Source organism: Pteropus medius, unplaced genomic scaffold, assembly GCF_902729225.1.
Source record: "Pteropus medius unplaced genomic scaffold, Ma_sr-lr_union100, whole genome shotgun sequence".
In the NCBI taxonomy this organism is placed as follows: Eukaryota; Metazoa; Chordata; class Mammalia; order Chiroptera; family Pteropodidae; genus Pteropus; species Pteropus medius.
Genome location: NW_024342471.1, coordinates 6558702 through 6619649, shown reverse-complemented (window position 1 = coordinate 6619649; position 60948 = coordinate 6558702). Strand labels below are relative to the sequence as shown.

The following is a 60948-nucleotide window of genomic DNA, read 5'->3' as shown; positions in this document are numbered from 1 at the left end:
ATGAGATAAGCTGCCAGATGACAGATCTCCATTTGTAACATGCTAAGACATTGCACTGGTACCTCCTCTTTCCCATGGGTTCTGATCCAGAAATGTGCCCTGGGAACTGAGCAGCTGAGTTAAAATATAACTCGAGGCCCACCTGAGTCGCCACCTTACTGAGGCACCGTGCCAGCAAGGTACGCCAGTGTGGCAGACTTGGGGACTCGTATTGTCCCCTCAGGCTTGGCTCGTGGAGTCAGACACCCACATGGGAGCACTTCCAGCCTGGATTAGTCATTCAATGGGCCTTTAATACAGACAAAGGCAACAACTGTACACTAGTGTATTTCTAAAATTGGGCGAGTTCTTGGTCTCTCTCTCTCTCTCTCACAGACACACTCAAAGAACACAGCCACCATTGTGCTTACACACCCACACACACACACGCATGAGCTTCTCTTGGGGGAAAAAAGTAACATTCACCTAATGACCAACATAAAATGAAGCTTTGAATTTCAATAATACAAAGAACTAAAACTTACAAATCAAACTAGTATATGTAAACAGGAATTCCTAACTCTCCTCTGAGCCTATTCAATCACACAGCCACCCCCTGCCACCATCTTAGGTTCTGTCTGGGGGGCCCCACAGTTCTGGGATTAGGTGAGTTTTCTGCTGAAGGCAGGCAGGGTTCCTTTGATTCCGTATGTTATGTCTTTCCTTCCCACTGCACCAAGCCTTATGCCTCCGTCTCTGCATCTGCCTAGTCACCCTTATGCTCTCTATGCAAATACGGAACAAAATGGAGAATTGAAAAGTGCTACTATATGTTTCATTCCTCCTACTCTTGTCCCATCGGAGAAGGCAGAGCCAGCCTCCATTCTCCAACAAAACAGACCCACTGCAGAGCATGCTCTGGAGGCTGAGGATGGGCCTAGGCAGGGATGCTCAGAGTACGCGTGCACGGGAAAAGATGGTAACAAATGAAGATTAAAGTGACACGGTGTATAGACATGGCATCAGCTTACAGATTTATGTCTTTGACAGGATAATCATGGTTTTGAGGTTTTAAAGAAGCTGTTTCCCTAAACTCTCCAAGGAGACAAAGGGAATGTGATTTCTATTGCTTCCGACACTGAATTCGTCCGGAGCAGAAATCGGTAGCTTCCTTGGAAAACATTTCCTCATTCAGGAGATCCCAAAGGCAGATCCACTTCTTACTGAGAAGTCATCATGGGCTTGGATCCAAATGAGATTGCTCATTTCTACCTAGAAGAACAAGCACCTATTCAAGTTCTAGGGCTTTCACTTTTCAACCTCACTGTCATTTTATCCTGAGGCTCCAAAGACTTGGTCCCTGCTAAGGTGACTCCTGATTCTGTCCTATTGTTCAAAGAGAAGGAAGCCCAGTATAAAGAACAAGCTAGAAAAGGAGACGGGAGAGGCAGGGAGGGCAAGGGAAGGGAGAAGAGAAGGCAAGGGAGAAGGGGAAGCAAGGTCACTGGTCATTCTCTTGCTTTCCACTTCAACTGTTGCACTTTACCTTACCCATGCATTTCTGAGATGCTAATTAAAGGACGTTTCCCAGAGGAGCTGAGTGCCAGATTAGAACCAGCACGTTTCAGCCAGATTAAGTTGGTTAATCTGCAAAGAGGCCATTGCTTCTCCCCAGGGGAATGGTTCTGAGTTTGGGCTCCAGTCTTCTCTGCAGGTTTTTGCTCATCTCTTCTCTCAGAAGGCAAATGCTGTTCACACTCTGGGAGAAGAGGAACTGGCTTTACTTCGGAACCAGCCCCCGAGATTGTGGATAAAGCTGAGATGCAGGGGTTCCTGAGGAAGAGGAGGAGGATCCCGACTTCCTTCCACTTTTTGGCCTGCAAAAGTCAACCACACATTTACATTACACGTCCTGTCTCTGTCACTGACACAGATCAGGCTCCTTTCCTACCAACATTAACATTTCAAGGTGGCCTTTCTGCAATGGCCTAAAAGCCACTAGACCTTTCAACGGTAAATCCAACAGGCTTGCACAGCCTGACCCTCTGCACATGGCCGACACAACCTGCTGACCAAGGTGTGTAACCTTAGGGAATGGACTCTGATTCCCGGTACTTGTTCTTCCATTTAAATCAAATCTTGACCATCTTCTGCAAATTGGCAAAAAATATTAAGTTTCCAGGTAGAATTTCTTCCATTTTTGCTTTTGCACTCAGTTGTTTTCCTTAAACTTCTACTCCAGAATTTAATAAGATAGAATTTCTAATTTTGCACCAAATTAAGTACTTGGTTATTTAGATAAATGAGGTAAATTCATCACCAAGGCTTAGAGACTGAGTGGTGGATTTGTATAGACCTAGGTGTGAACCCTGTCTACCACTTACTTCCTTGAACTTGGCTACTTTCTCAAATGTCAGTTTTCTCATCTATATAATGGGGTTGATGATAATATTTGCCTTGTGATTTTTTGCAAGAAATCATTAACAGAATCTTTTTTAAAGCACTTAGAACTGTCTAGTATCTGGTGGGAACCAAAGTACAGTCCCCTATTTCACTAGAACACATGCTCCCTACAGTAGGAACTGGGCACATTAGGCATCCTGGTATTCAGTATATACCTGGTATCATACCTGAACCATATATATTTGTGTAGTAATTGAATAAACATAGGAATAATACAGCAATATTTTCTGTTGTGTCCTGTAAAGTATTCCATGATAAACGAGCATTCTTGTCACCCTCTACTTTCATTTGTCCTCGTTCAAATACACTCTGTTCAAACATAAGTCAACAAAAGCCACCCACCTGGCTTTGGATTTCTTATTTGCGGTGCTTTCAAAGGATGACGCATCCACCTGTATCTCATCTTCGTCCTGCAGAGCCGCATCCAATGCAGCCTGTACTTTGGGGGCAATGGCAGGGCCCTCGTAGTCTCTGGTGGTCCGGCTAGGCATGTCCAGCTCTAACAGCACAATGTTTTCTGCCTGCAGGAGCACAGCCACAACCAGCTACGTTGGTCTCCAATCAGACACAGAAAGTACAAGCAATATAGACTCCCTCCAAGAACAGAAGTGCAAATGGCTTGCTACTCAGAGCCTACGAAGATCCTGCCTAGAAGCAATGTAGTTTTATGACTTTTTTTCTGGTGGGATTGCAGATGATTTTTATTTTCTTCTCTAGGCTTTTCTCTATTTTCCTTAAAAAATATATATATAATAATAAACATGTATTACACCCTAAGTAGAATAATAATAAATTAAGTAAAACCCATTTATTGCAGATATGGAAATATAAAAAAGGTATAAAGAAGAAAATAGTAATCACCAATAATCTCACCACCTACTACAGCAGCTTTGATGAATGTTTTAGTTACTAAGGGGAAGAGACAGGTATGGTGTATATGCATGTAGAAGGGGGTGTGTGGCAGTGTATACGGCTGTAACTACATTTTAAAAATCAGTCTGGGCCCTGCCTCATAACCAGCAAGTGGATGGACTCCTTCACTTGCTATCCTGGGTGGGCCTTGTCCCAGCTCCTACATACCACGGCAAGTGTGTAGGGGAAGAGCACCCATGGTTACACATCTTCTCCAGCTTCTCCCATTCAGTGGAGTTCAAGCCCCAGGGCTCCAGAGGGGACAGGAGGGGCCACTGCAGGGAGAAGGTGGGAAGAGGGAGTGGCTCCATTTATCAATTTCATATACTGAGAAATTGCTTAAAACTTCTTTTAATGGAGTGGGTCCACTGCTTGAAAGCCACTGCTTTAAAATCTACCTTTGGATCAGGTTAGCTCCCCCTGGAAACCCACATATTTGATTTGTAGGCTTAAAAAACATATTTTTGGCTTAAGACATGAAATAACTGGCAAGATATGTACCCTCTGAAATTGCTAGAAAAATGCTTCTGAGGATTCTGTCTGACACAACACTCATCTTCCACTATATAAAACCCTAATACATCCTTTCTATTTTTGTTTTCTTTATTTTAAATAACTCAGTGCCAGAAAGAAAAGCACCCAAGGAGCTAATTAATCCTAATCTGTTTTGCTCTGGCTGACAAGGGAGACTCAAAAACATTTTAAATGTTTAAAGTGAAAATCTTTCATTATAAAAATAATACATGTTCCCCATTGATAGTTAAAAGACACAGATAAGGAAAAAAAATTTCAATTTAAATTAAGTGTACTTTCATTAACCAGATATAACCAGTTCACATTTTGATATATTTTGCCCCAGATTTTTTTTATTCATACATATACTTTCAATAACAATTGTTTTATAACTTAATATATCGTGTCTCCTGGTTCATCCACTTATCAGCTACCTATTATTAAGCCGCAGGATTACTGCATAGAGTAGGTGGGAGTGTTCTAGTAGAGAAAGCGATCTACGGCTAAATACAGTGCCTGGAACATAGCAAGTGCTTATAATAGAAGCTCGTACAGTATTATTATTATAAAATATGTTTGGGTCATTAAATAGTCCTCAATTATGTCACTCTAAATAACTACATGACTAACCCACATTATGTTAAATGTTCCATACTGTAAGTTCTTGCACACATCTCCATCTCTTGTCACTGACATCTCCAGTCTTCCCAAAGAGCCATTCTGAAGCCTACTGTTAATGTTTATTGGCCACTATGGAGTTTATAGGCCATTATGGACAGGATGTTATGCTTTCCATCTTCCTTAGTCCTGATTTCCTAAAGCTCATTCTATTTTACCTTTTTATTTAATATTATTTGTTATTGTTCTTTTGTTATTTATTTATTATTTGTTAAAATTGTTATATTAACATAAATGTGCTCAGGTACCTCTGGAAAGAGTCAGGATAGAAACTCTAGGACTTTGTAGATAGCGCCTCAGGGTTTACATAAATCTAAACTTCTCTAAAAGAGAGAAGAGAGGAACACAAGAACAATCTTCTCACCCTATATCGGGCCTCTGGACGAATCATCATGGACATTCTTGCGTGTTGGCTCAATGGTCTCTTATATCCCACAGCTGAGACAGGCCGCTTCATCATCTGCTGATTCCTGGAAAAGAACTGTAGTGGTTAAAGCCGTGGCTGGCGTGTGTGCCATAGTCCCAGCCTCGGTCCTGTGGAACCAGCACTCAGAAAACACTGAGCCTACTTAAGTAAAACCTGAAGCAAGTGACTCCCCAGACTGAGGGCTGACATGAAAATGATGCAGGAGCTGCTTATATTTTCTGCTTGAGTTGCTTTCTGATTCAAACGTGAGTGTCATGAATCTTTTAGGCCGGAAAAGATGTGAATCATCTTCCAGTTCTTAGAAGGGAGGCACGAAGCATAGCTGTCAACACTCCCCACCCCTGTGTCCTTGGCAGGTATCTCTCATTTTTCCAACAGGACCCAGACTTACACTGAGAGTCCTTTTCAACTCTGTGTTGGACTGACACACAAGATGACATCTGTGTACTGACTGACCCACATTTGGCCTAGTAAGCTTCACTTGACAGCTGGGGAAGTTGAAATGCAGGAACTTAGCAAAGATCATTAGTTTGGTGTGATAAAGTTTCCCAGTTTCTAATACCATACTCATCATCAAATTTTTACCTCATGGACCTATGGCCGTCAGAAGTCAGAGATGCAATTGGTTCCAACTTGAAATGAATCGAACTATGTCCTTACCATATTCCTCTGGCCAAGTCCAGCTTACCAACATTCTTTCCCTCCTCCCCACCTTCAAGTCTACTTAAAGTCAGTAGTGACTTACTCCAGTCTGGTTATAGGATGTAATTTCCAATGATCTTCCTCTTCATCAAAGAAGGATCTATTCATAATTTTACTTTTTTCTTCCAGAGGGATAAAATTTTCGATAATAAGATGCCTGGAAGAGCACACATACAGGGGTAAATACAGAGAAACAATACAGGTGAATTGTTGGCTATCTGGTCCCACATGTACTGAATAATTAGATAAGTCACTCAGTAAACATTTACTAAGCAGGTGCTATGGGCCTACCATCATACAAAGAGCTAGGATACAGACATGAATGATATCTGGTCCCTGCCAATGGTGCAGGCCTTTTAGGTATGACAGTGCTGACAGTGGTCTGCCCTAGGAATCTATATGAAGCGGTCACTTCTGCCTAAGCAGGAACAGCTTGAGGAGGTGAAAAGACTGAAGAGGAAGGTAATGCATGGGCTATACTGGAGCGAACCTGTGCTACGTGAAGTATTTTTCGGAGGGCCACTGGTATTACGTGAAGTATTTTTCGGAGGGCCACTGGTATTGCTAACCCTCATTAACTTCCAAAATGCTGAAAACAGATTAGAAATTAAATTGCCTTCCTCCAATCCCATGAATTGTTGTCTGAGCTAGAAAATTTCACATTCTAATCATCAGGACAAAGAAGAGGACCAAATGGCTTTCAGTCCCTTAGACCTCTGAGAATGAAGACCATTCCTGAGAAGAATTTGCGTGAGAAGCACCCAGGGAACATGGCAAACAATGAAACTGAAACCCAGTGGGTTCTGTCTCTCCATGGTGATGGCTTTCTGCCACATCTCTGCATTCACTCTGTTAAAACCTCAAGACAGAACAATGCCAAAGGGGTGTTAACGTGGGAGAGACGCAAAACAAACACCAGAGGTGAAGGATACTGACTGTGAGAAACAGGACTCACTGTTTATTCAAAAGATATAAAAGCTATAACAATAAAAATGCCTTCCTTAGAGAAAAAAATATTTTGGAAGTGATAAAAATTTCTCTTCATTTTTATTTGACATTTAAAAAAATATTTTTCATAAGATATGGTTTTTTTTTTCCTGATTTTAAAGATCCAATTTATACATTGGGAAATGTGGAAAATATGTTTACACACGATTTCACTATCTAGAGATAGCTATTATTATTTCGGCATATTTTTTTTCTGATCTTTTTCCCAGGTGTACGTACCTAGAAAGAGGACTGACACACACATTTAGTGTTAAGGATTCCTTTCTTAATTTAAAATTTGGCCATTAAAAGAATCTCTTTGAAAAATTCTTTAAAGAAAAATTCCAGCTAATACTGTGGAAGAAGTGATTAGAGAAAAATATCATTTTGTAACCCCTAATGAAATAAAGGATCCAGACAAAAGTCATTATTGGTTCAAACTATTTGCTCAGTGATTCTCAAGCCAAGCTGCACATTAATATTTTTTACAGAGTTCTAAAAAATATCTTGGCCAGACCTCATCACAGATCACTGCTTCTCAAAGTGTGTTCACTGAACCAGCAGGAGCAACAACTGGAACTTGTTAGAAATGCAAATTCTCAAGCCCCACCTCAGACATACTGAATCAGACTCTCTGGGTGTGGGGCTCAGCCATCTATGTTTAACAAGCCGTTCAGATGAAGTATAAGGGCCACTGCCTCAGACCAATTAAATCAGAATCTCTGGGGTGGGCCCAAGTATCACTATTTTTAAAAACTCCTGAGATGATTTCTGTGTGCAGCCAAGATTAAAAACCAGTGCTTCAGAGCTAGCTTTCAGTTAAAAGGAAATAGAGGAGATAGAGACACAAATTAAATGGCATCATGAAAAAGAAGACTGACAAATCTAAAACATGGGATATTTCTACGGGTTGTCTGACCCAGTTTTTTCAACAAATCAACTACAAAAAAAGTTCTTAAAAGGAGAAGAGATTGGTCCAGGTTAAAATAAACTTAAGAAACATAATAACCAAATGCAATCTTTGGTCCTCATATAGATCTTAATGTGAACAAACCAAGAAAATCTGAATGTGGACAGGGTGTGAAATAATACTAAGAAATTTAACTTTATTTTTGTTAGGTGGAAAGATATATTGTGTTTTATACAAAAATCAATTGTATATCTCTACATTCTGAAAGAAAATTAAGAAAACAATTTCCTATACAATGGCATCAATACCTAATTTTATATTTAGGTATAAAATTAACAAAAGAAGTGAAAAGACTTGCACACTGAAAACTATAAAACAGTCTTGACAGAAAATAAAGATCTAAGTAAATGGATGGATCAGAACATAATATTATTAAGATGACAATACTCTCTAAATTGATCTACAAATTCCACACAAACACAGGTCAGCAAAATCATAGCTGGCTTTTTTGCAGAAATTAACAAGCTAGTTTTAAATTTATACAAAACTGCAAGGGACTCTAAAACTATCTTGAAAAAGACCGACAAAGTTGGAGGACTCACACTTCCTCATTTCAAAACTTACTGCAAAGGTTACTACAGTAATCAAAACAGTATGGTATTGGCAAAAGGACAGACATATAAATCAATGGAACAGTAGTGAGGTTTCAGAAATAAACGCTTACATTTATGGTCAATTGATTTTCAACAAGGGTGCAAAAACAATGAGAGAGCTTTTTCAACAAATGGTGCTTGGACAACTGGATAGCTGCATGCAAAAGAATGCATGTGAAATCCTACCACAGACCATACACAAAAATTAATTCAAAATATATCATAGACCTAAATGTAAGACCTAAAAATGTAACACTATTAGACGACCTAAGAGAATTAAAAGCATAAGTCCATAATAAAACTTGTACACAAATCCCACATTATTTCATTTTAATTTATATGAATGTCCAGAATAGGCAAATTAAGATATAACAAATTCAAGCAACGAAAGAAAATACAGATAATCTGAGCTACATCAAAATTAAAATCTTTTGTGCTACAAACAAAAAACTATCAATAAAGTGAAAAGACAGCTCATAGAATGAGAAAAAATATTTGCAAATTATATACTAGATAAGGAACTGGTATCCAGGATATATAAAGAACTCTTAGAACTCAATAATAAAAGAGCCCCCCACAACCAAAAAAATAAATAAATAATGTGATAAATAACCTAGTTTTAAAAGGGGCAAAGTATTTGAATAGACATTTCTCCAAAGAAGATATACAAAAAAGCCAATCAGCACATGAAAAGATGCTCAACATCATTAGTTATTAGAGAAATGCAAATCAAAACCACAATGAGATACCACTTCATACTCACTGGGATGACTGTAATCAAAAAGACAAACAATAACAATGGTCAACAAAGATGTGGAGAAATTGGTGGTGGAAATGTAAAAGGATGCAGCTGTGTTGGAAAACAGTTTAGCAGTTTCTCAAAAAGTTAAACACAGAGTTACCATATGACCTAGCAATTCCATTCCTAGATATATATCCCAGAGAAATGAAAACATGTCCATACAAAAACCTGTACATGAATGTTCATAGCAGCATTATTCATAATAGTCAAACACTGTAACCCAAATGTCCATCAACTAATAAATGGATAAATAAAATGTGGTATATCTATATAATATGATATTATTCAGCCATAAAAAGAATGAAGTATTGACATGCTACGACATGGATGATCCTTGAAAGCACCTTGTTAAACAAAAGAAGCCAGTCACAAAAGACTATATATTACATGATTCTAGTTGTATGAAATGTCCAAAACAGGCAAATTTATAGTAGTTACTTTGGGCTGGGGAGGGGATAATGAGGAATGACTACTAATTGGTATAGAGTTTCTTATGGAGGCAGGGCAAAATGTTCTAAAATTAGATTGAGGTGATGGTTTTATAACCCTATTAACACACACACACACACACAGAGTGTACTTTAAATAGGTGAACTGTCAAGTATGTGAATTTTATCTCAATAAAGCTTTTTAAAAATAACATTGCATTCACATATATGAGTACACAGAAGTAGGATAACATGAGGTAAGACTGCCTTAAAATATTTTTATGAAAAACAGATGACAAAAGATGGTTTATCACTGAAGCTGGGTGATGGGTATTTGGGTGTTCATCATACCATTCAGAAAACTCTAGTTAATAAAATATTCTCTCTTATCAGTGATAGAGATGAGGCCAGACAGAGCCTTTAAAAGCTTCAAGAAGGCAGAGTGGAAGGAAACTTGGCAATCGTCTGGTAAAGTCATTCAGTTAATAGATGGGACCCAGAGACAGAAAGTGACTTTCTCAGAAATAAACAGAAGACCAACAGTGGCAGGGGATGAACGAGAGAGAAGTAGGCAGGTGCCCTGTCCCCAGAGAAGTGTTTCTTACTTAACAAACAAACAACCCCCCAAGTGGCTGGGGGTGCCATGGAAGGCCCAACACTTACTTGAGTTTCAGCTCCCTGGTGAGCTCATTCTGAGTCTGCTCCAGCTCCTGACGCTCCTTGATGTGCTCTTCTTGGAGGTCATGGATCTCTGCCTTCACCGCCTGAAGCTTGGAGAAGAGCTGGAACCCAGGAGAGAGGAAGATGAAGAAGGAGACCCTCCAAACAACAGACTTCTCTCTTTTCCCCCAAGTCTCAAGACACCTCTGCCTATCCTTGTTCCTTTTATACCTTTTTGAGTTTTTTGGTCTTGATGTCCACCTCTTGCTGCAATGAGCTATATGTCTCTTTAAGTTCCAAGGTCTCCTCATCTCGACTTTCCATCTGTTGCTGGATTTCTCTTTCTCGACGTTTCTGAGAAATAGCACAAAATTCATCAGCTTGCCTAGAGACAATGTCTATACAAAGATACAGAACTGGGGTGCATCATATCAGAGACTCCCACTAGAGAGGGTCTGCCATGCCTCATTTCCACTCCCTTTGACAAGTCTAATAGAAGAGATATTTGCTCTGTAGCATTAACGCACCTTACCCCATCCCATTCTCCACTAAAAAAAAAAATGAAAAAGTTACCTGCTCTGCAATTTCCTGCCGTTTCTGCTCCAGGATTTTCTGCTGTTCATTTGTATGGTCTACTATATTTTTTCCTCCAACAAGAAGCTTACTCTCCATGGCCTAAGTGGGAAAAAAGTAGGATCCATCTTGTGAAAGGTTTTCCTCAGAACGTACTTCTTCACAGGGAAGCCCGTAAAAGATAAAGCGCTCAGGACTGATACAAGCTGGGTGAACTCCGGGGAAAAATATACTGTGCTCAGCTGTGCCCTTCCCATCACTGGGACAGGGCTGCGGCAGCTCCACTGGAGACTTTAACTTGGAAACACTGAAGATACTGCTTCTCCAGACACACATAAACTTCAGCTTCCTTTAAAAAAATATGTTTTGGGTTTGTTTGTACAAAGTATTGACCCCACTTAGGACATATTAGGCACCTCCTATGTGCTAGGTAGCGGGGAGGCAACTGTAAATACAAACCCAAACCCTAGAGTCTACTGAGGGTCACAGACAAGGAAGCAGGCTCTTACCACATGGAGTGAGATGCCATCACAAGGAAAAGACAGAGCAGTAATGGGAGAGGCACACTGGAGAGAGAGAATTCGGGCTTTCAGGCATCAGGGAAAGCTTCCTTTCTCAAAGGACATATACACAGAGTGCTGAAGTAAAAATAGGTATCAGCTAAGAAAAAAAATTTGTGTGTGTGAGAGGGTACGGTAGGGAGTGGTAAGTTGGCAAAACAACCAAGGGTCAGTTCAACAACCTCAAAGTTCCACTGAAGGAGACTAAACTTGATCCTGAGAACCACAGCAACCACTGATGTGTTCTCTGAGCACGAGGAAACACAATCAGATTTGTGTTTCAGAAACATTGCTCCCATGCCACAGAAGAATGACTGGAAAAGGGCAGACTAGCTGGAGGGAGACCAGACAGGCAGCTGTTTTAAGGGTCCAGCCCTGGATTAGGGCAGCAGGGGTGGGTGAGAGCAAAGGGGATAGGTCCGAGAGATCCTGATGAGACAGGAGTCAGAGGCCTTGGACTGACTGGGCCCTAAGGGAGAGGGAGAGGCAGCTAGCAAGGGAGAGGCAGCTCCCAAGAGTCTAACTTAATTGAGAAACGAAGGCAGGAGCAGGCAGGCTCTGGGTGGCCAGAAGACTCTCCATGGAAATGACCAGTAGGCAGAGGCTACCCAGCTTGGATGTTAGGAGATAGCTCTGAGCTGGCTATACAGATCAGGAGCCTTTGGCAGAGCTGAAGGAATGATTTGCACCCAAAAAGTATGGTTCCAAAACCTCTACAAACTTGCTTTTAAGAAACACATAAACATTAACTGTAGTCCAGCTGCCGTCTTTCAGTAAGCCCTTGAGACTGTTTCCTCTTTTCTCGAAATGAAGGGGCTGGACTGATTACTAACTACCAACCCACTCCCGCCGCCTCCCCACCCCACCTCTCACACACACACCTTCCACATCTAAATTCTTTGGTCCTATGATTTTACAGAAGCCAGGGATTGGAAAAGATAGAAGTAATGTCATTCTCCCATAAACAAAGCGTGTAAGAAATTCAGTGACCGTGAGGTAACGCTGAGTTTTGCCACACCCAGCTTCTGAGAGTTGCTCAAATACCCCAGGTTAGGTATTCCTGGGCTTCAATAACAGATGTAATCCTAAAATCAGCATGCGAATCAAACCTGGGCACACCTAGTCACACTTCAGGTGTGGGAGTGAGGAGGGGTGATGCAGCGGTTCACATAATGGAATCCTATACTAAGCCCCTCTCTGAAACAGTTACCTCCTAACTGTGTTGCATATGGTTCCATTTTCACATCAGGTCTCGAAAGTCCTGGAAAGGAGCCCTGTCTCTGAAGGAAAACAGTACCGGCTCTGTGAAAGGGTCACTATAAAGCCACAGATAAAGTATGGCTTCATATAGTGCGGGAAGGGGAGGTGAGAAAGAGATCACTTGTCATTTTAAAAGTTATAAACATAGATACATTTTAGAGTAGAAATCAGAAGTCTGCATAAATTCAATGAGATAGAACCTAACCCCTCAAAGGAATTCTTGTGGTCAGGCAGTGGTCATCCTCAGATTCCCAGGGCCAGCTCTGCACTCTGCGCTCTCTTCTGCTGTTAAAGGCCCACTGCAGCCCAGGCCCAGGCGTCTGATGGAGTACCACACTGCCACCTGAGAGGAGACTCGACACAGGGGGCCTCCATGCTCTACTCAGCCACTGGCACACAGGGGTTGCAGGTTGACTACAAGGGAGCATTTGCAAGGGATGATAGAAGAGCTCTTGTGTAATCACGGCACTATATATATATATATATACACACACGTATATATACACATATATAATTTTTTTTTTTAATTTATGCCTACAGCACCTGGTCTTCCTAGGTGGTCTCCCATCCAAATACTAACCAGGCCCGACCCTGCTTAGCTTCCGGGATCAGACATCGGGCTTGTTCAGGGTGGCATGGCTGTATACCATGGACCGTGGCTCCACTGGGGCGCGAACCCAGGATCTTCTGCGTGTAAAGCAGACATGCTAACCGCTACACTATGGAACCACGTCCAGCACTGCATATTAAAACCACAATGAGATACCATTTTATATCTACCGGATATACAAAAATGAAAGTCTTGATAATCATAGTGTTGGTAAGGATGAGAAGCAATCAGAACTCGTACCCTACTGGTAGAAGTTTCAATCCACAGGGCCACTTTAGAAAGCAACCTGTTATTATCTAGTAAAGTTGACATTGCACATACTCTAGAACCTAGTGATGCCAGACAAGAAATTCCTGCATGTACATGTTCTCCTGGAGCCAAGCACAAGAATGTTCGTAGCAGAAAATGAAAACAACCCACACTCTCAGGAAAATGGAATACCATGGAATTCTCAGAACAGTAATAATGAATGAATCTACAGGCATCGATATGAATATATCTCATTGACATAATGAGAAAAAAAAGCAAATCGTAGCAATGAGATTTCATTTATATAAAAGTAAAAAGTTATGGGAAACTAAAACTATGTTTTATTTAGAGATATATACATGCACGGGAAAACGATAAAGAAAAGCAAGGAAACGATAAACCACCAAATCCAAGACAACGGTTCCCTCGGGAGGAGGGGGACACAAAGAGCTTGTAAAGATATGGATGCTGTTCTATTTCTTAACGTGGGGGGCTAATGTGAGTGTTAGTTTTACTTTTTTTTATAACTTGCACATGTGTAATAATTATTCTTACTATGAATTCAATACTTAATTTTTTTTAACTTGAAAAATTATTATTCTTCATTCAATTTGATTCGATAAATGTTTATTGGGCACAAAATATCATGGAGCTATTGGGAATGCAAAACCAAAAGAGATATTACCCCCCCCATTATCTTTTTTTGATAAAACAAAAAGATTTAAAAGAGAAAAGAAAGGGCCCAAGGAAGGGTACAGTACCTTGATTTTGGCACCCAGCATCTCAGTAGCATCCTTTTCCCGCCGCAGGTCCTCCATCTTTTTCTCCTTCTCTTTCAGCAACCTCATCTTCTCCTCTGCAACCAAGCTGTGGTCCTCTACAATAGCCCGCTTCTCAATCTCTAGTTTTTCTTGCTGTTCCCGCCAGTAATCATCCTTATCATCCCCTTCCTCCTCGCCCTCTTCTCCCTCCTCCTCCTCCTCTTCCCCACCTCCACCACTGCCACCGCCTTCCCTCCGCTTCTCTCGCCTCTTCCTCCTGCCAATGGACCGTTTTTCCAGCTGGGCCTTGAGCCGAGCAATCTCTTCCTGGAATTCTCGAAGGAGGGCATCCTTAGGGTCTTCGTTGACCCTTGGCTTATTCTTAATGTTCTTGGCACGGTTGGCATATCTTAGAGTGGTCAGAGTCTCTTCTACATTGTAAGAGGCAGGCCCCACGTTGGCCACCATCACAGTTTTAGCATTGCCACCAAGAGAATCTTGGAGAAGCCTGGTAAGCTTTGAGTCCCGATATGGAATGTGAGTGCTTTTGCCATCAACCAAGGCGGAGATGACATTACCTAAGGCTGAAAGGGACAGGTTGATCTTGGTCGCTTCCTTCAATCTTTCCCCTTGTGCACCGGTCTTGGCTTGCCGTTCGCTGCCAGCAAGATCTACGAGGTTCAATTTCCCTACACGGATATGGTTTTCTCCATCGAGGCCCACCTCACTGCACTCAATGGTGATAACAAAAATTGCATGAGAACGCGAACTGTGCTCGTTCATGTTGGTAGCACCAACAGAACGGTTCTGGTTCCCCACATTCATCACATGCTCTATTTCCTTCACGCTCTTGGTGACAAAGGAAGACAGGTCTTTCACATACACTCCAGTGTCAGGTCTCTCTTTGAGCTCAAGCCTTTTGGTCTGATCCTTTGAGAGCAGATCTCGGATCTCCTCCTGGTAGATCTCTAAGTAAGAAGCCCTGACCAGGTACTGTTGATTCTGGGATCGAGAGATATGGGTGAAGATGTGATCAAACGAGTTAGGGATAACCCCTCTTTTTTCAGGGTCACCACGGACTCCTTCCATTGTGTAGGTTTTCCCAGTCCCAGTTTGTCCATAGGCAAAAATCGTCCCATTGAAACCTTGCAGGACCGAGTCCACAAGCGGTCGGAACGTCTCATCATAGAGTTCAAACTGTTTGGCGTTCCAGTCGTAGACTGCATCAAAGGTGAAGGTCTTGGGCATTTCATGGGCCACTCCTCTAGGGTTCTTCACTGACACCTGCCCCAGCTTCACATCCACGTCTACCACCTTGTCATAAGAAGCGGCCTTTTCCTTGCCGTTCATGGGCCGACAGCGAACCACCACCCTGACTGACTCTGAGCTTTTTAACTTTGACATGATGAACTCTGACGGGATCGATCTTGAGAACTACGAATCCAAATTGTCTCAGAATGCTAAGGTCCTAGAAAAAAAAGCAAAGGTAAGTAAAGGCAGTACAGTTGTCACTGGAGGATGTTCAACAGCAGCTGATACAACCAAGTCACCTTCACCTTGCTAACCTTCTGATGGCTACATTTAATAATGTTACTATACTGTATGTTTCCTCATGGGATCTTAATCAGCTTCAGTGGGAAAAATAAAAAATCTAGTCCACCAATAGTGTTAACTAGCTTGTCCTCCCTTCAACTAACATTTTATCTTATAATACAGGTTGAGGCAGGTAGAAACCTTTTAAAAGCCTAGGTAATCTTATATCCTGTTGAACTCCTACAATTTCTGCATAGAGCAAAATTTAAAATGCACAGATTGTTGACCTAGCAGTTGTATTTCTAAGAATTTATCCTACACATACAAGGATATTCTCTGTGGCATCATTTGTGGGCGCAATAGATTGTGGACAACCCCAATTTCCATCAAGAGGGAGATGATTAAATAAATTAAAAATATTTAATATATGTAGTGGAATCCTATACTAAAACGTTACTAAAAAGAATGTGGTGATCTAAATGTAGTCCTATACCAAGATATGTTAAGTGAAAAAAGCAGATGAAAACTGTGCATGGTATAGTTTACACAGTGTGTAAGACAGGGGACATATGCATGTTTATGTTTGATATACATACAATATTATTAGAAGTATACATGTAAAAGTGGTAATAGTAGCAGCCTCAGCAGGGAAACTATGGACCTAGGGGATTTGGAGGTCTACAGAGAGAGAAAAAACTTTCTACTGTATGCTTGTTTGTACTCTTTGAATTTCATATCTTGTGCTTAATAATACTTCTCTGTTCTAAAGTCATAAACTATGGCTTGTGCAAAATATATTCAAATAAATGAGGATGTAATATAATGCATTACAGAGAAAGCACTTACCCAATCAATAAGTTTAATATAATTTGAATACAAATAAAAAAATAGGTGTTAAAAATTTTTAAGCAAAAAAAAAAAAGAGAGAGAGAGAGACCTTCATTTGGTGCCAGAAAACTCAGGGAGCAGAAGAAAGGGTGATTAAATGAGTTATTTGAGAAGAAGTAGGAAGTGAGCAGATCAAAAAGGTACATTATAAAGGATCTCAAACTCCTGAAAACTTCGGTGCATGGTTTTTTGGTTTTTGTTTTTTTTAAATAGGTAACTCACACCATTCTTGATTCAAAAGCCCTTTGGTGATAGATCCTTCCACCTTACCTGTGGTCCGGCCACCTATTTTCCTGCCCACAAGGCAAGTGTTATTAGATTTTTAATCTTCCTGAACTAGTTTATGCATAACAAATATGTATTCATACATCCTCCCTTTTAAACAAGCATAGTATGTTTTATACAGTAATACAGTGTCCTGCATCTTGCTTTTTCTCACTCAACCACATATCTTAGAGTTTGTTCTGTCAGTAAATGGAGAACTATATCGTTCTTTATACAGCAGCTAAATATTCAACTGTATGGAAGCATCGAAATTATTTATCCACTACCCTAGCACTTAAGCTGTTTCTGATATTTTACTGTGAAAAACCCAGGACCACATCCTTTCATGTGTGGGAAAGTATATCTATAAGGATAAATTTCTAGAAATGCAATTGCTGGATCACCGGACATATGCATTTATAATTTAATAGATACTTAGAACAGTGATAACTATATTCTTTTTCATTGTGAGAATGACCTATTCCCTCTCAAAGGATCAGACCAAAGGGTGGGAGAATGCGAAGCAGTGATGGACCATTCCAGGCATACAGATTAATAAAGACAAAGAGTCAATATGTCCCCTCTGATATTTCATAAAAAAACTGTTCTGCTTCTAAGCACATGGAAACATGAAAAGTTACTTTTGTCCCTCTAGTTGTTATATGTAATAAAATATTGTTGACTAGAATGAAGAACCAGAAGACCTCTTACCCTCTCTGAACCTTTTTCTGTAAAATCTGTAAAATCGGAATCATTCTTCTTCCTTTTGATAACTGTGAGACCAACAGGCACTTACAGAGATGGGAGTGCTTTGCAAACTAATATAAAGTTGGATTAAAATTAATACAGATTCATTGAAATGACCTTTGTCAAATGACCCTTGTCAAAGGGTCATTCCAGAGATTACCAGTGAGACCTAATTTTAGGCATTAAGCATCACTAGACTAACACTTTCTCTTGTTCCATTGGTAGTCATCACCCTAAAAATTATCAGACTAAATTGAGATCCAAAGACCTAATCAATGTTCAAATTAGAAATCTCAATTCATTAAAAAAAAAAAAAAACTATGTAAAAGGCAGCCCTTCATTCATTACCTTCTAGATGCTATTGGAATTTTGCCAGATGAAAAGAAAGAACCAGATGTTAGAATGGCCAGTTTGTTTATTGTATCTCCTTTTCTTTTCCAGGGGAAAAGCCCCTTGGCTACAGCTGTGGCTGATCTCTTGCCTGTCTCTCCCTCCACTTCAACAGAGGCCTACGAATACGGCCTAGGTGCCAAGCTCAAACCCCAGCCCCCATGCCTCCTTTATGGATGCCTCTGCTGCAGTGCATAGGACAGTTAGACACGGTGCTAGACTTGAAGGAGTAAGAGAAACATAAGAGGTGAGTGGGGAAGGGTCAGTGGAGATGACCAATTCTTCTGCATTATATATGCCTGAAGAAGCAGAGCTGTCCAGATTCCACCTATCAAAACAATGTGGCCCCAAGACCTTTTTTTTTTTAAAAAAAAGCCTGCAGCAGGCTGCCTTTGATGTTCAGCTGCTTTTGTTATAGTCTCATACATTTTTTGAGCTCTCCAAAACAATAAAAACAAAGGAATGATAATGACCTACGATAATCTTAAAAATCTTTTAAAAAGAAGAATTCCCAAAGCATGAGTCCCCATAATTAAATCTCGACTCAGAACACAGAACACCATTTCTTTTCTGAACTCACCGAGCTCAACTGAACTAGTCATGTTTTATTGATGTATTATTTCAGGAAGATGGACTAATTTAATTTCCTGCCACCAGGGCTTAAAATCTTGCTCTGGGTCCTCCTCAAAGGAGAGGGTTTCTTGGAAGGATGCCCTGATACTCTTTCTCTATTTTATCACTTTCCTTATTCTTCTAGCCAGTCTAATTACAGTGATAAATCTTTAAAGGAACTCACAGCATTGCCAGGAAAGATGGAACCACAGGTCAGCAGCTCATCACCTTCATCCTGAATACTTCTGCTAGAACTTGTCTTTCTGATGTTAACAAGTACCATTTTAATGGCTAATACACGTGAAAACTTGAGTTTTACCCCAATGTTATCTCTTTTGTCTGCTAAGGAAATCAACTGAACATTTCTCAAGGCAGCCACATTCTTCCAGATTGTTCTCTAACTTTTCCATATTTGGATTCACACACCCTCAACTTCGCTAGTTCTCATGGAGTCTTACCTTAAATTCTAGAACTAGGTGTTCAGTGACTTTACAGTGACTATTGGCTTCCTATAGAGATTCTAGGACAGAGGTCAAAAACTGGTCACAGACTACCTGAAGCATTTCATGTGGCTCATCTATTGTTAAAAAGAGAAAATAAACCCCTCAGCAATTCCACTTTTACATATATGTATGTCTTGGTAAAAAAAAAAAAACTTTGCAAATGTGCACAAAGAAACATGGATAAGGATTTCTGCAACTTTGCTAAAACAGTAGAAAAACTGCAAACAACTTAAACATCCATTTATAAGGAAATTGAAAAATAAAATATGGTATATTCATATTATAGACAGTATACTATTCAGTAATTAAAAGGAATAAATTAGAGCAGGGATCAGTAAATTACAGCCTACAGGCCAAATCTGGCCCACAGCCTGTTTTTGTAAATAAAGTTTTATCAGAACGCAGCCATACCCTCTTTGTTTACATAGTATCTATGGCTGCATTAGCTATAAAATAGCAGAGTAGTTGCAGGAGAGACAGTATGACTCACAAAACCTAAAATATTTACTACCTGATCTTTTATAGAAAAAATCTGCCAACCCTGAATTAGTTATATATATTTACATGGATAAATAAACAAGTTGAGTAAAAAAGTAAGCTGCAGAGTGATAATTATGCTTATAAACATAAAACAATATGGTACTCATGGATTTGTATTTATATCTATAAATATAAAAAATGAAATAGGTTATACAACAATTTATGTGTGATAGTGACTCCTCAAATTGGGCAGAGTGAAATGTGAAAATAGAACTAAAAATGGGAAGGGTATTTCAATTTTATCTATAATATTTTATCATTTCTTTTCACACACATACAAAAATAGGAATGAGGCTTGACGCAAATAAGAGAAAATGTTAACATCTGTCAATTCTGAGTTTCTTATATTATTCTCTAAATGTTTAAAATTTCTCAAAAAAAAAAAAAGGCCACCAATTTCACATTTAAAAAAATTTTTCTGTTTCTGTGGAAGAATGGGAATAGCTGACAGCTCCTGGCCTGCGCCCCAAGTGGCAGCAATGGGAGCTGAGCAACAGCTGCCTCTGGTGGACCCAGCCTCTCCAATCCTCCCCGCCCCCTACTCCCTACTGTCTCCCACCCAGCATGCTTTGCTCATTTATATTTCTTGCCTGGCTCCTGCAGATTCTCTGTCTATGACCAAATTCACGTACACATGATCTGATTAAGAAAGGCCCGCCATACTAGTCCATCTTTTTAAATGACATTTACTAAGGCTCTGCAATGACATGGAAAATGCTTATCATAAAAGCAGTTTATGAAATTGAATGCATGCAATCACAATATGAAAATAAGACACACATGAAAACATCAATGGTAGTCCACTTCGGGTGATGGGACTACAGGCGATTTTCCCTGCTTCTTCAACACTTATGTATTTTCCTAATTTTCTTTACTGAACACGTGCTATCTTTAAATGGGAAAAAATAAAGGTCTGGCAAGAAACAGTACAAACAGCCGTGCAAAGAGGAGCAATCTGTGGGCACACAGAGTGCATACTAATGCATCTTTAATCAATGCATTCCAATGCAATGTCCTTTAAGATCAGACCAGGCAACCACCTGCCAACTGCCTAGCCTGGAGTTCAAGGACTCGAGTGTCTGAAAGGCAGCCAGAGCCATAGATCACATGGGCCATCAGAAAAGCACTGCAACACTGGGGCAACAAGATAGCGACTCCCTATTAACCAGCCCAAACCATCTCCCTATGCAGGTTTCTCTCAGGGGAAAAGGCTGTTTCCACTCAGCATTCACCTCATCACCAGCAACACTACTCTCTTTTACAATGGTTGCTAACTGTTTTGAAGTATCAGGACTCCAGGTTTGCAATCTCTTGGACCACATCAAGGCACCAAGTTCAACAGGATGGCCAGTTATCACAATGGGAGTTAACACAATTTTCAAAACAAAACTATTCATCTCTAGTTCAAAAATAACATCACTGCCCTGCAGAAATTTGAAAGGACATATTTGTGTTCTATATTTGCTTCTATATGCACAAAATACGTTTGGAGGGATATACAGAGCCAGATAACAACACTGGTGGCCTGTAGGGAGAAGAGCTGGGTGGCTGAGAGCCGAGAGAAAAAGGGAGACTTCTCACTGTATACCCTTTTATACCTCTTGAGTTTGGAATCATGTGAATATATTACTTAGTCAAAAAATAAAATTAAGAGAAAAAAGTTCTGTGATATTAAGTAAACTAGTACCCAGATGTTAAAACTCATTATTTTCCTCTTTTTCATCTGTACGTTTTTACTGACCACCATGTACATAAGGTCATAAAAAATATTTTAATTGATGAACGAAGAGTCTTAGGAGTAAAACTACTTGTCTCAACTTTATGGTGAAGCTTCATAAAAGAGATTCTGTCAGACCTACAGCAATGAAATCTTTAACTTTCTAATGTAAGAATAACATATCACATAACCTCAGCTCTAAAAGGTACTCAGAGCAAAGATGCCAAAGTAACAGACTAATAAAATATATTGTTTTTATTACGGGCACTGTATATAAACACAAAGTCATCTTTTTGTAAGCCAAACAGTTGTGTGAACTGTCTAAAAACTTTCAAACTGTCCCTTACAGTACATACAAGAGCCACAGCATCTCAAACCAGCACAAATTATTTGAGGGCAGTTGAGCTATTAATACTAAAACATTGAAGTATAAATTTGAAATGTCATACTCCCTTGGAACAGTAACTCCATTTCTTGGAGTTATTTTGAGGACATCATTGAATAACTGAATACATGTGTAAGATGTATGTACATGTTTATGTTTACCCCCACCTCTAACCACGTAAATACTCATGGATAAGGGATCGGTTAGATTACGACATATCTCTACATCAGGAAATTATGCGGTCATTAAGAATAGCAATACACTTCTAGGTATTTACATACGGGAAGATGTTCATGACATTTTGTTGGGGGGACAGGGGGAAGCAGCTACCAAACAGGAGAATTAGTACAATGAGATTTGTTTACATGTGTTTACATGTGTAGAGAAAGATGTGGAGAGAAAGAGTAAAGTCAGGGTTAAAACATGAGCTTTAGTGTTCAAAGGGTCAGGGTTTAAATTTTTGTTCTGCCACATAGCTATAAATTTTTGTGAAAGTCACCTAAGTCGTAGTTTCTTCAATAAAATGGGGTTAATAACAACCCCTACCTTAAAGACCTGTTCTAAGAACTAAAAAAGCTAATAAACGTTAAATGCTTATAGTCTAGCACAAGATGTGTAATAAAAACTCAGGAAATGAAAGCAATATTGATCTCTAGGGGTGAGCTTGCAAGTGATTTTTTGGCTTTCTCTGGACTTTTTAATAGGTGCATGTATTTTGTTTCTCATAATCAAGCAGGGGGATCGCAATAAAGCCATTTTTTTTCTTTGGGGAAAAATATCTAGCACCTTGATTTCAGCTTAAGCGTCTTAGGAAGACAGGCTACTTATCTGGAAGGAAACCTAGAAAGGTCACAGACAAGAAACATGAACAAAGAAATGCCTGCCATGAATTCAAATTGTCATCGCTCACTCCCTGTCATTTGATGAGCAAAACAGGCAAAGAAAGCATTTATTGAAGAGAAAAAAATAGGGAAAGAAATCCTTTTTTGTATCCAATTGTGAATCATTCATAAAAAAATATATTCAAGCCTAGAGGACACTTCTCATTCAGCATCAAGGTCTGGGATTTTCTTGTATTCGATAGTCACAACTCACAGCATGTCAAGAGCTTAATGTGTGTTCCTCTTCTAATCTTCAAAATCACCTTACGAGGAATAGGTATTAGCCCTATTTTAAAAATAAGGAAGTGAGGCTCAGAGAAATTAATTTGCCCAAGGTCACACAGCAAATTAAGTGAAACAGTGAGGATTCAAAACCAGGTTAGTGTTATTTAAAAACCTACACATAAACTTATTTTAAAAACATGCATATATGTGTATATATAAATGTATCAATACATCCACAGATTAAAACAATTCAAGCTATATGAGTGAGTATACGGTGAACAAGTGAATCTTCCCCCTAGCCCTGGGAGAACCTCGATGCATACGAGAGCATTAATGTATCTGTTGCTTCCCCCACACTACCTTTTTTTTTAAAAAATCAAGTGGAAGTATATTATGCATCATTCTCCATCTCACTTTATAGATCCTGGCGACGACTCCACTCCCCTTTAAAATAGCTGCCCAGACGCCATGGTATGGTTGTCTTATGTATTTAATTAGTCCCCTGCTGTGGGATCTTCTTTTGCTATTGTAAGCAATGCTGCAGTGAATACCCTGAATATATACCTTTAGCTACAGGAGGGAGTAATTAGTGGGATCTATTTCTAGACATGTAAACGCTATGCATCTTTTTGACAGAAGGCACCACCATCTTACCCCCTCCCCAGGCTGTACCATTTATTCTCCTACCAACAGTATACCCCGTTGTCCACATGCCCCTGACATACAGAGCTCATGCTCTGAACCACCACAAAGCTAGGAAGTTGGAAGAGCCTTCCTGCCAGGGACTTTGAAGGAAATGAAGTTGTTTCTTTGCTAAAAATGTACACTCTGATGTAAGAGATTTAATCAACCAAATACAACATTTGGCCATCATTGGGGCCCTTTTTTGGATCTTCATTCAAACAAACCAACTGTTAAAAAATGTATGAGACAATCAAGGAAATTTGAACACTAGGTATTAGATGGTATTAAGGAATTGCTTTTATAGATATGAAAGTGGTATTTTTAAAAGAAGTTTCTTACTTTTGAGATAAACACAAAAGTATTTTCAGATAAAGTTACAGCTGTCGGGATCAACATAATCAGGGGTGGAAGTGGATGCCTGGGAGATTACAGGCGAAACAGAATTACTATGTGCTGATAACTGCTGGAGAAGGGTAATGGGTTCATGGTCCATTACTATTCTACTTTTATGTATGCTTAAGATTTTCCATAATGAAAAAAAATTGCCCTCTGACCAACAGCTTTTTTTTTAACTTTTGAAAATCTTGATTATAGTTAAACCACATAACATAAAATGTACCCTCTTAACCATTTTTAAGTTCAGTAGTGCTAACTACCTCCACATTGTTGTATAAGAGATCTCTAGAACTTTTTCATCTTGCCAAACTGAATCTCTATACCTATCCAACAACAACTCCGCATTCCCCCACCCACCCCAGGCCCTGAAACCACCATTCTACCTCAAGGTTCATTCATGTTATGACATGTGACAAGATCTCTTCTTTTAAGGATAAATAATATCCCATTGTAAATATGTACTACATTTTCTTCTTTTCTTTTTATATACATTTTCCTTATTCATTGATCTACCCATGAACATCTGGGCTACTTTTCACCTGTTGGCTATTGTGAATTATGCTGTAGTGAACATGTGTGTGTGTAATGACTTTTCATTTAAATCAGACTGCCATTCAGCCGGGCAGAGAGCCACAGCAAAATCTATATTTAAAAGAGGGAGGTGGCCTGCAATAACAAAAAAAGAGATTCGGACACACCTGGGATTGAAACTTAGTCCTATCATTCCTAGTTCCAGTACTCCAGGCAAGTTCCTTCACCCCTCTGAGCACATTTCCTCATCTGTAAAGTGGGAATACCAATAATACTCTTGCTCCTTGGAGCAGTGTGAGGATCAGAGAAAAAGCATTACAGTGCCTAACCTACAGGAGGTGCTTCTGCCCTGACCTGATTTAAGGGAGAAAAAAAACCTCGGACTTGGAGAGGGAAGTAACATGGCACACTGAGTTAATAAGTGGCAAAGTAAGCAGAAATCAGGTCTACCTGGCTCCAAAGTTCATGGTCTTTTGTCCACACCAGCCTGGTCTAAATGTCAATCATCGAAATGTCTCTTTACAATTTTTGCCATATCCATGCACCGCCTGTACTATTATTTACTTGGTTTTTCTTGAAAGCTACTTTCTTTTAATACAAGTTTATTTTATTTCACTATCATGAATGGAAAATCAGTAACACTTGTTGCAAATAGAAAAAAATCTGTAAGGTAATTAAGGAAAAAATATGTAAGGATATACAACAATGTTACTAAATTCTAGTTAGATACTATAGCTTAGCGGTCCCCAACCTTTTTGGCACCAGGGACAGGTGCTCCTATGAGAATCTAACAATGCCTGATGATCTGAGGTGAAGCTGAGGCGGTGATGTTAGCGTTGGGGAGTAGCTGCAAATACAGACGAAGCTTTGCTGGCTTGCCCATCACTCACCTCCTAACAGGCCTGGTTGGGGACCCCTTCTGCAGCCTACCTAAGGCCTGAGACCTGGTCGCTTCTGGTTAGAAAGTAAAGTTAGCAAGTGTTATGAAACAGACCGGAACTAAACAAATATTCTCCTTGACATAGAAGAACCAAAAGAGTTTAAAAGGGAATAACTCTCACCTGGTCATTCAAGATAATTCAGGATGCTGTGCCTGAGTGTCACCTAAAATCTTCTCCTGTTCCACCAGGTTTAGCTCTGCAGATTCTAAGCCCAACCAGATCCCCTAAATCAGAATCCCATTTTATCAAGATCGTTGGTGATGTGTGTACATGTTAATGTTTGAGAAGCTCTGCTGCACATGCCACCTCCATTGTAAACAGTTCCCAAAGCTAATCAAGCAGAATTTCCTACAAATCACAGGATTTATCTCAGTAACACGATGAGTTAAATACTTTTTAAAAGTCCCTCTCCAAACGTTCCCTGTCAACGTTCACTGTCCAATTCCATAATGATATGTTTGCCCTCACAGTTCATACAGTGCCCAAAACTAAGAATGTACATATGGTACTTCTGGTTAATGTCACCAACAGCGTGTTCAGAGGATGAAAGGTTTAAATGCTAGAGTGCAGGTTGCCCACTCATAGAGAATTCTGTATCAAAAAGAAAAACAGATTAAGGAAAAGCAGCAAAGGCTGAGAAAAAACATTAAAAGATATTTTGTGATATGTGAATTCTATCTCAATAAAGCTGTTGGTTTTTAAAGATACTTTTAGAGGATCCTAATCAAATTTTAAGAAGAAAAATGTATAGTTCTCCTTTACAACTTTTTAAAATTCTAATTTTCCCCGAACCATTTATTTAGAGTTGTTCTCTTGTGATACTCAGAGAAAAGCAGAGATGTTCATTATAGCAATCTGTGATTATTAAAAAGCTGGAAATAAAGGCCCAATGCTAGAGAAAATTTACTAATTCATAATTACTAAACATGGAAACATGTTTATGAAATGTTAAGTGAACATTTCCAAATGCAAAATGGGAGATACGCTTTGAGTACATTTATCTAAAAATATATCTGCAAATAAACAAACTGGCATTTAATATATATATATATATATATATATCTGCAAGTGGGCAAGTAAGCTGAAATTGAGTTAGGGTACCATTTTCACAGGTAATCCCTCCCCACCAAATTGTAATAATGTCTGCCTTTTCGACTTCATTTAGACACTGCCTTGTTCAAAACAATTTAAGGAGGCTGCCTTTATAATTTAAAAAGTTTAACAATTAAAGGATCTTGTTTAAAGAAATTATCAGAAATGCAGACAAAGGTTTATGTGAAGATAATTATCAAGATGTTCTCTGTAGCATTATTTATAACATTTAAATAGTGAAAGTAACCTAAATGAGGAGCTCGCACCAGGCCCTGCCCCAACTCTGTCCATCCTGCAGGCTCCGGACCCCACGACTAGTCTGGGCTCATCCAAGCAAGGATTTATAAAAGGTGCAGGTTTGGGCAGATCTGAAGACTGATACTTAGTGAACTTTCAAACAGGAGCTAGAAATATAATGGTGAACAAAATAATTGGTTCCTGCTCTTAAAGTTTAGTGAGGAAGATAAAACCAAATGAGCAAGTAATAAAGACCTGTTTGAGATGTGGTGGTTTCAGCAAGGCCTGTTTCCTTCCTTTAGCCCTTGTAATCTGGACCACTGCTACTTCCATATTTTCATACATTACTGCAATAACCTTCTACCCTGTTGACCTTATTTTGCCTTATATCGGAGTAAACAACAAAAGACAGAGTTGTGAAAGGACCTGTGCTATTTAGGGAATATTCAGGAGAGACACAAACATGTCTGCCTACATGACTGACACTTGGTGGTACAGTAGCTCCAGAAAAATGCTTGTTTGGGACAATGTTAAATTTTGCCAGTTTTATGCATTGCTACCATTTATGTTTGTTATAAGCAAGTTCATGCTCTCAATCCTGAAGGGAGTTGTATCACCAGATTAAACAAGGCTGGCCTTGTACTTGGATTGCTGAGTGGTTTATAACATTCTACTGTGGCAAACTTCCAGAAAATAATCTTTGTTATTGTACATGTATGTGGAGTTGTGCTCACCTTTGGTGTGGGCTCATCATACATGTTTGTTTAGACCATCCTTTCCTACCAGACTCAGCCCAGAATGCATGGGACACGAATCCTCTGGATCAGACTTCTGGTGGTTATCTGGAGTGGAGTAAGTGCACTTAGCATTGCTGACTCACTCATCACTTTTGCACAGTGGCAGTTTTGGCACAGATGTAGTACAGAAACTCCACTGGAACCCTGAGAACAAAGGTTATGGGCTTCGCATAATCACTACTGCAGCAGAATGGTCTAGGTCGTCTTCCTTCTGTTTTTTTTTTTTTTTTTCTGACTTATATCCATGATTTTCAGAAACTTTCCTTACAGGTGGAAGCCAATTTATACAGATTAACCCTCTACGACACTGCTCATTGCTCTATTAACAATGAACGAACACAGCTACTTTCCAGAGATTTATGATGAAAGGATAAAATATTTCTGTTATGATTATGATTCTCAGGGATTAAGAACATAGTCATAAAAGTTACTTATTCTGCTCTGAAATTTTCAACCAATTACTCAAGGCTGACAGTGACACTGATGAATACTAATAATCAAGAGACATGAATTAAGCCATTTGACAAGTTATTTTGAAAGATATCTTCAAGAGAACTACGTAAAAACATGTATGCCTATACTATTTTTTATCCCAGAAAATAAAACCAAAGGACCACAAAAAACATAAAAGAAAAAAGAAACTAGCTAAACGACGACAATAAGGGAAATAGGTAAGAACCGCAAATTCATGAGATAAAAAATATATTTAGGAATATATTAGTACTTGGAAAGTAAGATGTTTAACAGTAGTTATTTCTGGGTGTTGGGACTTCAGGTGAATCTTATTTAATCTTTTCAGGATTTTCCTCATTTTTCCTCAATGGAAGTTCATGGTTTTTCTAATCAAGAAAAAAAAAAAACTCTATTAAAAATGCTGGCAATTGAAGAAACAAGGAAAGAAAAACACTATATATTTCTCGGGCTATTATCTGACTCTTTATTGCGGATCTTGTAAAATCAGTAACTTTTTTCCACCAAGAACTATCTTCTTGTGGTCACCTTAAGTTAACTTGAGCTGACATTTTCTCTTACCTGGATGGAATCTTTTATGATTTACTACCTAGATTTTTTTGCTTAGGTTATCGAAATGTGTTATGAAGTAATGATTACTGTAATCCACTAAGCTGCTGGAGCCTGTGCTATCAGCTTTTAGTTTCTGGTTAACTTATGTCTCCCACAAAAGCCCCAAAGCAAGCCCATCCTGAAACCACTGCTAAAGGTGATATGAATGACCTCAGAGTGGGTAACAGCACATCAAGTCTCAACTCCTAATAATCTATTAAAATTTTTACTTCACTTGGACCCACTTCTACTTATACATTATGTTCAAATATGGCAAAGTACTGCAAAAATAGTGCAAAGTGCTGCAAATATTTTGCCAAAAACTTTAAAAAGAAAACCACACCCACCACAATCATCATTGGTGCTCTCTAATGCAAACTATGATTTAAATAAACCAGCATGCTAAAGATAAATCTGCCTGTATGTGAAGAACTCAATGTCTGCAATCAGTGTGACAAAATGAGACACAAAGTGTTCCCACGACTAACCGAGCCTTAAACTCAAACATCCCAAGCTGCAGTGCAGATGTGTGATGCTAAGATGAATTGACTGTAGTAATCTCAGACTGCCAAGAAATATGCTCTAAAAGTCCCACCCATGAAGGTCTGAGAGAAAGCCCAGCATGAAGTCACCAAGAAAGAAGAAAATATCACCCAACTCAAAGCTCAGTCTTTCAGGTAGGGGTGGAAGACTTTCCCAAGTCCTTATTTTGCATGTAGAGAGATGAAAGCCAGAGAAGGTAGAGTTATTTGTCTCAGGTCACACGGCAAGTGGCAGAACTGCTATTAGAATTCATACCTCCACCCAGATCCCACTGCCTTTACAAACCAGAATTTCCTGGAGGGTGTAGACCTTGACCAAGAAATCTTTCTAAGACTCTGGAGAGATAAGGAGATATTGAAAGGAAAATAATGAGCCTGCAGGGCAGAGAGAGAAAACCAAGGCACCATAAAATTGAATCTTTTGCAATTAGTCTGCGGTGACAGAGGACTTTAGTCACTCTTTTCTCACTTAGTGTAGATATTATCAGCAGAATCAAGAAACAGTTGAAGGCTGAATGACTCAGAAGACAAGCTCACAGTTCCTACCTGCTTCAGCTGTTTCTGCCCTGAATGAGACCACTAAGTGTGAAAGGCAGCCCTCTTACAAATTGGATATCTGTTTGTTGCCTATTAGTCAAATAACTGACACCCATTATTACGTTAAAATAGCTCAAAGGTTTTTCCCCTGATTTCTTCACACATTCTTTGAAGTCTTTTTTTCATAAGCATTTAAAATTAGTTACCCAGGTACAGAAGAAAAAGGCCTTTGACAAGACATCAGGAATGTACTGCCCATCTGGAAAACAGATGAACAAGTGAGTGGCAGAAAGAGCAATGGACTTGGGGTCAGCAGATTTGAGGAAGTTATTTGACCTTTCTGTGCCTCTACTTTCCTCTTCTGGAAAGTGGGAATCGTAACTACTCAAATTACAGGGCTGCTGTGAGGACTAAATGAGAGAATATGTGTAAAGTATCTAGAACAGTGTTTGGCTCAATAAACGTTAGCTATTCCTATTACTTTTATTACCGCTATCATTGGCAAGCCCTAGTTTTGCTACTTATTACCAAATGAGTGCATCTCAAGCTTTAACGTGCACAGGAAATTTACCCAAGGGGTCTTGGTAAAAATGCAGACTGGTTTATTAGATCTAGGCTTAGATTGTGCATTTCGAGCAAGCTTCCAGGGGACGTGTGCATCTCTGTCATGCAGAACACACTTTGAGCAGCAAGGATCTACCTAATCCAGCATCTAAGTGGCACTTAATATAATTGACAAAGATGAATGACCTCTCAGCATCACAATGCTTCATCTGTAAACTGGGGATAATATACATTCCATATGATCTCAACCGACTGAACGTTAGTAAATGAGATGAAGGAGCATTCTAAACTGCAAACAAAGCTATACAACTGGAGGTGGTGGGATTATTCGTCTCACTATTTACAATGTTGAATTTACAACACTGTAAAGCCTAAATTTACACATGCAACTATTAGTATATATGAAAAGAAAGCTTGAATTCCCTTGCTCAGAAGAGATACTCCATTAAAAAATCCTCTAGGAATTCTGGCAGAACACAACAGCTTTTCAAGAGATTCCTAAATCAAAACCTCTGAAACTTTAGAATGTCATTCGATGGCCAAGGAAAGAACCACTTTGGCAGGGAGAGTGTGGCCATTTGAGGCGCTGAGAGTGAGCTTCACTAGTGATTTCATTTTCTCTCCCAGAACTGGCTAGTCTCCTTCCAGCCTTTGTCAGCCAAGATCTTGAGTTAGGACAGCAACGCCAACAACACAAGACAGATGGACACTGCCCTGGCAAAGCCCACACCTGCCACTCCACAAGCTGGCATAGAGCCAGACTGCGATAAAAGCAGGGCTTATGTCCACGATGCAGGTTTCAGTTAGAAGCACCTGGCTGTAATCTGGGATCTCCTCCCCAGACTATAAGATATTATGTTTATACCTTGCGCCTCTCCTCCAAGGGTTCAGAATCACAGCTAATTCTTCCTCACAGGGCATCTTACCAAAAAGTTCTCTCATCATTTTAGAGGCAGATGGCACCACCAACATCCACCTAATTGTGCAGGCCAAAAACCCAGGAGTCATCTTGATTCCTTTAGCTCATCCCCACAACCACCGTCCTGCTTTTTCTACTTACAAAATACATCCTCTTATATACCATCTCTACTGCCACCACCCTAGAAGGCCACCATCATTTCTCACCTAGCCTCCAAACTACTCTCCTGGATTCTATTCTTATGCCCCTTAAAATCCACTGACCACATAGAGGCCAAAGTGATTTTTTAAACAACAAAAATACAGATTATGTCACATCCCTTTCTTAAAGCCTTTGATGCCTTCCCATTGCTTTTAGAATAAAATCTGTACTCTTTACTCTAGCCTACAAGGCCCTATATGATCTGAGGCCTCACCCCCAGCTTGACATTGGCTCTCCGTTCCATTCTTCCCTGACTCCTCTCCAGCTCACCTGTTCCAGCCACTTCAAGCCTCCTTTCAGCTCCCAGAACTTACCAAACTTGTTCCCATCTCAGAGACTCTACTCTTGCTGTTCCTTCTGCAACATTTTCAAATGGTTGGGTCCTTTCTGGCCGTGAATCTCAGCAAAAATGTCACCTCCTTAGAGAGGCCCTCTCTGGTCACCCAATTTAAGTGGTAGCTCCCCAATCCCTTCAAGAAGTTACTCTCTATGGCATCACTATTGTATTGTTTTCACAGTATTTCTTCCTATCCATATCACCTTTTTCATTTATTGGTTTATTTTTCTGTTGCTGTCACTAGAATGTAAGTTGCATAAGAACAAAGACCTCATCTACCTCACTACCATCACATCCCCAGGCCAGAACAGGGCCTGATACACGTCAGGTGCTCAGCAAATGTTGAGTGAATGAAACTGAGGCAGCATAGGGGTAAGAGCACTGAACTTGGAGCCCGAAAACCTGGATTCCAATGTGAAATGGGCCGTGTCCTAGTAGTATGGCTCCTCTTACCTCAGGTCCCTCAACAGTAAAATGGGTTTTTTGTTTGTTTGTTTTTTAATTCCTACAGCACCTGGTCTTCCTAGGTGGTCTCCCATCCAAGTACTAACCAGGTCCAACCCTGCTTAGCTTCTGAGATCAGATGAAATTGGGCATATTCAGGATGGCATGGCCGTAGTAAAATGGGGCTCTCAATCTGCACCTTACCTTCCTTGCAGAGTTATTGATAAGAACAAATGAGTGAAGGCACATTTAAGCATCTTTGTCAACCATTAGGCACCATAAAGAGAGCAGTGTATTATTAACCAGCAAAGGAAAAGGCACTTTCTCAGGGACCCATGTATCAATGGATGAAAGGGCTTAGGGGAAACTGAGTTTTCTTACCCAGGCACCCGACAGAAGCCTAGGGACACAAAAGAAGAGCTCTGAATCAGGAGCTTTACTCTGCTGTAGGGGCAAACACAAGATATGAATTGATTTAAAGACGTTAAATTATTTCAAATGCTAGTTATCTGCAAACTAAGCTCTAAGGTGAAGGATCGGGAGATGGGGCTGATCTCCACCATCCTCCACTGTTTGGCACAGAGGGATTGAGTAATCATTTCCTGAACTGGAAGTTAAGCTACCAAACCATGATAGCATCCTAACATCAGCTTTCATTTTGCTCTGAACCCAATCTGGCATAGGATTGCAGGTTCCCATGTAATAACCCATGTAATAATACTGACATTTATGTAATACTGTGACAGTTACTGTTTTAAGCTTGCAGTGTCCCTGAGGTTGACAGACTTGCTATTATCGGCACAAACTTTAATTTATTCATTCACCAACCATAAATAGAATATAAAGTATAGCACTGATACTATGTTAAGCCTAAATAACAATAGCTAATGTTTACTAAAATGGTCAGGCACTTTACCTGTATTAGACTCAAATAAATCCTCACAGTATCCACACATGGTAGAGATTATTATTATTCCCATTCTACAGATGAGGGAACTGCAGCACAAAGAAGTAAACTGCTCAGCATGGAAATGGCAGAGCCAAGACTGGAACCTAGGCAGCCTGATTCCATGCTTTTAAACCAGAAGCACCCCACTGGAATTGCACAACAGCACTGAAAGGGCCTTCAGATATCATCTAGCCTGCTCCTCTCATTTTGAGGAGGAGGGGACTGAGGGAAAGAGAATCCTCTCTTAAAAATTCCAGCTCTTTTTAAGGTCCATGCTTAGGATTGTATCTATTTAAATGAAGCTTTATGTAAAATCTTATTTCCTTGCCACTAGCAGACAAGCCTGTAGCCACAACAGAGTAACAAAAGAATACCCTTGTGGCTTGGTAAGAGCTACTGTTAAGAAATCAGAGTATAGGGGAGAAAATACAGGATTTACCTGGAAATGTGTCCAGCTCCACCACTTAATAAGATTCCTAGGCAAGTCATTTACCTTTCTGGGCCTCATTTTCCTCAGCTGTGAAATGAAGATAACATCACCACCTACCTGGCAAAGTCTATGTGAAGATTAAATGAGGTAATGTACCCGAAAAGTGCTTCTTAATCACATACTTGTAAATAGCTATTATGCTTTAAGCACTTTCCAAAAGACGTTAAGATACCATTTTTCTTCTGGAAGGGTCAACAAGATCCAAGTAGAAAGTAAAACCATAACTTTACCAATCTACGAGGACTTGACCTCAGGGTTTCACCCACCAGGGCTACCTGCAGTTCGCACCACCTCCCCTGCACCGAGAAGAATGGAGAAGTAAAACTGAGGGTGGGGGATGTCAATAGTGGGGGGAATACCCAGAAGAACTGACACTCTACACACCTAAATCCAACCTGTCTTAAAGTCATCTGGAAGCCTTGCCCAAACCACCTCGCAAGCCTCACTATAGCTTGTTGAGCACTTAGTATGCGCCAAGCTATTTGACTTACTCTGTCTTATTGGATTCCCACAGTGGTTCATTAACTCATTTTACAGATAAAGGAAAAGCTCAGAGATTAACTTGCCCCAGGCCACCCAATGACTAACTGGATATGCAGCGTCTCAAACGCAGACACTCAGACTCCAAACTGGACTCTTGGCCCTCAGGCTAGGGTGCCCTAAGAATTCTCTCTCTCTCAATTTAGGGAACTTTCAATATACACTCATCATCTTAACCACTGTGAGCAGCAAGTCTTACGACTTCCTTGGACACAGAGATTAATTGAGGCCAGAGAGAGCGAGGGACTTGCCCAAGGTCACACAGTGAGCTGGGGCAAGCGCCGAGGTTCAGACCCCAGGCTTTCGCTTCCTCGCCTCCCTCCTGAGCCAAGTCCCTGACCAAGGCCCTAGACCCCCCAAGGTGGACCCTGACCCCTCGCAGCAGGGTCTGGGGATCTGGCCGCACCTCCGCCCGGGGAAGGAGGGGCGAGGCCGCCCAGACAGCTGGAGGATGCTGGGGAAGCAGGGCAGAGATGCTCCCACTCGCGGAGTAGCGAAGCTGGGCGACGGCGCGAGCGCGGGCCTCCGGGAAGATCCCAGGCGGCTGGAGGGATCCGCCCTGCCCCGCTGGCTCCTGGGCCCCTCCCCAACTCACCTGCGGTCAGAGCCAAAAGCGGGCGGCGGCGGCGGGGGCGGCGGCGAATCCTGGGTTCAGCCATTCCCCGCTGCCCCGGATGGGGAGAGACGGCAGCCGCTCACTTCCTTAGCAACCCGGCTCGGCGACCCACTTCCTTAGCAACTCGTGTCAATTTCAATAACTTTATTGGGACACAGAGGGCGGACAGGAAAAGTCTGCCAGGAGGGGCGGGGCCGGCACGGTATTGGGGCCTAGTAGGTGTTCAACACGCCTTGGTCCTCTCACCCATCTAAGAAATGTGAATAGACAGCGACGTTACCTGACTTTACTCACCGGTATCTAGTGCCTCAGTTTCCCCATCTGTAAAGTGGAATGCACTGCCATGGTCGCGCCACACGACGTCAGCGCCCTTTGACCTTTCCTAAAGCGCTTTCACATCTGTCTAATGACCTGCGTCTCAAACTGCTGCTGAGATAGTTCCCATTTAGACTCCACCGGGTCACTCGAGCCAAAAACTTAGGAATCATTCTTGACCCCGCCCTTTTCTTCACCCGTTCCCCCCATCCAATCAGTCAGCACATTGTCAGCATATCCCTTGGTCTCTCAAATATTTCTCCTGTCTACATTTTTCCATCTTCAGGCCAGGCTGGGCTCCCCTCATCTCTAGACTACCTGCAAAATCCACCAATTCTGTGTGGCCTTGGATAAGTTGCTTTCCCTCTCTGAGCCTCAGTGTCCTCATCCACAAATTGGGCATGACTCCTGCTGGATGACCTCACAGAATTTTTGTGGGGGAGTTGATAACATAGTGAAATATAGTGAAAATGTAGGGAAAGAGCCATGTGGGAAAACTAAAGATTCTATATGGGAGTTGGGGAGTGCCGGGTAAAGGAGCCAGACAGATATGGGTCTGGATTTCAGTTCTGCCACTGATGGCTGTGGGGCGGTGGGCAAGACACTTGCTTTCTCACGACCAGTGAGTATTTGGCCCTAGGAGCACAGTGTGGTTTCAAAGTTCATGAACTTGAGAGTCAGTCAGACCTGGATTTGAGATCCAACTTTGCCATTTATCAGCTATGTGTTATCTTTGGTCCTTTTGGCTTTTTTCAAGGAGCATAAGAAGTAAAGAATTTCAAAGGCACATTCTTGACCAGTAGGAAAATGGGATCAGGGGATGAAATGAAAAAGAGTACATGGGTGATGGCGGGGAGACATAATCCACAGGTATAAAGTGGTGGCCTAGGGTAAGGAAACCAAGAGGAAGGCCACAGTGTTGCAGAAATGTTGTAAAAATCAACCTGCGCGAAATCAAGCCGAAGATCTGGGCCGGGAGCTCAGTTGCGACTTTGCTTATACAGAGTTTATTTGGTATGGGCCTATTGGTTAATTTTTCTTCAGATGGTTACAAAGCGCATGAGTTGCTATGGGTTGCAGGCAGTTACAAAGAGTTACAAAGCTCAGGAGTTGCTAGGGGGTACAGATAGTTAACATTTGTTGCTTAGACAGAACAAGCAAAAGGGAAGATGAGTCTTTAGTTCATTTCGAGTAACACCTGTGCAGCAAGCATATGTACAGAAGCAGAACAAAGAGCTGATTAAACTTTTGAGTGCAGATTCCTCTTCAACAGAAGAGCTGAAAGTCCCAGAAAGGACATTATGGAGTACTTATAATGAGTCAAAACACAATCCTTACAATCACCAATTAAAAAGGTACCATCATCATTCCCGCGCAACAGATGGGGAAACTGGCCAAGGTTACGTCATTACCATGTGAACCCAGAGCCCACACTCTCACCTCTGCCTACAGCCAGGTAGCCCCAGCTGTCCTTTGATCTCTCTCAAGTCCTCTGCAAATATTGGGTGCATCTTTCAGGCAGTAAGACGAAAAAATATCCTCTTCCCCTCCTCACTGGAGGCTCCAAGACTCTTGGAGAGGAAACACAAACACACAAATTCGATTGGAGATGAAACCTGTAGATGCATATTCAGCAGACCAGTGACTGGCAAACCATAAATCTTGGTTATCCCTGTCCCTACCCATGCACTGGCAGACCATGAGCAGCATCTACAAACAGTTGTGTTTTATTTGGCCTGCTCAGTGTTTTATAAAATAGAGAATTAATTGCCAACATTTTAAAAACCGGGAGATTTCCCACATAAACTGGGATTTCCAGCTTCTTGAAATATCCAAAGGTGTGGCCACACTGGGCCTGTGTTCTCACATGGCAACAACAACAGGAGGGAGTAGCACTTGCCCTGTTAAACTGGATGGGTGAGTTCCACTTTGCAATATGCTTCCCAGCCCCACACCAACCTGGTTCATTCATTTTCATTGCCTACCTGGCTCTTGGAAGCATTTGAGTTTGTGATTCCTGGGTCCACACTTTCTAATAGTTATAATTACCTTGCAATGTAGTAAGGTCCCCATTACTGGACTTGTGCAAACTGAGGCTAGCTGGCTACCTGGTAGGGTGTTGGAAAAGGATTTCAAGAGCCAGCTGGGGAACTGGATCAAATAACATATAATCCCTCCCAACCCTGCAGTGCCAAATATTTACTTAAGACTTTGCAGCATGTATTGTTAAGAACTAACTTCTCTGGTCTCAATTTACTGTTTCGATCTTTCCTTCCCTTCACCTTGGTTTCTTGATCTATTACATGTATTTTAATCATATGATTATGCTGTATGAATTCTTATAAGCTTCTTCAAATCCTTTTTAGAACAGGCTTGAGGAATAAATAAATCCATACATAAATATTTATAAAAAGGGCTTGGTTCCAGGTACAGAAAAGAAACAACAACAACAAATTACAAGTTGTAATAGCCATGTTATCTCAGTTTCCCTGAGATGCTCAGGTTCAAGAGATAAAGGACCTAAGAGTCTCAGAGGCAGCAGCCATGATCATGTGCCTAGGTTCTCTTGCAATATCCTCTTTCCAGATGCTTCCTTTCCTCCTGGGACACCTCTTTTTGGAACATAACTTCCATGCTGTGAGGAAGCCCAAGCCACACTGAGAGGCCATTTGTAGGTATTCCAGTCAATGGTCCTACCTGAGGCCAACATTCCAGTCATCTGGGCCCAGGCACCACAACTGTAGTCACCCCAGCTGTTTTAGTCTCCCAGCTTAGGCCCCAGACATCCTGGAGCAGAAACAAATCAGTTCTACCGTGTCCTGTCCAAATTTCTGACTCATAGAATCTGTGAACAGAATAAAAGGATTATGGGTTTACGCCACTAAGTTTTGGGTGGTTTAGAACAGTAACACAATGATTCAAACCATAAAGAAAAATGAAGTGCAAAAGTGGTAAGTTCCCTTTCACAACATTTCACTTCGCCTCCCTCCCCAGAGGTAACACTACTAACAGTTTTAAGTGTATCCTTCCAGATCTTCTTCTATACATTTACACATGTATGTGTAATAGAAATATATAGGTTTTGTGTTTCTTTTTTTTATTTAAGATTATATAAAAAGGCAACTTGCTTTTTTCTATTCATAATAGAGCTCAGTGATCTCTTTAAATGTATAAAATAACTTCAGTGGGTAATCCATTCACATGCTGTGGTGGCAAGCTTCCAAGATGGTCCTCAATGACCTCCCACTGTATTCAAATCCTGTAGAGTCCCCTCTTGCACTGCATCAGTAATGATGGGGAAGAGTTCCTGGACCCAGTTCCAAGGTGTGTGCGTAGAGGCTTCCTTATACCAAGAAGCAATTCTCAATCACCAACAGGTGTCTGAGAATTCAACTCAATTCTGACACTGTCTACCCAGAGATAGAAGCAATTCCACAGGTAAAGGGTTCTGTCCCATAAGACTGCCCTCCAATTCAGACACTACAAATGGGAGGTTCCAACAACCCTCTCCTTGTGTTTGATTAATTTGCTAGAATAGCTCACAGAACTCAGAAAAAAAACATTTACTCATTAGATTATCGATTTATTACAAAGGATGTTAAAGGATATGAATCAACAGCCAGATGAAGAGATGCAGAGAGTGAGGTACTGAACAAAGGAACTTCTGTCTTCATGGAGTTTGGGGCCCCGCACAGTGGCACATGGAACCATTCTGGTTCTCCAACATGCAAGTTCCTCAAAGTCCCTCTTTTGGGTTGTTGTGAAGGCTTCATTCATAGACATGATTGATGAACTCATTGGCCATTGGTGATTAATTCAACCTCTACCCCACACACACACACACACACACACACACACACACACACACACACACACACACACACTTCCCCAGAAATCAGGGGGTAGGACCAAAAGCCTCACTCCTCTATTCATAGTTGGTTCCTCTGGCAGCCAGTCCTCATTCTTCAGTGCTTTCCAAAAATCACCATCATTAATATAAACCCAGTTGTGGTAGAAAGGAGTTTGTTACAAAAACGAAGACACCCATTTCACCTTTATGACTCTGAAGGGATTTCAGGAACTGAAGACAAAAGACTAAATATTATATCGAAAGATGCTCCCATCGCTCTTATCTCTCAGGAAATTTCAAGGATTTTAGGAGCTGTGAGCTAGGAACTATGGATGGAAACCAAATAAACCTTCGAAATATATTTTTGTCATCTTAATGACCAAATATATATATATTATAAATCACAGTATCACAGTGGCCAATATAATATGGCAAAAATGTTGGTACACCACTTCCACCATGGTCTCTTGCTGTCTCTCTTGGATCCTTCTGGGGAAAACAGCTGCCATATCAAGAGCTGCCCTGTAGAGATGCCCACATTGGGAATAACTGAAGCCTCCTGCCAATAGCCATGTAAATGAGCCATCTTAGATGCAGGCCCGCCAGACCCAGTCAAGCTTTCAGATGAGTGCAGCCATAGCCAACATCTTAACTGTAACTTCATGAAAGACTCTGAGCCTGAACCTCTCAGCTATGCTGATTCCAGATTCCTGACTCTCAGAAACTGCATGAAGTAATAAATATTTGTTGTTTTCAGCTGCTGAGTTTGGGGGTCATTTATTCCAGCAATAAAATATGAATAACTTTGTGGGGTCACTTTCCCAAATTCTTCCCTCGCTGTGATCTCCCTCAAATTTTCCGGTTCCCCAGGGCTTTATTTACTCAACTCTGATGTGCATTCCCCATAACTACATCTGGGGCCAAAGCAATAGGGGTTCATCCTACAGCTTCTCCAGTTAGAGAGGAAAGTTCCCCTTTCTCATAGTTTCAGGCAATGAGAATATAATAAATAATAAATGTTAGATTTATTATCTTTGGTACAGAGGCAGACATGCCCCTGACCTCTCTCATAGATCATCAGACCCAAGAAAGACTGCAGCAGTATGACATTCTCTTTCAGCAGTTGTAAAATCTTTCTCCACAGGAACTGGGCCATTAGCTTTTTAGCTTAGATGCCACCTTTCCCTGCCAAGGCCTCAGACACCCACAAGCATCCCCACATCCTGTTGCAGGGCTGGGGGTGGGGGCTTCCCCTCCTCACACACTAGTGGAAAACATTACCTGGACTTTTTCTTCAACCCATAGAAATCAGAAATCAACCACTCACCTCCTAACACGTGGTCCCAGCCTGTCCCTGGCCTTCCCTCCAACGGTGCTCACCCTCCACACTCCCCTAGTCCTGCACCCATCACTCCAGATTTCCCAATGTGCACTTATGCTCCTCCAAGACATCATTTATGCTGACTCCTCTGCCCTGAATCTTCGGTCTCTAACCCACCCTTGGGAAAATGACCACCTATCTTTTACATTCAGCCCAGAGGTCATCTCTATGAGGCTTCCCTGATCATATTCACAGGCTTCCTTGCTTCCAACTGGCCCCTGTTAGTTCACTGTCCACTCCACTTCCCAGAGGGACTGATGGGGACCTGAGGCAGTGCTTCCTGTTCTCCTAAGATGGAGTAAGTAGTTTCCACCCTACCTCTACTGCCGAATGCAGCTCCAGACCCTGGACAAAAGGCATGGAGCAGCTAGTTGAGGGTTCTGAAAAGTCAACAGTAGCAGGCAGACTGGGGAAGGCCAGTAATCTAGGTACCACCAAGGTGGCAGTGAGTTTGTACTTTTTTTTTTTTCCTCTGGTATTCCCTGAGCTGGTTTCAGTGCAGCCCCAAACCAAGAAGTGGACATTAACGTGAACAGAGGGAGTGTCAGGAGAAACCCTCTAATCTGGTTCCAGAAAGAGGAAAGACGTCTCCTAACACTCAGAGGGACTGAGGAGATCACCACTTCTTTTCTTTTCTCCATTCTCTTGTGTCCTAGGTGCAGGCCATCCCATGGTGGCAGAGGTGGTGGCAGCTGCTTATAGGAGCCTGAAACTGTGAGAAAGGGAACCTTCCTCTCTAACTGGAGGAGCTGTAGGATGAACCCCTATTGCTTTGGCCCCAGATGTAGTTATGGGAAATGCACATCAGAGTTGAGTAAATAAAGCCCTGGGGAACTGGAAAGTCCGAGGGAGATCACGGCGAGGGAAGAATTTGGGAAAGTGACCCCACAAGTTATTCATAGACTTCTGGGCTCACCCTCTATTGGCACGTGATTGGATCTACCCTAAATAGCTTACCACAGACTTAGAGAACTGAATCAGGAGCTAGGCCACCACTCAAGTTCTGAAACTGGCCCATAGGTGACATTCACAGGGGTAGATGGCACTTGAATCGCACAAGGTTTCAAAACAGGATTGACATGGGAACCACAATCCACAGAAGGTGGGTAGAGTTTGCAGCCTGAACCCATTTTGCCAATTGCCTGCTAAGACAAAATATCAATATTTCTCTATGAGACTTAAATGAGATCCAGAGCTCATACCACAGTATTCGAAAATGTCCAGGACAAATTATTCACAATATAAAGAAGTAGGAAAATTTCAGGTCACGTGGGAAAAGATGAAAAGACACCAACACCAAGATGTTGGAATGATCTGAAAAAGACCTTAAGTAGCTATTAGTTTAGAACAAAGAAAAAGTTCAGGAAATGGGTAGTAGTGACGGTTGCACAATAATGTGCATGTATTTAGTGCCACTGAACTGTATACTTGAAATTGGTTAAAATGTCAGATTTTACATTTTGTATGTTTTACCACGATTTTTAAAAATACTCCAAAGAAGGATGAAGACCCTGAGCTTTTTCAGCTTTTTCAGAAATATAGAAGACCTACACATACCAAATGGAAATTTTAGAACTGAAAAATATAATAACTGAATTAAAAATCTGAATGGATGGGCTAAACAGTAAAATGGAGATGTCACAGGAAAGAATCTGTGAACTTGAAGATAGATCAATGGAAATTACTCAATCTGAACAACAGAGAGAGAAAAACTGAAAACAGCAACAATGAAAAACGGTATAAGGGACCTGTGGCACAATATCAAAAGCTCTAACGCATATATCATCAGAGTAGCAGAAAGAGCACAGTGCTTGAATGCTTATAGCAGCTCTATTCATAATCCCCCCAAGAGGAAATAACCCCATTCAATAGGTAAATCCATAAACAAACTATGGTATACTCATACAGTGGACCACAACTTGGCAATAAAAAGGAATGGACTATCGATACCTGCAACAGCCTAGGTGGGTCTCAGTGACATTATTCTGTTTGAAAGAAACCCATTTCAAAAGGTGACATACTGTATAATTCCATATATATGACAGTTTCAAAAAGATAATACTATAGTAATAAATCGGTGGTTAGCACAGGTTAAAAGTGGGAAGAGTGTGTCACTACAAAAGGAAATAGGAGGGTTTTTTGATGAAACTGTTCTGTATCCTGTTTGTGGTGGTGGTTACGCAAATCTACACATGTTAAAATTCATAGAATTATATACCAAAAGAATGTGAATTAAAACAAAACAACTTGTAGTAGTCAGTTTCCAAGATGGCCCACAGTGGTCCTCACTTCCTTGTACTTATGCCCATGTGTAGTTCTCTCTTATCCTAGATAGGGCTGGCCTGTGTGACCAATAAAAATGGTAGCCTTGATGGTGTACGACTCCTGAGGCTAGATCACAAAAGACATCACATCTTCTGTCTTGGTCTCTTGACTCACTCACTCTGGGAGAAGCCAGCCACAATGTTGTGAGGTCCCCCAAGGAATCCTGCGAGACGAGCTGAGGCCTCCCAGCAATAGCTCTTAACCTGCCAGCCACATGAATAAGCCACCTTGGAAATAAAGCCTCCAGCCACAGTCAAGCCTTTGATGAGTGCAGCTCTGGTCAGTATCTGACTATGACCTCAGAAGAGATCAGAGCTGCTCAGTCTAGTTGTTCCCAAACTCCTGACCCACACAGAGGCTATGAGAAATAAGCTATGCTTGCTTTAAGAGATTACGTTTTGGAGTTACTTGTTAAGAAGCAATAGATAACCATAATACCAAGATATATATAATATAAAACCTAAGTTGGATCATGTCACTCCTCTGCTCAAGACCTCTCAATGGCTTCTCACATCACTCACATAAGTTCCAGAGGTGAGGCCCACTCTGATCTGGCCTCTGTTCCCTCTCCTACCTCTCCCTTACCCTTCCTCTCTGTCCCTCAAATGCACCAGGCTTATCTCCACTCCAGGCTTTCTGCACTTACTGTTCCTTCTGCCTGGAATCTCTTCTTCAGATATCCAGACAGCTCACTCAGTTGCCTCCTGTAGGTCTCTGCCCAAATGTCACCTGGACACAGAGGCCTTCCCTGACCACCCTAGGCACTCTCCTCTTTACTCTATTTCATTCTCTTTCATAGTTTTTATCACCTCTTCGCACATCATATATTTATTTGTTTCTTATCTGTTTCTCCCCCACTAGAAAGCAAGTTCCATGGGCGGAGGGACTCTATTCATAAGGGTTCAATGGTTTAATTTGTATTCTTATTTTACAGATGAGAACACCAAGTCCCAGTGATTGATTACATACTGGATAAATTTTAAAACTTGGCCTTGCACCCAAGCCTTTAGATGTCAAACCTGGCACCCTTTTAGAAATGTCACACACTCCAAAGCCCTCATATTATATTTGAAGAGGAGACCAGAGTTCAGAGAGGGCCAGGACCTTTCCTGAGGCCTTTCCTGCCATAAAGAGGCAGTTCTCTGCCGGCCCTCCAGTACCATTGGCCTGCGTGGCCTAGGTCCTTGCCTCCCTCTGGGCCCTACTCCTTAGAAGCCTAATCTAGAGGCAGGATGGGGTCTCTCCCACTGGCCCACCTCCCCAGCAGGCTGAGTGCTCAGGGTTCCTGTTCACTCACGGGCAATGACTAGGAGAAGACGGTCTCACTGTGAACAAATACAATATTGAAAAACCAGGGAGAAAAATAAAGGAAGCTTATAGCAGGCAGTGCCTAGCAGGGCTGCTGGAGCTCCGATAAAGCTTAATCCCTCATATCTGGGGCCCTCCTCATAGTTACAAAGCATTTTCATGCACTTTGGAATCTCTCTGGCAGCACCCTGCTAACTGCTGGTTCATAGTTGAAGAAATTGAGCCTCAGAAAGGTTTTGTAATTTCACCAAATAATAACACTAATATCATCAAGCACCTACTATGTGCCAGGTACAATGGCAATATTAGTTCTTTAAATTCTCACAACAACCTGACCAAGTAGAATGGAGTTATATCGCATCAAGTTAGGGCAAAAAGAAAATAAATTTTGCCTTTATACTTTAGGACCTGACTTTAAAGTAAGATGAGACTTGACTGAAGACATTATTTCCATTTTACAGATGTAAAATCCAAGTTTCAGACAGACTAATAACTTGACTGAGTCACACATTGGGTCATGGCTGAGCTGGGATTCGAACTGAAGTCTCCTAGACTGTGTACAGCCAGCACACTGCAGCACCAGGGTAGAAATCAAAGTGCCTGGACCCAAGATGAGTGGCTTCTCCCTAAGCCACGTGAAAAATCAACGAAGCCAGACAGTGTTGGGAAATGGTGCTATGCTGGGGAGGATGAACTGGCACAACTTTGTTGGAGGGCAATAGCCATGCCCATCAAAATTACAAATGCACACACTCTTTCGATTCACCAGTTCCACTAGCTGAAACATATCCTACTGATTTGCACATGTGGGAAATGGCACCTATTCCAAGTTCTCCATTGCAACTTGGTTCAGAATGGCCCAAATCATCAAACTTAAATATCACTCAGTAGGTTAAATACATTATAGTCCATTCATATTATGAACTATGGAGGGTAAAAGAAAAAGATCTGCATGTCTGATATGGAAAAAACTCTAAGGTATGTAATGCGAAAAAAACCAAGAGCCAGACAGTACAGTTTCGTGTTTTGTTTGGTTTTGTTTAAAAGGATATACACATAGATGTATGCTCATGAATGGCATGAAAAATTGCTGGAAGGCTTACAAAAAACTGTTAGTAACATTTGCCTCTGGGGAGGGTTCTGAACTAGAAGTGGGCATTTATTTGTCACTCAACAGATATATTCTTTTATGCTTTCTGAATTTTTACCTTGTTTATGAATTTATTTTCAATACAATTTTTGAATAATTTATGGGACCAGAGCTCTCTGCCTTTTGGCTCTGCTCTCAAGGGGCACCACGGGACTTTATTCACAGATGGCTCAGGTGGCCCCTTAGTGAACCCTGAAAGACCTCTCCTCCCACCCTTACCTTATTTGCTTGCCTTTGACCCAGAGACAAACCCTGAGTAAGATCTGATCAAGCACTTTCAGTTTATAAGTTCCCCCAAAGGAAAAAAGCCAGACTCTTAGTTTGGCATTCTAGGCTCTTCACATGTTACTCAGACCTTCCTCTGCTGCCTCATCTCCAGCCTCCACCTCTCCAGATCCACACATGGCATGGCTCACTGCTCCCCATAAACTTTGCTCTTTTTCTAGTTTTCATCATACCGTCTTTCACCTCAGCCATTTTAAACTCACAGTCATATTAACAGCCCTACCACCCAGTTCTAATTGTGTCACTTCCCTTGCATCATAGCTTCATTGGCTCCCCTCTGCTCCCAGGAATACAAACTCTCCTGCCATGTTCTGACCCCACTGAACTTTCCAAATTCTTCCCCCAATCCAGCTACACTAGACAAATTATATCCCCAATTTGTACCTTTGTTCATGTGGTTTCCTCTATCCAGAATTCCTTTTCTTCTTCCCCATGAGTACCTGTTTAGATCAAACCCATCATTCAATTCGACTCCAACCTTCTCTATGAATGTCCCATGATGCCAGAAATCACCTCACCCTCCCAGACTACTTTCTCTGCATATCCATTCATTCCACGCATATACAATGAACGCTCCTATAAGCCAAGAACTGGGTTAGGTGCCAAAAGAGGACCGTACATCAGGCATGGTCCTTGTTCTTGGGGAAGCTCTGGTCAAGCTGGGGAAACTGAGAAACTAATGTCCTCTGATAAGTGATATGAGATAGCACAGCATAGGGGTTAAGGGCACTGACACTTGTCCTATACTTCCAGGGTTCGAGCAACTCACAGGCTATATGAACTTGAGCTAGTTGCTTCACAGGTCTGGGCCTCAGAGCCCTTATCTATAAAATGAAGATAGTAAGAAGGCCAATCTTATAAGGTTATTCTGTGATTTTGATGAGTTAGCGTGAATTAGCGTGAGTTAGCGTCCGACTATCTAGTTGCATATTCTCCCCAACGTACAATAAATAAGGCAATGTTTCAACACAAACTGAGCACTGCTGGGTACCTCCTAAAGTTACCCCGTTGACCAAGCTTTGTGGAATCTTCAAGGCATGCCAGGAGTGGGGGTGGGGGGGTGCAGATAAGGCCCTGCATCAGTGCTTGTTGGCTGACCCATAGCCTTCCAACCAGCGTTGCTCAAACTTTAGCTCCTGGAGAGCTTGTTAAAACACTCCTTGTTAAAAGAATTCACCATTGCCTGCCTGCACAAATCCTTGAAAACAGAAATACACCCCTCCCCCCACCCACCCCCCCAAAAGATTCCTGAGCTGAATTTCCAGAGCTTCTGATTCAGCAGGTCTAGCGGGGGAGCCTGGGAATCTATATTTCTAATAAGCTGTTCCAGGTGATGTTGATGCTGCTGGTCCGAGGACAACTGAAGTGGGTCCGGTGGGAATCAAAATCACTTGTGGGTGCTTCTTAAGATGCAGATTCCTGAGGACAACCCACTAGTCATTCTGATTGCTCAGGTCTGGGTGAGTCCCTGGAATCTGCCTTCAAGGAACCTCTGGAGACCACTTTTGAGAAACACCACTAGGACCACTGCTAGCACCTGGAACTCGGAGGTAAGGTAGAGAGGTGAGGGACCTTACCGTAAGGTCATTTTGCAAGTCCCAAAGTGTTTGGTCACTTTGCAAGTCCCAAGTCTGTTTGCTTAGACCCTAAACCTCAGAGAATCTTGGACTTCCCTTTCCCTCCTACCCCTCCAGTGTGTCAGCAAAGCCTGTTGGCTCTTTCTTCAAAACAAAGTCAGATTTTTTTAAAAAGGCTCCAGCCCATGGACTTGGGGGTGGGATAGTAAACTGGTGAAATGTTTAGGATTGTTGAAACTGGGAGTTCATTTTATGACTCATGATTTTTATGTATACTTGAATTTTTCCAGAATAAAAGTTTTTAAGTCTATGGTCTAGCAAATCCACTTCGGGGAATTTATCTTAATAAAAATTTTAGATACAGAAAAACCTTACAAATAAAAATGCTCTTCAAATAATAATAGTGAAAATTGGGAATGTACTAAGTTCTCATAACAGGACAATAATAAACTACAGGACACCCCTCAATGAAATTTTATATTAAAAGTGTTTATTCAAGCCACATGGAAAATGATATACTATCAAGTGAAAAACAGGACATTAAATTGTATATATTGCATGATTTAAACTATGTAGACATATCTTTAAAAAAAAAAGATTGAGATTTAAAAATAATTTTATATATCCAGCATCTGACCACTTCCCATCACCTATAATGCAACCACCTTTGCCTGATGCCCTGTAGTCTTTCTCACCTGCATCCCTGCAACAGCCTCATTGGTTTCCCTACTTCCACTTTCCCTTCCTCCCCTCTACAGCACATGGAAGCCAGAGAGTTCCTTCAAAAATGTAAATCTGACCATGACTCACCTCTGTTCAGACCCTACAAAGGCTTTCCTATCACTCCATATGTAAGCCAAGTCTCACTGCTGCCCTCCAGGCTGTAGGACCCTGCTCTGATCTACTGCTCTATTCCCCGCCTAGGTTCTGCCACTATGGCCAGAAGGTCGCCTTGCTATTCTTCACTCACTCACTCCAGCTTCAGGGCCTTTGCACTTGCTGTTTCCTCTGCTGAGAATGCGCTTCCTCCAGACACCTAAGTACATGTCCCTCCCTCCTCCCTGGCAGCTCTTCAGAGGCCTTGAGATCCTTATCTAAAACAGCACTGCTTCTCCTCTGTATCCTCCCCATGACCTTTCTTTTCCTTTATAGCACCTAACACCTCCAGGTACATTTGTCTTCTACTTACTAGAATGCAAATTCCTTGAGAATACCTGTGGACTGGAGGCAGGAGAGCAAGGTGGCTACTAGTACTGGCTTTGGAAGGTCAAATCCTGGCTTACTGTCACCAGCTGTGTGGCCTTGGGAAAATTACGAGAATTATCTGAGCATTAAATTTTCCTTGTGTAGAAAGAAGATAATAACAGTTCCTACTTCCCAGGGCTGGCGTGGGGACTAAACCAGAGAATGCCCATAAATCACTTAACAACCACAGTGCCTGGCACAGAGTAGGTGTGTAGCAAGAGGCAGTCAAATTAATCAACAGCCACAGATGTGCCTTTGTCTCTTTCAAGTTTACAATGTGCTCTTGTACATGTTTTATCTGACTTGAGCCTTTCAACAACCCTGCTGGTTTTATCACCATTTTATTGGTGAGGAAACTGGGTCAAAGAGGAATAAAGTGCCTGCCTACAGAACACACAGAATCTGACTACAACTCTGACCCTCTCTCCTCTAGAAACACAAGCTATTATTACTGCTGAAACTAATCAAGATGATTTGGATGGTCCTTTAGAGCCCAAACTCTAAAGCATGCGTCTAGTGTGAGGCTGTGAACAGCAAATAAAATTAGCCAGTGAGCCATGCTTTCCCAACCAGCTGACAGAGGCAGGGGGGCATGGGCTCCAGGTCTTTGAATGAGGCTCGTGAACAAGTCTGAACAGATAAAGCATCTCCCAGAGTGCACCCAGGATTTAAAACATTTCACTGTTTTCCTAAGAGGACAAATACAAAAGCCCTTTCTGTAGTTTCTCCCGCTTAGAGTTGGGCAGCAGCCCTAAGCAGCAAATGCCACTTTTGGTCTTTGAGACCCTTGTTGTCCTGCAACCTCTGACCCAGTCTGCCTTGACAAAAAAAGAATTCCTTCTCAAAGGTAATCCACAAGAGAAGCTCCTGCGTGGAGCCCTGGGCCTGGCTCTCATCAGGCTTCTTCACCTTTCCAGGATCAAAGACCCAGAGAGGTCACATGATGGTGAGAGATCAGCAGGTGTTAGACCTGAATTTTAGAACCAAGAGGTCAAAAACTCAGACTCTCAGGAGTTAGGGATTATTACAACTGCAGTATCTGAGAGACAAAGCAATTTAAGATTATAACACTTTAAACCCCATGGCATTGGCAGAAATTATATTAGATAGGAAGGGACAAAGTTTGGTTCTAAACTGAGACTCCAATGGCTCTTGGATCTGGGGCATCTTCTGTCTGGTCAGAGGCTTAGCAAACACTACCTTTTTCCACATGATCTGATGTCTCCAGCTATGGGAGAAAGGCTGGGAGGACAGGCCTTGGATACCAACTTAATGGCAAAATCCTACAACCAGGCCCCAGGGCAAGAGATCAGAAGAGATGGAAGCCTTCAGAAGGATCCCAGCAGGCCAGTAAGCTCTGGCCCCTGGTGATGGTGCCAGGTTTGTGGCAGGCCACCAACTACCAAAAAACTGATGAAGAGCAATGCCAAGATGCCAGAGTCGGGCTTGATGGTGTGTGCTCCTCGCCAGAATGTGCTGTGTGAGCACTTAGCCGTCTGCAGAGCACTGGAGGGCACCATGACTGAGAACTTCTATTTGCATAGTGTTTACAACAGAGGACAATACTCATGCCCCAAACCCTGGAAATGGCCCAGGACGTGGGGATGAGTCTGAGGGTCACTTTGAGGGTCATATGGAAAAGTGGTGAATACCCCCAACCCACTTCTGGGCCTTATCTACATTTAGTTAAGGTCACTTCAGGTATCTACGTTAATGAACCTCACTGATTTTTTTTAAATGAGGGAGAGTTCTAGGGTAGTCATGACCTTGTATCAAAACTATAAATATATATGTATATATATATACGTGTGTGTGTGTATGCATGTGTGTGCATACACACACACACACACACACATATGTAAAAAATCTCTCTGAAGAGAGTTCAGCATCCCAGGCTGCTCAGAGCAGGGTAGACCAAAAGACAGAAGCTGGACTGCTTTGCTGGTGTGAGGAATTCCCAGGAGGAATAGCCAGAATCATATGAGGAGGGAAGATGGTCCGGCTCTTAGGAGCTTAGAAGTCCCATGCCCTGGGAGATAGATTATCTTCCTCTTCTAGGAAGTCCCTGATACTTTTCTCTGTCCTTGGCAGGTGAAAAGAGCTTGTCCTTTGGGGATCAATCCTGAGAGCAACTCTGGCTGCCAGGCCTGGCTGCAGAGACCAGCTCAGACTGGTGATGTGCTCAGCCAGGATCAGAACTCATCCCGTAGCTGTGGGGGCCTGTCCATGCCGAAGAAAGAGGATAGCCTCCCCTGGAGGTCTCGTTCTCTCTTCACGAAGGCCGTGAAGGAGGAGACACAGTTGCCAATAAAGTGGTCGGCTTGGCCGAGGATGTACAAGTCGATCTGGGCCACCTCAGGCTTCAGGCTCACCACCTTCACCTGAAGGAGGAAAGGCAGGGAGTTTTAGTCAGGGTGCGGGCCAAGGTGGCCAGTTCGGCCAAGGCCTGCAGCCATATTCCCCATCTTTTTCTTCTTTGCTGAAGTTACAGACACAAAAGGAGGTGCAGAGAAGATTAAGATGTAGGGTCAGCATCTGAGAGAAGTGACGCCCCGCAGCTGCCTCAGCCTACCCCCACTTGGAACACCAACCCCAGTATCCCACTGTCAGCCTCAGCTCCAAACAGACCACTCATTCACACTCTATGCCTCTGCTTGTTCGTGCCTTCTTCCTGGAACGCTTTTCCCCTACCTATTAAAATCCTCACAATACTCTCAAGTCTCAGCTCAAGTTCTACCCTTCTCTTGAAGCCCTAGCCTGATGGGATTGGCTTCCCCTACCAAAACGTGATCTGACCAAAGAGCACCCTGCCCACCCAGTTCTGCTGCCTGGATGCCTCTGAGCCTAAAGTCCCATCCAATCACTCCCCTGAGATATTCCCCAGAGATGAATATCCCCTTCTCTTAATGGATTACCACTTCCTGGCCAGCTTCACTGGTTTCCTTGCTGCCTCTCTTCCTGGTCTGTTCATCACAGAGAAGCCAGAGGAAACTTTTTTAGATACCTCTAACTCCATCCCCACTTCAGGCCAAACTGAACACCCAATGGTGCCCTGTTGCTCTTCAGATAAAGATAACAGATCTTGATTATGGCCTATATGGCCCTGTTCAGGCCACCTCTTCACCTCCTTTAATACCTCGGCCAATACACACCAGGCTCCCATCCTCTTTAGGACATTTGCATATGCTTTTCCCTCCATTTGGGGTACTCGTCTCTTTGCATGGTTAACTCTTACTTAATCTTCACTCTACAGCTCAAGTCTCATCTTCTTGGAGAAGTCCTCTCTGGCCCCCAGTCTAGGCCAGGGTCCTCTGTCTTGCACTCTCTCAGAACCACATTTCCTTACTTTGGAGTAAATGTTTGTATAGTTTTTACTCCTTAGTAATTCTCTGATTAACATCAGTCTGTTGTACCTGATGGGGCCTAGGCTGTGTCAGTTTGCTTGTGCCTACTGCCTGGAGCCTCCCTTAAGAAACATGTTGACTAGACAAGTGAATGAATGAACCCCTTTCCCCATCATACCCAGCCCTTGTGGCATGTATTACTTCTCTGCAAAGTCTTTTTACTTGAGTCTAGACTGTGAGCCCTCGAGGGCAGCACAACAACTAATACTTTTCAGTACCCGAGATTCCGCACTTGCTCAGCTTAATGAAGTAGCAAGGAATAGTTCAGGAGGAAGGGGAGCTCTGGCCCATGGAGAAGGGGGTTGGGGAATGGGGAAGAGCAAGAAGCAGGAAATAGAAAATGTAAAGAGGCTCAAGGCCTAACAAGTAAAGTATCGACACTAAAAACTCACAAAAAATTCCCTGGGGCTCTCCACGTACTTCAGCTTAGTACCATGGTGGGGGTGTGGGCAGAGCTGGGGCGGAAAGTGCTTTGCTATCACACAGAGGTTACTGATGTAACAAAAAACATCATCTTGCTATTTGGATGGTAGCAAACAAATAATACAAGTTTAATCATGGCCAAAATTCCCCGAATAATTCCACCCACATCTTGAAACTTACCCACTTTGTGTCATGCCCACTATAATTAGCTCTGCAACCTCTTGGGTAAATTCTATCTCTTCTTGGGACTTTGGTTTCCTCAGCAACAAAATGCAGGGGTTGGGTTAGAGGTGCTCTGAGGTCTCCCAGCTCTGATATTCCTCTCTAAAGTGGGTGGGTGAGAGACAGAGCGCAACAACTCAGCACTGTCTCTACAAGCCTGGGCTTCCAGCCTGTGTCTGGGGTAAAAGAGAAAGGGAGCCCTACGATGTAAAGCCGAGGGCACTCACTGCTAAGAAGCAGATGTCCGCCTTTTAAAGCATTTCTGGCTTTCGTTCATTCAACAAAGTCTTATTGAATGCTTACTATTAATTCAGTCATTTTATCAATACCTACTCCTCACACATACAGTACTATTTATTCACGTACTGATACCTACCTACCTACTATTCACGGCTTCCTTCAGCATTTACTAAGAACAAAAGATCCTCCTTTATTCACCAACCTCCAAATTCTGCTATCAATGACAGCTAACTTTACTGAGCACTTATTTTGTACCAGAATGGTTTTAATTTCTTTATATTTTATCTTCACAATCACCCTATGTGAGAGGTACTACTTCCAGTCCCAATTTATAGATGAGGAAACAAACAGAGAGATAAAGTGACTGGTACAAGGCTGCACAGTGAGTAGAACCTGAGTTCTCCAGCTACAGCGTCCATGCTCTTAACCCCTCTGCTATACTGGAGCTCTACCAAGGGCCCACTCTTCACGTGCTTATTCAGCAAACATGTACTGACTGTCTACTATGTGTTAGGCACTGTCCTAGGCACTGGTGATAACAATGTGGGGTCTCAGCCCTGAAGGATGTCAAATCACCAAGCTAGATGCCAAGGAACAGAACAGCGAGTCAGCCTTGGATCCTGCTTTCAAGGAGCCACAAGTCCTGGGAGGAAATAAGACATATTTCTAAACTAGTTTCACACAGTCTAGAAAGAGTCTCAGAGGTGATGTAATAAAGTGCTGTGACAGCTCCCAGTTGGAACACATTAGCTGCAGGAGTGGAGGGAAAACTAGACAGCATCTGTGGAGGTGTGTGAGCTAGGGTTTGAAAGAAGGGTAGACATTGGAAAGGAACTGAATATCTGAGCAAAAGCCTGGTGGCAGGAGATCGTGAAGCATGCAGTAGGAGTGGCGGGACCATCCTGGTGCCTTCTCTGACCTCCTTCCCGGTGTACTCCCACTAGGCCCAGGCATACCTTCCCCTCGAACAGGTGCTGGATCTCGGGCACATAACTCTCTGAATCTGTGGCGATGTAGACTGACTGGGCGTTGAGCGCCCTCACCCAGAGCTTCACAGCCCGCTTGATTTCCTTCAGGTCGGGCAGGCACATAGACATGGTGAGGGGGGCCGCTGTGCTGCGGCTGTAGCCCACACACTGCGGAGAGGCCATGAAGTGGGAGCCCGCAGTCCCGTCCTTCAGCATGGCGCAGGCGTTCTTCTGCAGGGTGGGGTGAGGGGACAGAGTTAAAGACAACAATTGGCCCGGAATCCTAGAAGCCAAAGCCAGTAAGTGGAAAAAAGGCAGGTAGGTAATATAGGAGGAGCTCAACTATGTTTTTTTTTTTAAAAAAAAAAGCATTAAGAGAAGAGAGAAATGTGTCAAAGTAGTAACAGTGGTTATTTCTGCGCAGTGGGATGTTGGCTTTTTACAAAGTATTTTTTTACTGGTTTTATTGTGTTATCTGGAATCTCCAGTAGAATTCTGAACTGTGATGGTGATAATGGGCAGCCTTATCTGATTTCTGACTTTAGTGGGAACACTTCTGATAGCTCCCATGAAGTACACTTTGTTGTGGGTTTCACAGAGATAGCCTTTAACTAATTAAGGTATGTCACTTCTATTTTTGGTTAAGTTTTTTGTTTTTGTTTTAAATCATAAATGAGTATTGACTTTTATTAAATGCTTTCTTTGGACTCTATTGAGATGATTATATGACTTTTCTTCTTTGGGTGTTAATATGGTGACTTTCATTGCATTCCTGGGATAAATGTCACTTGTTTGTGTTGTATGCTCTTTAATGCTATTGGATTTCACTTGCTAATATCTTAGGATCTGTGCATCTATGTTCATAAGTAAGAATGAGCTATATACTTTTCCGAGTTGACCTTATCTGAGTTTGATACTAGTGTTATGCTAGTTTTATAAAAAGCAGCATCTTATATCTTTTTATGTTCTAGGAAGGTACAGATGGGAACTATCTACTCCTTGAAGGTTTGGCTGAAACCACTCATAACATATTCTAGGCCTGGCTCCTTTCCTTTGTGGAAGGGGAGCAGGAAGGAAGTCTAGTGGGTAAACGTGTGATTACTTCCTCAGCTGACTCTGAATGAATTTTGATCAAATTTCTATACTTTTCAAGTCTTCAACAGTGAGTATTTCTAATAAATATATATATATATATTTAATGTAAATTAAGGAGACTGTCTATATTGCTCCTGTTATTTTCACACATAGGATAATCTGATGAAGTTTCTGTACACTTGAGCAGCTTCCAAATTTAGAGGATGACATCTTCATTTCTTGGGAGCCCCACCCAATCTCCAGAACTTGTTTTTCAAAAAGGAGTCTATTGACTACACACTGAGCTGGGACAGACGATTCCTGGGTTATGGGTCTCTGTCTGGCTTGCTGCCTGACCCAGAGTCTAGCTTGATACCTCAGTTTATGCATCTTCAAAACTAGGATAAAAATAGCAACTGTTCAAAGAGCTGGCAAGCAAGCTGGCTGAGCAAGAACTCTCTGCTCTGGCTGGGACTTAGTGCAGTGGGTTCAGTGCTCAACCCCCACAGGCACGGGCCCTGCTCAGGGACATGTCCAGCCCAGCCATGAGAGGAAGGGGAAAGTTACCCAGTCGGAGCCAATGCGCAGGTGAATGCCCACATAGGGCCGGATGAGGTGGGCGCGGATCTGGGCCTCTCCTGCCTTCACCATCTCGTCTGACCATACCATGTACTTCTGCAGTGGCCTATGCTCCTCCAGGACAGGGAACTGGGCTGGGGCCCCTGGCAAGGCCAGAACTGGATGCTCCTTAGGAGAAAATCTAGATACAAGACAGAATGAGGGGAAGTCAGACAGAGGACGCACAGAGAGCATGACCACCCCCCACCACGGGAAAAAGGATGGCATTGCACCATGCCCCAGAGACCCTGTGGAGGGGCCCCTGCAACATGCAAGAAGCATGAGCGGTTGTGAAAGCCCAACGGGCTCATAAGAAACCTTGGCAGCAGCAACAAGCACAATATGCAATACTGTCCCGCTGCCCGGAATTTACAACCCTATTTACTTGTTTAACAATTAAAAATTTCCAGTAGAGCATTACAACCTTTTGTATATCATGCTGGCTTCCAATCTGTGGTGTGGTAATTCACTCCAGGGTGTGGTGTCTGGAGAGAGCCTTGCGCCCTTTTACCTACATAGCAGGTTAGTGATGTGCATGCAGCTGCTTCTAGAGGGTAATGGACAGGCCACACTCACAGGGAATGTGTACACTGGATAAGCTCATTCAACACTTCACTCATATTTACTGATTGCCTACTATGTGTTGGAGCCCAAGGGAGAATGAGACAGGCATGGTCCCTGACTTCATGGAAAGCACCAGATTTCTGCAGATCCCCCCCATCAGGCCTCCCTCGAAGGCTCTCCCCCCACCTCCATACACTGTGCACCTTATAATTATTTCACCACTGTCTTTTCTGCTGGACTCAGGTCTGAAGAACAGTGTCTGGCACATAGAAGAGCTAAGTAAAGACTTGCTGACTGAATGGGTAAGGAGTAAATCTGTGTTCCCTTTGAGCTAAGCCCAGAACCTATCCCAACAACATGAAACACCCTGTTGTCCCATAAACTTCCAAACGCCAGATCTCTGCAGACTTCTTCTCTCTACCTGGAATGCCTTTCTTCTGCCAGCCAAAATCCTGCTCCGAAAATTATGAAAAAGGCATAGCCACTCTGGAAGATGGTTTGGCAACTTCCGATAAAACTAGACATGCAACCACTGCATGATCTAGTAATTGTACTCTTGGGAATTTATCTCAGAGAAATGAAAACCTATATTCACACAGGAACAAGGAAATGATATTCATAGAAGCTTTATTCATAATAGCCCCAAACTGGAAACAACTCAGATGTTGTCCAACAAGTAAATGCTTAAATACATTGTGGTGTATCCAACCAATGGAATACTATAGTAATAAAAAGGAACAAACTACTGATACAGGACACAACTTGGATGGATCTCAAGGGAATTACGCCAAGTGAAAAAAGTCAATCTCAAAAGGTTACATACTGTATGATTCTATTTATATAACATTAAAAATTTTTTTCAATTACAGTTGACATTCACCACTATTTTATATTAGTTTCAGCTGTATTGCATAGTGGTTAGACACTTACATAATTTATGAAGTGATCTTCCCAATTAGTCTAATGCCCATCTGGAGCTATTCATAGTTATTACAATATTATTCACTATATTTTCTACTCTGTACTTTACATTTTATAACATTTTTGAAATGACAAAATGGAAAAGAGAAATAGAGACCAGATTAGTGGTTGCCAGGCGCAAGGGTGGGGGGAGTGGTAGTGGTGGTGGTGGTGGTGGTGGTGGGGTGTGTGTGTGTGTGTGTATGTTTAAGGAGGTAAGTGTGGTTATAAACTTGCCACACGAAGATCATGCAATGTTAGAACTGTTTGCTATCTTGACAGTGGTGGTGTCATGAACCTACATAAACCTACACACGTGATAAAATTGAACAGAAATACATACACACACAGATATGATGAGTACAAGCAAAACGGGAAATCTGAATAAGACGGGTGGATTGTATCAATGTCGACATCCTGGTTGTGATACTGTATTATAGTTTTGCAATTTATTACCATTGGAGGAAACTGGGTAAAAGGTATGTGGGATCCCTCCGTATTATTTCTTACAACTTCATGTGAATCTACAATTACTTCAATAAAAATTTCAATTAAAAATTATGAAATATTTCACGTAATACAGAAAATACAGAAAAATAAGGAAAATAATCCACATACTTGTGGCCCAAACTAGCAAATATTAATACTGTTTCAGATTAAAAAAATATATATACGACTAAATAAAAGCTCTATCCTAGCATCTCTTTCCCTTCTTTTCTCCCTCTTCCCAGAAGATACTGTGGTTTTATGCACAAATACACTTTTACTACTGATATGAAAAGGTATTATTACACTGTATGCTTTTTACACAGTGTAGTGGTAAAAGCATGGGCTGTTAAGCCAGACGGCCTTGTTCCAGAATGCTGACTACGCCACTTGGGCAGGTGACTTAACCATTCTGACTTAACTATGCCTCAATATTCTCATCTGTATAACAGAGTTGATAATAGTTCCTACCTCACAGGGCTGTTGAGACAATTAAATGGATTAATACGAGCAAAGTATTTAGAACAGTGCTTGGCACATAGAAAACTCTGAGAAAATTCTGTCATTATCATCATATGACCATATTGCGTGTAACCTATTTCAACTTTTAAAAAATTCAACTTTGTTTTAAAAATTTGGCCATATAAATCATGTGGATCATGCGACCCTGTTAGCTTCTCTTGCAGCTTTCTATTTTGCACGAATAAACCACAATGTACCCATCTAGTCCCCTCCCGCTAGACAATATGACAATGCTGCAATGGAAATGCCACTTTCTTCAGGCCCAACTCAAACATCTCACTCCACAAACACCTTCCAAATTGCCAAGACTTCCAAGACTTGTTGGCACTCCAAGCCTCAGCTCCTCATAGGATAGGAGGTTTGATATGACTAATTCTTCAAATTTCCTACTATTAGGTGGGTTCTATGTCACCTCTCAATAGCATTTGGCACTATTCCGGTTGCCAGGCCCAGGCTTTAGGGGGCCAGCAGCTTCTACCTCCTGTCTCTTGGAACACTCACTCCCTGGATGTACCCTCTCAGAACCTGGCTGCCATGCTGTCAGAGTCTATGCCACATGGAGAGGTCAAGCGTACACACACCAACTGACTGTCACAGCTGAGCTACCAGAGGACAGTCAGCACATCACCTGCCAGTCATAAGTGAGCCCTCCTGGATGTGCAACCCAGTCAAGCCTTCAGATGACGCTAGCAACAGGCAATAGCTGACTGCAACCACATGAGAACACAACCCAAGAAGTGCCCAGCTAACCCAAGTGTCCACCAACAGATGAATGGACAAACAAAATGCGGTCTATACATACAATGAACTATTATTCAGCCTTAAAAGTACTAAAATTTTTACATTTGCTTACAACATGGGAGAAACTTGAAGACATTATGCTAAGTGAAATTAGCCAGACACAAAGGACAAATATATGATTCCATTTACATGAGGTTCCTAGACAGAGACAGGAAAGTAACATACAGGTTACAGGAGCTGGGGAAGGGGGATGGTGAGTAATCATTTAACAGGTTCAGAGTTTCTATTTGGGATGATGAAAAAGCTCTGGAGATGGATAGCGGTGATGGATGTACAACATTATGAATATACTTAATGCCACTGAATTATACACTTAAAAATGGCTAAAATAAGCAAGTAAATAAATAAATACACATATACACTCTATTAGCATATATACACATTGGTACTATTTTTTGAAATCTCATGTTTTTCTGTTTAGAAAGATATTTACTATCCTGACAAATATTAATTACTCCTCAGAAAAGATACTCAATTATAAATTATATATAATTTCATTTTAACTTAGTATGTATAGATATCTATATGTGTATAAAAATGTCTGGAGAGTAGAAATATATGCATCAAAATGCTAGTAGTGTTTTTTGGAGGGGTGGTGAGATTATGATTAAATTTCATTTTCTCTTTATATAAAAAATCTCCCACCAAATCTGTGGTAGTTATTCTAATGGGTATTCATTCCAAGAAATTAGATATTTAACATAGATTGAAACTTATACAGCTCAAATTCCATAAAGAAAATGGGGGAAAGAAAAAAAAAAGAACTGCCTGGCTAAATCTAGTCAATCCAGAGAACTCAAGAGATAATAAGTTATTGTTGAGCCACTAAGTTTTCAAGTGGTTTATTATGCAATAGACAACAGGAACATCCTACCATTTTCCTCCTCACATGCCCCACAGCAGCCACACTGGCCCTCTTCCTGCCCCTTGACCACACCAGGCTTGTTCCTGCCTCAGAGCCTCTACTCTCCATGTCTCTGCCATGAAGAACGACCTTTCCCAGCTCTTTGGATGGCTGGCTCCTCATCCTTCAGGTCTGTAATGGATGAATGTTTGTGTCCTCTCTTTTAAATTCATATGTTGAAGCTCCAATCCTGAATGTGAGGTATTAAGAGGTGGGGCCTTTAGGGGGGTGGTTCGGTTTGGATGAGGTCATGAGCATAGAGTCCTCAAGATGGGATTAGTGACCTAATGAGACTGACATGTGAGGATACAAGAAGGCAGCACCCATAAGCCAAGAAGTCCTCACCAGAACCCAACATGCTGAAAAGAAACACACACACACACACAGAACTCGACATGCTGGAACCTTGTCCTTGGACTTCTCAGTATCCATAACTGTGAGAAATAAATGTGTTTTAAGCCCCCCCAGTCTGTGGTATTTTGTTAGAACAGCCCAAGCTGACGAAGACAAGGTTTCAGCCCTGCCAATCACAGATCTGTGTATGTCTTTCATAGCACTATGTCTTCTGGAATACTTTTAGGTAAAAGTTTATTCACCGTCTCCCCCATTAGACTCAGCTCCATTAGGGCAAAAGATTTATCTGCCTTATTCTTGCCTATATCCCCAGCATTCGGACCAGTGCTTAACACTCAGTGGGTGCTTCTTAAATACGTGTGAGAGGAAGGAAGGAAAGAAAAAAAAAAAGGCAGCTGTCCAGGTGGCCCTTACTCTCTCAAACTGCCTTCCGGGACCTTATCTTCCTTACTAGCCTTCCTTTCCCCCAAATTTGGCTGTAAGCCACAAGCTTCCCCAAGCCCTCATGCAATTCCTACAAGTCAATGAACTCCAACAAGACTAGGGGGCAATGAACAGGTCTTTCAGCAACATTTCCCGATTGATGCATCCATGTAGTACTGTCCTTTCTCTTCCCACCAGGGCTGTGTGTTTTTCTGGCTTTTTGGATTGCTTTTGAAACTACTTTTAGAACTAGTGTTTTTTTTGTTTTTTTTTTTTTCTGGAATTTTGTGAATAGGGGCAAATCTCCATCCTCTGAGGGCAGGTCGATCTTCTAGCAATAGCTCATTCAGAGCTGGAGAACCAAGTAGGTGATTAAATGGGACTGTCTTATCTGAGATCAATAATGAATTAGAATCTGCTAGGACTGAGTATCCTCAGCAGCTCATGAACTAGCTCTGAAGGCAAGTCTCAAATAGGAATTGGTAGCTTTTAAAGGCATAAATATTTTCTCCATGGTGATTAAGAATGGGTGCTCTGGAGTCATGCTGCCTGGGTTCAAATCCCAGACTACTACTACTAAGTTGTGCGACCTTGGGCAAGTGACTTCACTCTTGTCTGCTTTAATTTCTTTACCTATAAAGTACAGATAACAATAACACCTATCTCACAGATTCCTGAAAGGATTAAATGAATTATTACTTTAGAATATTTAGGAGTGAAGAATAGTATCTGGAACACAGTAGGCACTAAATAAATATTTTGTTCTTAATATAGATTAAAGGCTTATATACAGACCCCAGTTGCCCACTCAACAGCTGCATTACCTTAGACAAGTTATTTAACCTCATTGAGCTCAGT

General features: G+C 41.7%; 2 protein-coding genes and 3 pseudogenes across 5 annotated transcripts in view; 1 reads left to right on the top strand and 4 right to left on the bottom strand.

Annotated features, from left to right (window-relative positions):
• Positions 1-305: 305 nt before the first annotated feature.
• On the bottom strand, positions 306-34812 carry KIF3B (kinesin family member 3B). 3 transcript variants are annotated; one of them, XM_039864049.1, is made up of 9 exons: positions 34671-34812; positions 14128-15595; positions 10688-10789; positions 10346-10468; positions 10118-10236; positions 5718-5831; positions 4910-5015; positions 2785-2963; positions 306-1856 (listed from the first exon to the last, which is right to left on the bottom strand). In XM_039864049.1, the coding sequence occupies exons 2-9, from the start codon at positions 15529-15531 to the stop codon at positions 1760-1762; spliced, it is 2244 nt and encodes a 747-aa protein (XP_039719983.1). In that variant the 5' UTR covers positions 15532-15595; positions 34671-34812; the 3' UTR covers positions 306-1759. The 3 variants fall into 3 exon arrangements, with proteins under 3 accessions (XP_039719983.1, XP_039719984.1, XP_039719985.1); XM_039864050.1 differs by lacking the exon at positions 34671-34812 and adding an exon at positions 33766-33789; XM_039864051.1 differs by lacking the exons at positions 306-1856; positions 2785-2963 and adding an exon at positions 3465-3629.
• On the bottom strand, positions 13039-13154 carry LOC120604173 (uncharacterized; annotated as a pseudogene).
• On the top strand, positions 26825-27853 carry LOC120603537 (DNA damage-regulated autophagy modulator protein 2-like; annotated as a pseudogene).
• LOC120604022 (uncharacterized) lies at positions 32155-32273 on the bottom strand (annotated as a pseudogene).
• A 12543-nt stretch (positions 34813-47355) lies between the features above and the next one.
• Positions 47356-60948, bottom strand: part of POFUT1 (protein O-fucosyltransferase 1) — a 21386-nt gene continuing 7793 nt past the window's right edge. The window contains exons 5-8 of one of the 2 annotated variants that reach the window (XM_039864047.1): positions 55026-55218; positions 53373-53615; positions 52135-52278; positions 47356-50508 (exon numbers count right to left, since the gene is read on the bottom strand). In XM_039864047.1, coding sequence (XP_039719981.1) covers positions 50320-50508; positions 52135-52278; positions 53373-53615; positions 55026-55218 — 769 coding nt within the window. In that variant the 3' untranslated portion in view covers positions 47356-50319. The remainder of the gene's footprint in view (positions 50509-52134; positions 52279-53372; positions 53616-55025; positions 55219-60948) is intronic. The other variant, XM_039864048.1, reaches the window with a different exon arrangement.

Excerpts from the sequence above, each read along its gene's own strand:
- KIF3B (XM_039864049.1), bottom strand. The coding sequence starts at position 15,531 with ATGTCAAAGTTAAAAAGCTCAGAGTCAGTCAGGGTGGTGGTTCGCTGT. Across the intron at positions 10,469-10,687 it reads GGCAGGAAATTGCAGAGCAG|AAACGTCGAGAAAGAGAAAT; the intron begins GTAACTTTTTCA and ends GCTATTTCTCAG. Across the intron at positions 2,964-4,909 it reads GTCCAGAGGCCCGATATAGG|GCAGAAAACATTGTGCTGTT; the intron begins GTGAGAAGATTG and ends GTGCTCCTGCAG.